Raw genomic sequence first — 72,089 nt, 5'->3', positions numbered from 1 at the left:
GGCGAAGCCGGAGGCTGCCAAGGAGAGGGCAAAGGTGGCCCAAGACAAAATCAAGTTGGCGAAAGCTGAAGCCTCGACCATGCGGACCCAGAAGACAATCTCGGACAATTGTCTATCTACGGCCTGGGAAGCCTTCCTGGCTGCCGAGCAGAAGGTCAGGAGTTTTTCGCAAATCTTGCTTAAGCCGAGCAAGAGACCACTAGGGCCAAGGTGCTAGCTGCCAAGGTGGAGGAGGAGGCTGTTGGGGCCAAGGAGCAGGTCACCTGTGGCAAGGAGAAGGCCGCCAAAGCGGTCAAGGAATACCTCTCCTAGGACTAGTTCAAGGACGAGTTTGCCGAGAACGCGACCGATCATTTATGAAGAGCTTTGATGAATGCCGAGTTTAGGCCCAATGACTCTTTCCGGGGGTGGACTTCTCCATCATTCAACCTGACTTCGGCAAGGGCGATGATGACGATGATAAAGATGGCGAAGGGAGTGGGGGCGAAAAATAGAGTTTTTTCCTTTTGTCTTTCTGCTTTTTGCTAGGATAGACTGAGCTTGATATCTTTTGCTTTTTGCTTGGCTTTTTTCTGAGGTCATTGTACAAACTTGAAAGCAAGGAAAGCAAGAATTTATCAAAATACTCATCTTTAGTTCTTGCTTGCATCATTTACTTTTGTGTTTGAGCTTGGCTCATTGCGCCAAATCTTCATTTGATGCCTCTTCTTAGGTTTAATTTCAATTAGAGGATTGGCGAGGATTTCTAGGCAATCTTGGGCTCCTCAGTTGATTTTTAGATGATTCCAACCAAAGGATTGGCGAGGATGTCCAGCCAATCTTGGGCTCCTCAGTTAATTTTCTAATAATTTTGATTAGAGGATCGGCAAGGATTTCCAGTCGATCTTGGGATCCTCGATTGATTTTCTGTACTTCATCTCTAGATTTGCTTCGAATTTTGAGTGAACTCAGCTTAAGGAGGTCCCAAATGGGTCCAAAGTGTCTCCACAAGAATAGTCGGTTTGTTACCGAATAGTTGTTGCTCTCGGAGGTCTTAGGTCGAGACCTAGGCAATTCTAGAGTGTCCCTTAGGTCGCGGCCTAGGCATTTCTGGGGTGTTTGTTATTTTGTCCGAGTCAAATATGTTTGTCATAATTATCCGATCTGAAAGATAGAAACACAATGAGAAGATTTTAATTAGAAATAAACTCAAAATACAATGAACCTTATTGGTAATGGATACGAAGGTTGTCAGAATTTCAAGTTTGTAGGATTGGAGCACTATCAAGATGCTCCACTGTTGCCCAGATAGACAACCCAAGAGGAGGGGTGAATTGGGTTTTAAAATAATTTTGCAATTAAAACATTTGAGGATGACTAATTAATACTTTTGCAAGATGATTAATTAGTTGCTGTGTGCTGTGAGTGAAATGAGAGTGAGAGAGAGAGACACAAGCAATCACAAACACAATGTTTATAGTGGTTCGGAGCTAACCCTTGCTCCTACGTCCACTCTCCAAGTCTCACTTGGGAATTCACTATAACCCCTTGGATTATAGCCGGTTGTTTTACAAGCTCACAACCCAACTTGTTGTTTTACGAGCTCACAACGAACTCGGTCGGTTTTCCTAGGCTCACCGACTAGAACCACCCCGATTGTTTTTCCGGGATCACAATCGAACCCTTACACGTTGGTTTTACCCTCGGCTCACCAACCAACCTCTACACTCTTGATTCAATCCCCTGATTGAATCAAGCAAAGACAAGATGGAAAGAACAAGGACAAACAGAAAAACAGAGTTTCTAAAAAACAGATATACAGCAATATAAACTAGAGAGAAGTTAAGAGCCCTCAAACACGTTTGAGTTGGAGTAGAGTAGGGCTTCTTGAACTGTGAGTCTCCTCTTGAATGTCTGGTCGACTTGAAGGCAGGAGGAGACTTCTTTAAATGCTGGGAAGAGGTAGCTGGATGGAGTTAATGGCGCTCTTCCTTCTTTTCTGTTGAAAACTAGTTGGCAGAGATAGGATGCTTGATTTCTTTGAGTGGAATAGTGCTTCTCTGCCTTGCTACAGTCCTCTGTGGCTATTTAAGCCATCCCCCACGGAAACTAGCCGTTAGACACCTTTTTCTGCCCGTTCTGCACACTCTGCACATCCTGACAATATGTCCGTTGGGGTCGGAGTCGACTCGTGCGATCTGGAGTCGACTCGGCTGTAGCGGGAGTTGACTCATGCTTTTCTGGAGTCGGCTCGGCAACTGTTCCGGATTTGAATTAAAGTGACCTCCGCGACTGGGAGTCGACTCGACTTAACTCGGAGTCGACTCGCCAACTTCTGGAGCTGACTTGCCATTTTCGGAGTCGGCTCATCCCATGAAGTCCATGGAGCTAATTACTCGAGTCGACTCGACAATCCTGGGAGTCGACTCGGCGCTCAGAGCCCGAACTCCCGATCTTCTGTCTTTTGGCTCGTCCAGTCTTGGAGTCGACTCGAACTGTTCCGGAGTCGATCGGCTCTCAGTTTCCGAAACACAGCCTTCTGCCTTTTTGATGTAGCGCTGCCTTGGAGTCGACTCGAGCTGTCTGGGAGTCGACTCGGCTCTCAGAGACAATAATTCGGTCTTCTGTCTTTTTGGGGTCGCGCTGTCTCGGAGTCGACTCGCGCATTGCGGGAGTCGACTCGGATCTCAGAGTCCGAAAACTGCTCTCTGACTTTTGCCTTGTGTACCACTGAGAGTCGACTCTCGCTTTCTTTAGAGTCGACCTGCCAACCATCGGAGTCGACTCGCGTTCCACAGGAGTCGACTCGAATCTCAGGGTCGAAAATCGCTCTCTGACTTTTCTGTCTGTAACTCCTTGGAGTCGACTCATACTACTCCGGAGTCGACTCGGTAATCATCGGAGTCGACTCGCACACTTCAGGAGTCGACTTGCTGACAGGTTTTGAGTTGAGTCTTTCTGTTCGTCTGTCAGTTCTCAGTCGGAGTCGACTCGTAATGATCCGGAGTCGACTCGAGCCCGTGCCAGTGATTCTGATACGCTTAAAGTCGACTCGTAATATCCCGGAGTCGACTCGAGTCTCAGACTTTGGTTCAAACTGACTTCTTAACTTATCCAAAATATCTTGAACCAAGTCTAGAAATACTTAGACAAGATTTTCACTGAAACACTCAATTGAATTCATTAGTAAACAAAAGATATACTCAATTGTTTGAGCTCATCAAAATCAAATAGGGTTTTAATCAATCACTCCACATCCACCCTATACATTCCTGGTTGTATTGCTTTGGCTACTCAGTATGGACCTTCCCAATTTTTGTTCAACTTCTCGAGTTTCCCTAGTTGTGATACTTTGGTCTTTCTCAAGACGAGGTCACTAGGTTGGAAGAGCTTTCCCTTGACACTTGAATTGTAGTACCGAGCCGCTTTTTATTGATAATCACCATGCAGATTTAAGCTCATTCTCTGGTTTTTTCTAGTAGATCAAGGTTAGTTCGTAGCTGATCTGAGATTATTTGATTGTCGAAGCTTTCTACCCGACGCGGTGGAAGCCCAATTTCCTGATTTTCTGGACATCCTCAGATTAGCTCCGAACTAACCTTGATCTACTAGAAGAAAATAGAGAACGAGCTAAAATCCGTATGGTGATATATCAACAGAAAGCGGCTCAGTACTATAATTCAAGGGTCAAGAGTAAGCTCTTCCGACCTGGTGACCTCATCTTGAGAAAGACTGAAGCATCACAACGAGAAAAACTCAGAAAGCTGACCTAAATTAGGAAGGCCCATACCAAATAGCCGAAGCAATACGACCAAAAACGTATAGGCTAGAGCATCTCAACAACGCTCTGATCCCACGGACTTGAAATTTTGACAACCATCGTATCTATTACCAATAGGGTTCGTTGTATTTTGAACTTATTTCTAATAAAACTCTTCTCATCGTGTTTTTGTCTTTCAGATCAGACAATTATGACAAGCATATTCGACTCAGACAAAATAAGAAACACCCTAGAAATGCCTAGGCCCCGACCTAAGGGACACTCTAGAATTGCCTAGGTCCCGACCTAAGACCTCCAAGGTCAACAACTATTTGGTAACAAAATCGACTATTCTCATGGAGACACCTTGGACCTGTCCAGGGCCTCCTTAAGCTCGGAATTTGAAGCAAATCTAGAGACGAACTTCAAAAAATCAACCGAGGAGCCCAATATTGGCTGGAAATCCTCGTCGATCCTCTGATCGATTTTATCAAAAAATTAACCGAGGAGCTCAAGATTGGTTGGATATCCTTGCTAATCCTTTGTCAGAATCATCAGAAAATCAACCAAGGAGCCCAAGATTGGTTGGATATCCTTGCTGATCCTCTAGTTGAAATTAAACCTAAGAAGAGGCATCAAAGGAAGTTTTGGTGCAATGAGTCGAACTCAAATACAAAAAAAAATGATGCAAGCAAGAACTGAAGATAGGTACTTTAAAAAATTCATACTTTCAAGTTTGTACAATGACATCAGAAAAAAGCCGAGCAAAAAGCCAAAGACATCAAGCTCGGTCTATTTGAGCAAAAAGCAAAAGGAAAAAAGAAAAAACTCTATTCTTCGTCGTCACCGCCTTCGCCGTCTTCGTCATCGTCGTCGCCCTCATCGAGGTCGGGTTGAAGGCCGGAGAAGTCCACCCCCAGAAAGAGTTGCTGGGCCTAAGTTTGACATTCCTCAAAGCCCTTCGCGAACGCATCGATCATATTCTCGGCATTGTCGCATTGAAGAGGTTGACATAATCTCCGAAGGACTCTTTTTTCCTCTATTTGATGTCGAGCAATGCATCGGAACCACGACACCATCTTCGACTGGAGATGAAGTGTGCTGCGAAGAGACGTTCGAGCTGCTCGAAGGAGTAGACGAATTCGGGCCGAAGCCTTGAGAACCAAAATCAAGCTACTTTGCAAAGAGTTGCAGGAAAGGCCTTACAAAGCACGACGTCGGTAGCTCTATGCAGCATCATGAGAACTTTGAAGCTCTTCAGAGGATCCGATGTGCCGTCAGACGACTCTACTTGGGGCATTTTGAACTAAAGTGGGATGAGTTCCTTCATGATCTCTCGAAAGAAGGGAGATTCTAAGGAAAAATTGAGTTCATTGTTTTTCTTTGGAGCCTGTCCCCTAAGGGCCTAAATCTGTTGGCTCATCTACTCTATTTTTCTATTGAGGTCAGCATCCCACTGAGGTGAGGGCTTTGCATGGCGAGGAGGTAAGAGGTTCGGAGTAGAGTCCTTGTCAGAATGGAGGCTTAGAGTGATAGCTGGGCTGAACAAATTCTAGCCAGACTAGTTCCGTCCGTACTACTGCTTGCTGCAAGCCTTGACCGCCGTGGTCAAAGCCAACACCTATTGAATGAGCAGGTTGAACTGTTTATTATCCATAGGCTCAGTGGGTTGTCCTGGCAGAACTTGTTCTGGGCTTTGCAATGACCCTCGTGAGGTTGGAATGCGGTGTTGCGAGGCATGAGATGCACCGCAAGCTCCTCGCAACCTCATATTGGCGATTTCTCCCTTCGCTTGATACCGGTGTAGCTGGGGCCCTTTCTCTAGCGCCAAATTGTTGCCACAGAATTCCAGACCGAGCAGCTCGGCTGATCTTGTGGTCGGCGGAAATCGAGTTGCACGAGGCGTCCGAGGTGCATGGGAGTGGATCTCCTCTAGAGATGGCCTGTAAGAAGTCCGCTTGTCAGAAACAGGGACCTTCCAATGCCTACGTTAAGTAGAGAGACAATAATATGGAAGGAAAAAGTTTTAGCAGAGCAGAGTTCTTTTTTAATGAACATAATATAATATCACATACCTGAGGACCCTCGAACTGCCTCTTTATATAGTGTAGTCTATTTTATCGTTACATGAGTTGATGCGACGTGCGTTATATGGACTGCCACAACTGTCGATTGTTAGAACAACAGTCTTTATCAACATGTGCCGGTTGACTCCTCGGTTGATTGGTTACTCAGCTTTCGCCGAAGTCACTCACCTTGGTTTATACCGAGGTCAAGGAGGTCAATCCGGTCCAAAGTCGAGGCATCCAATATTTCTCTTATTAAGTCCCAACACTTATGCACTAGATAGATCTTAAGTATTTGTATGGTTATAAAATAGTATCCGGATAGATTCGGTCTATAGCATATAGCCCATAGCCTATATGGATTCGAAATTACTGTAGCATGAGTTCACAGGTTTGAATGAAGGTTTTTTTAGCTCGAACCCTGACTGGCTAGATGGTGGACCGGCGGTGGACCGGCGGTGGACCGAATGATCATGATCAAACGGGAAAGGTGCTCCATCGAAAAATTCGAGAAGAAGAAAAAAAAATACAGGAGAAAAAGGAGCCAGAGATCTAGGGCAGCGCAGTTCTCGAGCAGCGGACGTCCGACCCAAGGTACGGCAAAGATCAAATCCCTCCTCTTCCTTTAATCCATCTCTCAAGTCCAGAAACCCTAGATTCTGTAATCCCCTTCCCCGATGCCTTGTCTCCGTTCCCTATTTCTCTCTTTGCACGCTCCGTAGACTTGTATCACTAGAAACCTACGGTAGGCGATGCGATCTGCCTTCAGTTCTTGTGATCCATCCATCCAATGAAAGCTACGCTCTCTCTGCAGCTTACTTGTATAAATATGTCACAAAATTGAACTGTTTAATTCCCTTATCAGACAATTCAGTTTGTTATCTGGAAGACAAGAATGTGAAAGCTGTTTTTTTTTTTTTTTTGCCAGGTCAGCAACCTGTTCTGTTGCTTCTACGTTGCCTTGGTTTTAAAAATTTTCAGGTAAAGAGACTCTTTGAGCCATGGAAACATAGAATATAGAGCATGAATACTAATGTTTTATGCTGGGGTTGGATGTCATGTTTTTGTGACTGCTGATCACAATTTTGAATTCTGAAATTCTAGGATTCTGAGCCTGCCTTGGAGCTTTGTTTATTAATCTGGAGTGTGGTTATCGATTTGAATCGTTGGATGTTAACCTTCGGTCTGGTTCTGTTCATGTTGAAGATTTGAACCTTGGAGATTTTTTATTTCCTTATCGATAACATCTTTGAGAATTGTGGGGTGCTACATTAATTGAGGTAAACTGGGAGCTGTAACCCAGACTGACTAATTGGCAAGATATCAAGTGATCCAAGTTCGAATTATATTGGTTAGTGGGATGGAGCAGAAGTCAGCAACTTCATAAGTATTATTTTGTTGTAATGGTTGGGAAGGGTGCAAAGATTTCATTTCTCCTTCTGTAAGGTGTAGATTGTGGCTTTGAAAAGACTGAAGATCTGTGGAGCCCTTGTGCGCAATTATTTTATTGATAGAAAGAGATGGGGAAGCCACTCTTGTACGAGATTTGGCAAAAACCTGCAAGTAGCTGTATCATAGGAATATGCAGTGCGATTTGGTTCTATATTCAGAAGAAAAACATCGGCTATGCCAATGTTGGCTTGAGTTATGAAACAGCAATTGAAGGGCATTACTGGAGAATAATTACGTCTGCATTCTCCCATGTCAGTGTGGTTCATCTGGTTTTTAACATGAGTGCTCTTTGGAGCCTTGGCGTGGTTGAGCAGTTGGGCTACATGGGTCTTGGTGTCGAGTTTTATCTCCATTATACTCTAGTTCTGGTAGTTTTATCAGGATTGCTGGTCCTGGGGGTGTATCATATTCTGATTCAGAAGTTTAAGCTGGAGTATTTCAGGAGAGTGACAGCGGTTGGTTACTCATGTGTTGTGTTCGGGTGGATGACAATCCTTGCCGCGAAACAACCATCTTCAAAGCTGAATCTATTTGGGTTTCTTTCTCTGCCAATCAGCTTTGCACCATTTGAATCATTAATTTTCACGTCCATAATTGTTCCACAAGCAAGTTTTATTGGCCACTTGTCTGGAATTGTTGTCGGTTATTCCATAGCTTGGGGTCTGATCCATGGAATGAGTAATTACTGGGCCATTTCGATGCTTGGATGGATTATTCTTGTGTTTTTCTTGAGCCTTAAGCGTAGTGGAGCTTCTGACTTGAATTTTATTGAGATTGAGCTGGTTACAGATTCTTCACTACCTACTGTTGGCTTTCTTGGTTTTGGAAATGGTAGAACTCTGCAGATGGATATTCTTCCTGGCAGAGTTGCTTAACTTGTGTAGCCTACAGATGACACCATGTGGTTGCTCCGTAGGTGATTGGTCTGTCATACAACATTGTCTGCTCATGCATATGCTAGAATTGGTAATCACCCCATATAATTCTTTTCTGGATCCGAAATTATTACACAAGCTCGTTCTCTGTCGAAGTTCCACGAGGGCCTTAAGATTGTAAGCACCATGCTTGGTCAGAACATGGGCTCTAAAAGACAGGCATTCTGCATCTTTCAGTTGGTTTGTGTTCCAGGTGAAAAATTATTTTGGAGCCTAGGGTTACTCTGAAGTGTAGAGTATAGTTTATCGAGTCACATTTTTAATTGAACTAAAATATCTTGTTCTTGGTGTTGCACTCATCATGAAACATGCCTTTTTTATAGATTTATAATTTACATATAGGTCATATACTTGCATGCTGGAAGTTGTTTTATATTTACCCCCTCCATCCGATAGACAACTTCTTCAGGTAGAATGCATGCATGTTGTTAAACTCCAGTAACCATGCCTATGCAATATTCTTGTGTAAAAGTTTGAGGAAAATTAGTTAAAGAGAGTTTCTTCAGCAGCCATCATCAATAAAAATTTCCATGCTATACTTTGTTGACATGATTATTCAGTACTTTTATCTGTTTCCAAATACCATGATTTGATCATGTATGGGATGGTCAAAGCGACATCATAGAGTTTCTTTTGCTGCATCCAACATTCAAATGATATTTCTTGTGCATGCACATTATCATCTTTTAGCTGATACTTAAAGAGTTTCAGAAGAACTAACATAAGCTTTAGCTAATTATGGTGTAACTATTCCCCCTTAACTGCTGAGTCTATTAGCCTTAATTATTGTATCTTGAGTTCCTGGAGCATCTTGACACTGCTTTTTTCATTTCCTAAAAGAGGGCAATGTGAGGCGTAAGAGTTTCCAGGTCAGCTCATTAGATTGTGTCAATCACTTTATTGCAGGCTAGATTCAAAATTTGATGTAGATAGTACACTTAACCAACACATATTTTAGAATCTGCACAAATATTATGCATACTCCATAGTTGGAATCTGGAATCATGCGGTCTATTGCCAAAAGCGAATCATGCAGGTGGGATTGAAAATTTGATGTGGAAATAGCACTGAGATGACACCTAGTTAAGAGTTGCTAAAAATCTCACTTAGTGTTTGCCACTTGGTGATATATATCATTACATTAACTGCTGAGTCTTGGAGCCTTAATTGTTGTATGTAAAGTTACTGGAGCACCTTGTTACTGCTGCTTATATTTCATTTCCAAAAAGAGGGAAATTCTAGGTATAGGAGTTTCCAGGTCAACCCATTAGATTATGTTGATCACTTTATTTAAGGCTAGATTGAAGATATTGTGTTTATTACATTTCCTAAAAGAGGGAAATGCTAGGTATTAGTGTTCCCAGGTTAGCCCAATAGATTGTGTTGACCACTTTATTGTAGGCTAGATTGAAGATTTGATGTGGATGGTACACTTGAATCAACATATATATTAGAATCTGCACAAATAGTATATATACTGACTCTTTCTCCATAGCTGGAATCCGGGATCATCAATTCTCTTGACTAAGTGTATCATGCAGGTGCGATTGAAAATTTGATGTGGAAAGAGCATTGAGATAACTAATTAAGAGTTTCTAGAAATATCACTTAATATTGGCCAGCTACTTTCTAACTGAGTTATGAAGACATCTATTCTTGTGATAACTAAAGTTTTCATATTGAATCAAGCATAAAAACAAAGAGAAGAAAGAAACAAAAGAACTAATAGGACGTAGAGAATGAGCCTTCATTTTGTCCCTATGTGGACTACATCCGCTGGTGGTGTTATCTAAAGTTCAACTATTTGATCAAATTGCTTTTGTGAAATATGCTGATAAAGCCTTTTATGGATAATTTTGTTAACGGGCTTCAAATTCCAATGACATTCCAACTCTAGGTTGTAATCAACATGACAGATATATAATAAATGCTGAAGGATGCTCCTTTTCCTTTCTGAATGTCAATTAAAATGGGTGAGCTTCACCGACCAAATGTTTTGATTTGCTGGACAACCTGTTGTGAGAGATCAAAGGCCATTGTTTGATGACTCATCTGGATGTTGCTGGTTTGCTTATAGGGTACCAAAAGAAAAAGCTGAATCATAATTACATGCAATGTTTTAGAGTCAAGTTACTATTCTAGAAACTAGTTTAAGGACATTGAGCACCAGCAAAATGATACTCAGAGTACTCTATAAGCTCTTTAACAAAAATTTGTACTTATTGACTCTAGCTTATTTGAGGGTTGGTAATCACCATGCACATAAGGTTTATAGAATCTGTGCAAATAGGGTACTTAACAAGTTACGAGCACCAGCTTCTACTGATCTTTGAGAAGCAACTTAAATGGTATGCAACTTGTTGCGGAAAGATGTCATTGCAGCATTACTTTGATTGGTTTAGGAATTTATGGATGTAAATATCTTCAAATATTGACCGGTATAGGATAAGAACAGCTGCAAAATATTGCTTAGTGTTGAGAACTAGATGTGAATATGGAATAAAAGTGAACTAGACAGAATGTTGCCATATGGAAACTTAAGTGATTGATGATTAGAACTAAGTGTAAGTGGTAGATTTGAATTGTGTACTTAGATTGCAATTGTGCTGTTATGAAGGAGCAATCAGATGTTTTGTAGGCTGAAATTTCATGGCAAACCTAAATGTTGCTTGGGGACGGCATATTGAGGTTGAAAAGAAGGCAATATGTAGGAAAGTGCATTTGAGGCTGGAATGCATGGGCTTATGATTTTATAGATTTTGAAAGGACTAATGTCGTATATTTGAAGTGTCTGAAACTTCGAATAATGAGTTTGAAGCATGGTCGGCAGAATCGTCTCGAATCGCTCAGTTCGGAGCGTCCCGAGCTGTACCAATGGCGGACCGGAACGGTTCCGGCAACGAAAACGAGACTCGGCGACAGAGGAGGAGAAGGAGAAGGAGAAGGAAAAAGAGGAAAAGAGAGAGAGAGAAAGAAAGAGCGGGGGAGAGAGGGAGAGAGAGAGAGGAAGGAAAAGAGAGGTCAGCTGGCGGAGACTGGCTGGGGAGCCGCCATGTGGAGGAGGCGAAGGCCAGAGAGTTGCCGCGCAGAAGAGGCGGAAGAGAGGCTTCGCCTTTGGTCCCCAATTTCGTTCGAAACAGGAGCCCGAAGGAGGCCTTTTTTATTTTTAGAATTTTAAAAAAAATTAATGAAGTCGGCAATGGGTTTGTCGACTTTCACTAAAAGATTTTCAAAATAAAAGAGGCCCCCTTCGGGCCCCTGTTTCGAACGAAACAGGGGACCGGAGGCGGAACCTCTCTTCCACCTCCTTCGCACAGCGGCTGCCCAGTCTCCACCTCCTTCGTGCGGTGGCTCTCCGACTCTCCGCCGGCCTCCTTTGGCCTCCCTTTTCTCTCTCTTTTTCTCTCTCCCATTCTCCCTCTCTCTCGTCTCCTCTACCGTGTCGATACAGGTTAGGCCCGGCATGGCATTGGGACGTACCGACCCATGCCGCGGGCAACCGATCCAAGGCCCGGTATCAGCACAACAGTCCTTGGTTTGAAGTGTTCGGAAGTAGGGAATAAAAAAATAAAAGTAAGGCGGAGTTTACCACTTAAATACCGAGTTTGAAGTGTTCATAACTTCAATGCATGAAAACATAGTAAGAAGAAAGCTTTCTTATCTTATATAGAATGAACCGAAATTTTCATCATGCGTTGAAGTTCTGCCATCTCCTACACTCTTGTTGGCTGAAGGAATATCAAATACAGCGAGTGAAAATTCAGGGCTTGAGGCTCCTCTTGCATCTTAAAACAAGCTTAAATAGCCTTTTTCTAAGGGACTAGGACTCTTGAACAATGATATTATATAAAACAGAACCTCTGAAAATCTTCACTCATCTTCTACCAAAATACTTGTTATGCTAAGCCATGAATAACTCTTCAAGGCCCTGCATGAAAGTTATGGAAGGCTAACATTGAATGGGCATTCTCCCAAAATATTTCACAGGATAGGACAATATGTACTGGAAGATGTATCTTAAAAGAAAAAAATGAAGTTGCGCAATAGTTTCCCTTCATCTCACGATACATACTGAGTCAACCCCCTCTCCCCTGTTAAAAGGTTTCCTCAAATAAGATTCAATTTTATAGCCAGGTAAAATTTTGAACTCCAGTAGCAGCTTTTGAAGATTGAACTTTCTTATCCAATTGTGTTTAGTCTCACTCCTTGCAAGCAGGTAGCTAGAATAATTAAGGGATTTTGGAGCGCTTCTTCAGATTAATCCATTATCCTTTTCATTTCCCCATCATGTAGTTCTTTAAAGGAAGGAGACTATCCCTTATCAGGAATAGCTCACCCTCTGCAGCTAACTTATTCTTCTGAAATCCATTGTGGTCATAAACACCAACCTTAAATCTAACTGTATAGAAAAAACAGCATGCACTCGAGGCATATCCCACCAAAGGTTGGGGTATTTGCATTCCATTAACCAACCCATCAGTACCTTCATTGTTGCTTATAACTCGCAGTTACCTAGAATCTTTACTCATTGTTTTCCGTAGCCAATTGCTCAAAAGAGCCTTTAGCGGCCATCAAATAAAATCCTTCTATTGTTATTGCATCTACTCCTCAATTTTAATATCTAAATGCGGGGCAACTTAAGCTGTATGGCAGTACAAACTTGAAGGACGGATAAAATACAGTTTTGAAAGGATTAGTTTAATTGATCTTGTCCTTGTTGTAGCTTACTAGTCTTCTCCATATTTTTAGGGACAGCATTTTTGTCATTCTTCCTTGGTTTGCCTCACTCACAGGGGCATCAGTTTCGCTGGTGAAAATCTGTAGCCATGTCCTAGCTTTCCTCCATTGAGATGCATCTCTACTTAAAAAAAATTATGATAGTTTAACCTGGAACCAAATATTCACTTATATTAAGTACTAAGTCTTAAGATAGGACTTCTTACCCATATCATTCTAATGGGAAAAATGAAAAGATTATTCTTAGCATGTTGAAGTAGCTACTAATAAATTTGAGTAAAAGCATTTAAGTCTGTCCGTCTCTGCCTTAAGACACTTTGTATAAATGCCTTCATAATTATTTTTTGAATGAGTCTGTGACCTAAGAATCTTGGGTATAAACCTTTATAATAACTGAAGATACCCATGGGGGTATGATTTACCAAATGCTGACACCATATGACATCCGTGTATTTAATTTAAGCCTAGTCCCATCCTTCTGAAGGTATGACAGAACAGTGTCATTTTAACATTCCCATAAACTTTGTCAAGGTTGCCTTCTGCTTTTTGTGGTAAGCGCTGCTGCATCCATTTGCTGTCTTAGGTAAACCTCTTTCTACTGAAAGCTTATGGGATAGGGGAACTGAAAGACCTCAATTTTGCTTCATTAAGAATATTGTTGATGATCTTATTGGCATTATTAAGCAGATGTATGGGTCTACATTTTTATTGCTTGAGCAAACTTCTTTTTTGGCCACTAGATCAATATTGCCGGGGTCACATTATTTCTTCATTTGGATACACCACTACCAAGTTGCTATTATAACTTTAGATTGAACTGTGATCCTTAGGTTTTTGGAAAAGAGTTTTGATTCCACATACGTACTCTTTTGATGCTTTGAGAATTCAAGTAGTCCTAGAATTATGAAATTATAAAGTTCTACTCCAGACTAAACGTTCTCTCGTCTCATGATTTTTCCCTATTGTCATTTTTCTCCCTAATTTTCTCCAACCAACTATACCACTTGTTTTCGAGTATGAAATTCCATGATATATTGTAAACGAACAGGCAAACATGATTTTCAACATATATAGATCCAAAAGACAATCTAGACTCAAGCAATGAGATAGCACCAATTCAACACACTGCTGTGGCTGTCATGATGATACTATTAAATATAATAAGATGCATACTTACAGTTAAGTGGCTCCATGGTATCCCTGGTTTCTGGTTTGGTAAATATGTAGCTATGAACAAGCAAACATTTTCCAATTATTGGTCATTTATTAGTCTAACTCAGTATTACATACTCATGGTTGTAATAGATGATCTATAATCATAAAATTATAATTATTTTCTGGCAAATTCAGTGAATCTATAGTTTAGGTGATCAGAAGTTTTGCTCGTCGACGAGTCACTTTCATTCTTTCCTAGTTGATCACAAGCCAATCAAACAATATGGAGTTCCCCATTGGAGTGTGTGGCATTAGTTCTTTGAATAGAGGTATCTGGGGATCCTATAAATTTCTTTTTATCCTCGTAATTTGGCGCACAGTGAGAAACCTAACTCAATCTAATGGAAAGCAGCAGCAAGGGGGATGACTTACAGGGTATCAGAAATTGGATGCTTATTGTGTGTTTCCTCATGCTTCTGTTTGCCATTTCTTTATTCAACCCCCATCCTTTGCACTATTTGGAACCTCCTGTTCTATAAAGGCTAGATAATTATGCAAGGATTTTTATCAGAGAAGCCTGAGATGGAGTAGCATGAGGTTTTTTCCAAGCAAGGTATTTGAGCACCAAACCATCAGTCTCAAAGCTGTTTAGAGGCACAATAAGGTGGGGCTACAACAATATTTCATGGGCTAAGAAGGTTGATGGAAAACTGAGGTTATTTCCATCATATTGTCCTCCAGAATTTCTTAAAATCGGAAAAGAGAGCTCTTTAAAAACTTATTGCACAATTAATTATGATCTCCTTCCTCAATGTCAATCTGTGACATCTATCTTTGCCCTTCCGACCTTTGTGATCTCTATGGATTAGTTCAAAATTGAGGGGGGCGGTAATACCCAATAATTCGATCACCAAATTGGATCAAATATTTCTGATAGTCCAATAATTAACAGTTTATTGGATCAGGTACTTGGGTTGGATGCGACCTACATCTAACTGATAGCATATAAATTATCTGGCAATGTATTCTTGTATGTCTAGATATGTATTACATATTAACGAATATCTAATATATATCAAACATATGCACTTCATTTCTCAGGAAAAACTCGTATTTGCAATTTGCATGTGAACTTTTTAGTCATATCTTGGCTTCATATACAAACTATAGATTTAAAGATAATTAGAATCTATAATTCATGAAGTCTATGATCATTGGTTAAGGATATTTATCTAAGCTACGGTATGATGCACCTCTGTCCTCTAGTTCCACTCCGATTGGGCTTGACATTCTTTCGGCTCCAATCTTTTCCTCCTCTTTCATAAGGGGGAAACTTAGAAAGAACAATTATATATATATAGAAAGAACAATTATATATATATATATATATATATATATATCCACCTTTTTAACTGTATCAAGGATCAAGAGTCCATTGCTTTTCTTTTCTCGTTTTATTCCCATTCTGGATAGAGATTCTACTTGTTTCTCTCTTCTTGTCCCACCGAAACAGTGATTTTTTGAAATTTATCATATTTATTGGCTATTCAATTATGGATCTGAATTCGAATGATGAGAAAAATCCAAACTCAATTATGTTATTAGGTTTGGATTTGGATGTTGCTTGGATCTAATAAGAATCCAATTCCAATATGTTTGCACCTCTTGTTTTAAGAAAATGAGAGGGTGTTCCACTTGTACTATAATCACTTGGGTGTAAATACTTGGAATGAACCTCCGAGGACCGCAGCCTACGGTTGCCTGCCGATCAAACAGATGGAACTATAAGAACAAACCTTTGTTCGCACCCGTAAAATTTGACTTCCATGGAAATGGATTAACGAAATATGGGCTATATTTCTGTCCCTTTGGTTTCATCAGGATCAAAATAAGTGGATCTAAAGTGTAAAAGCAGAAAGGTGAGGATCCGATTGCAATGTTTTTTAGGGATGTAGTGAGATACATCCATTGGCAGTTGGTAAGTGGATCGCAATCGATCACACTAATCAGTTTGTTTGCTATCCTAAAGTCCTTACATAGCTCTTTAAACAGAAGGATGTCGAAGCATTTGAATCGAATCTGACTTGGAAAGTTGGAAGTGTTTCTGGATTGGCTAAAGGGCTGCAGTGAAAAATATAGAAAGGTTTAAACTAGATTTTGCTACAATTGCCATACACAACATTACTAAGATAAGTAACACAAGTGTCAAGTATCAGAATGTTCAGAAGAATCCAAGAGTCTTTCAAAAATCAGACATGGGACACATTTATATCTTACATATATTTGTCTAAATACAGTCCATTTATGTGTCCATTAATAATGAAATGGATATATTGCTTTTTTAGTTCACAAAATCAATAAAAGGTTTCCTAATTTATTTGTTAGTTTAATAATTTTATTCCTCTAGAAATATCAACAGTAGACATATGATGACAATGATGCAATAAATTAACCATGTGTACTGTTGAGTGTTATGGATGGTCCCAAGCATCAAGTATCTAGTATGTCAAAATATTCAAGATTTGGAATAATAAGTGGATAACACTAGGCACACTCCACCTAAACAGAGATACTGGTTTCAAGTCTTGTTCAATGCATCCTTCTAGTATCTCAGAGTACAAGATGTTAAACAGATTGCTAGAAACATTTCTATCCAACCTATACTTGTTAACTCAGCGGTATGCGGAGTCGCCGCATATCACGCAGGGCGTTCTAACCTTGTTGAGACATGAAGAGAAGGAAGCTTGAGGGGATATGTTGTTGGGCATCTGATTCGCAGCAAGTGCCACTGAAATTTATGTCAACTCTGCCGCTGAACAAGCCCTAGAACATGTCCAGCTCTCCCCTGTATTTTTATCAGAAACAATGATGAGGGCTGCAATTGTTAGTCAGAAGGGACTTGTTTCAGCATCTACTCCATTAAATTGAAACAGCCTCAAGCACCTCTAAGATAGAGCACAAACAACTGGCTTTTCAAAAAAGAAAAAAAAAATCACTGCAGCATATCAAACAAGAGAAGAAGTAACACAATCATTTATAAGACGAGCTCCAAATTGAATCACCAACTTCCAATGTCACTCAGGTGCTTAGCAAAGTGAATTCATAAACATCCTTAATCGACTTCTGAATTCATAAACCAACAAATTATCGTGTGAAACATCACATTTACCAAAATGGTGAGCTACGACGAGAAGAAACTGGCAGATGTTATCTTGGAAGATCACCAACATCTAAATGATCCAGGAAGCAGATCAAACTAGGTAATCGAACTTTCTAAACTTCATATATTAATGGCGCAAAGAATATAAACAACAAAAACGCAGGTCACATAGTATAGATATGAGTTGGACAGCTACTGACTCCACAAAAATTGTCCTCACTCATTTCAATTGCTGTTATCTGATGTTCCCTTTCCCCTTTTGTTCCAAGAAGTCATTGGACACTTCATCCTCAGGTCTGCAGGTGGCTGAGGCTGGGGAAGGTGCAGCTGCTGTTGCTGCAGAGGCTGAAGTGGGTGCAGCTGCTGTTGATGCTGAGGATGGATCGGGAGCTGCTGAAATTGGTGGGCTGCCAGGAGCGATTGCATCGCTTGGTTGTGGTGGTAGAATTGTTGACTTGATCCAAATAATGGTGGTCCAAAATTCATCAATGGACCGCCATTTGGCATCAGCTGGCCTGTTGCCAACTTCAGCCGCTGAACCTCCTCTCTCAGTGCATCATTTAAAGCTACACAAATAAAGAACATAAGCTTTTTTTCTTTTTTTTTATGGTAAGAAAAGAGCATAAACTTTGGAAAGGATGAATAAAATATCTAAGCAAACAAAGTATGGATGTTGAAAACACCAAATGGTCTCACGTTCCTCGATAAACAAAAATGAAAATTCCTCAACACCTACAGTAGCTTTTAAACCGCCACTATTTTTTTTTTAATTGTTGCTTCCTTCATGCTAGTGAATAACCAATTGAAATTTGACAGATTAAATGAAAAGTAAGTGCTTTACCACCACATTCTGCATTCCCTTTTCTGAGGGGAAAACACATTCTACAATCATGTTGAAAACCTAAGGTCTAAATGAACATACCAAGGAAAACCGTGTGGTGAGATAATAGGAAGAGGTGCACAGTACCAAATTTCATAAAAGAACCTTACCATCCTGCAAGTGAACCTGTTGTTCCATGGTCTGCAATCGCAGCTTCAGCTCGCTATTTTCAGCTGTCAAACCATTGGTATCTCTCTGTAATTACAAGCCAATATGAATATCATTCAATCCATGCATGTATATAGTGTAATTTTGGTCCTGCTCAAGAATATATAAGATCCTCATGCTAATAATTACTCAACTCGATAAAGGATATAGGTCTACCATATCAACCTCTGAACATTGATTTATATTACACAAATATCCAAGTGCTTATCTATTTCTTGGTAAAGATGCCTGGGAAATAAAATAATTTTAGTTTTCTAAAAGCTGTTGGAGTATATAGCTGTCCCTGAAGAAAACTTGAAAAGAATAATGAAACAAGTGCCAAAGGAAAAAATTGAAATTCATAGTAGAGAAGTAAGAAAGGCAAAGATTTTTATATCCCATGTTTTCCTACATATCTTTAAACTGGCATTCCCTATTCCCAAATCTAAGCTCACTTCCCATATCCGCAATAACTTCTCATTAGTACGGAATAGTTATACCAACTTAAAGGAAAATATTTTGTATATTTATTTTATTATTTATCTTTTCAGTGGGGTGGGGGGTTTGAGGGCTTGCAAGAAGTATTGTTTAGCAGCATGGCAGAATTAGGTCTAATTAAACTCTTAAGACTTGTAACAAGTACATAAGATCAAATAATATGAAACTTTAACATCTTGCATTCTCATCTGCCAATGCAGGTATATACATAAGTAGATCTGATATTCAAACAGCCAATATGATTAATTAATGGTTCTTAGTTCAATCTTAAAGTAATAATAATAGTGGTGTCGGATGAAGCAAGTTGGAGTGTTGTCCTAGTTTATTTTCTAGGATTTTCCAGTCTTTCAAATTTAACATATGTACAATGATGAAACAACTACTGAGATATATACCTGTACCAATGTTAATCGAGCTGACAATGTTGCTGCCTCTGTTTGGAGACTCTGCACCTTTTGCTCAAGCTCAGCAATATATCGCGTTTTCCTTTCTTTTGATCTTGCAGCTGATTGCCTGTTTGCCCAAATCCTATCCATCCCGCCAAGGTCATCATCAATATAGAAATTAAGAACAGGGATAAACATGTTTGAAGATTTAACAGTATCTTTGTTTTAAATCAATACATAGGTTGAGGCAACAACATATAACATTATGTATCTAAACATCTTATATTGAGGACCCAAACACACAGGATAACTGTAGTCGAATAGAAGAAGAGTTTGGTAAATGAAGTGTTGGCACACAATGCACATGGGAAAATTACTTGGTTGACACCATACAAGACCAATGTCATTCCTTGTTCTTTTCCTTTTTCTGTTTTTCTTATAATTCAAAATTATAGATTGTTACACTTGATGTGGTAAAATAATTACCAAGATCATCAAATTAAAAATGATCTAACATTCTCCATCTAGAGGGCACTGTTTATTATGGTTGAATTCAAAAATCAGATGCTCTTGAAGTGCTGTGCATAAACAATGGTGGCAACTACATATCATGATCCCTAAGAACTTTGTTTTTAAGCATGTGATTCGACGACAAAAATCTTGTGTATAAGGTATGGTGTGTGTGATGTGCATGGTAAGTTTTCATGAATCTATCAACAGAGTTGAAACTAAAATGAGCATGCCCAAAGATTCATTTATGTTATAGTTTTTAAATTAAAAACAAAGTTCCAAAAGTTGTAACTATCCCCAAACAAAACACAGAGCATGTCAACTAGAAACACATGCAAAGAGATGCTGTAGCATAAGAGATATATACATGATTTGGGTGTAAGAGAATAAAAGTTTGTTGTTACACACCTGAAATTGGTACCTAAATTTTACTTTAAGATGATACATTTTCTTATTAACATGTATGAATTATATGAAAGAGCATGAACCATTATAAATGAACAAAATGTACAGTCAAAATAATGTTACAGCTAATGATGAAGAGCTTTCTGAATGGTGTCTGATCGGGGTTGAATTCGATGCTACTTGAATACATAAGTAATGGCGAGATGCATGGTCAAGGATGATTTACAATTTCACTTGTGGAATGATAGGTCACATTTTATGAAAATGGGTGGATTTTATGTTTCCTGATAGATTACATTATATGAAATGGGTGGATTTTATGTTTCCTTGCTGCTTAAATAGCACTCAAAACTAGTTCATAGTGTCACAAACAATGATATGTTTATGTGAAAATAATAAAACTAAATTAACAACAAAAATCTAAGAAAAACAATGATCTTCTGTGAGATGACAGTAAAGTGTAACCTAGCAGCAATTTTGTCTCAATTTTATTAGTTACGACCCCAGAGTTTAATCTAGGGCTTTTGGATTAAGGGCCAAAGTTACAAGCTTAGGGATGAAGAATATAAAGAGCAGCTATATCATGGAAGGGGAAGTTCCAAAAGTTGTAATTCTACCCATGTATATGCTTAAGCTGCATTTGCCTACAGAAAAAGGTCATGAAAGAAGAAATTTGTGCAACAATTAAGCATGAGACAGAACAAGATTGGTATCTAATAAGATGCCACTGACAGTTGCCATCACTGGGCCTCTGATATGCTAGAAGCAGCGATTCTCATAACTGAACGCACTCACAGGTACTCTAGTAGTTAGAGATGCTGATTGAAAACTTGATATGAAGAAAATGCTGATGAAAAACCTACTATGGAGAAAACGCAAACTCTGAAAATTCTTAACTTGGGCAGGTGCAATCAGTAGGTGCTGGAATAAAGGAATATTAAATAGTACGGGGTAGCAAATGCGACTATGTTGCATAAGGATCTTGTTTTATAAAGACAGATGCATTTATGATTCTTGTTGCTTAAAGATCACTGTGAGGGTGTGCAAGTAGATTCAAGAGTAGGAGCATGAAAGCATGGATATTTCCAAAGCCCTCTACACTTTGTCTTTTAAGTTCATGCCAAATTTATACTTAATATTGAATACCCCATAGTTTCTTCCTCATATCCTAGGCAAGATTGAGGCTGACCTCTTATCACCTGTTTGACATGGATTAGAATCCAATGCTACACATATCTTAAAGTGTAATTGCTTTTAATTTCAACATAAACCTTCAAGACCTATGTGCAATGCAGGAGGTATATTCTTCAACACAATAAAAAAAAAATTGTGATGGATCAGCCAAACCTCTTTGCTCGCTTTGGATCAACGAGAGCAAGATCAGCAAGCTTTGCAGCTGATATAGCCTTCTTCATCTCAGCTGATGTCGGTCCCTCACTGCTCGACCCCAGCAGAACCGAGGAGGACCCATCCATGGACCAGCTATGCTGGTGCCTAGCCCTCGGCCTCTCATTCAAAAGGGGAGCTGCAGCCGGCCCAAAAGGCTGACCGCCCGACAGGACCGAAGAATAATTCAACTTTTTTATATTAAGGTAGGCAGAGAGCAAGTCCTCATCAGTGTCATCAGACAATGATGGGCCAACGATACCGAGGTCGCTATAGAAGCTGGTGTCATCTGGGAATCTGAGGATCTCCGAGTAGGCCCGTCGATGGCCGGGGTTTCTCGGTGGGAAATCCGGACTGCGGCTGATGTCGTGGCTAAGCTGGCCGGAACGGCTGGATTCTGGATTGGAATGCGAGGAGGATGAAGGCGAGGGATCACCCATAAACGGGACTTTGCTCGAGGATGCAGCAAAAGCAGAGAAGCGAGAAGAATGGGTTGGGAAACTATCACCTCCGCCATGGACTGGGGCCTTGTCCTTGTCCATGATTTAGATTTCCAAGACTAATTATCTCAAAGGAATCAACTTTGCAAGAGAAACCAATGGGAATCCTGGAACTAAGTGGGGATCTGAACCAGAGACGGAGCCCTGGAAAGAAAACGATCCACAAGTCTTCGGAGGCAACGAAAGGTGCTTCCTTTTATAAAAAAAATCGCTCCAATATTCTAGACTGCTAGAAAGGAAACTGAGAAGGCCCAGAAAAAAGGTATCTACGATTCAAGAAAACTATCAGAATCTTTCCTATTTGGCATCACGACGATAGGAAACTCCTCAAAATCCGAGAAAAAAGAGAGAAAAACTAAAGAGGGAACCCGAGGATCAAGAATGAACCATACCAAAAAGGAGCTCCTTTTCCCGTGCCTCCGATCCAAACCTTAGATATGCGGGGAGCCGGGCATCCAGAGATTAGAAAAATCCGATCTTTCAGAAGAAGCGAGAGAGCTGAGACCTGAAGAGCGGGCCATTGCCGCAGAGTGATGAGATCTCCGAACAACGGCGGGATTTCGCTCGATCGGCCTCGGAGTGCCAAGGGATTGGAGAGATATTGGAAGACGCGAAAGACCAGAAATGGAGGAGCGGGCGGGCGAGCGGGCGGGCGAGAACGAGCATAAGCTTTAAAGCAACGGGACACGACGACGAAATGATCTCTCGAGTTTCGAATTGCTATGTAGGGGGCCATGGAGGGAGATAAGCATGGTTCTAATGCTTCTTTTCCTAAGTTTTTGGTAACATATAATTTTACCAAGAATCAGCTTCAAGCATCTCTTTCTATTGGACCGTGTGACACCAATCTGGGGTTCCTACGTTCTTGGATAAATTCAATAATATTGCAATTACTTACTATGACAAATGTAATCTCCTAAGATATTTTTTCATGCATGAAAGACAGTGATACTTATAAGCATGATATCATCTATGTCATTGCATGGATGCATGATCTCTTCCTATTCTTGAATGACAGTCATATTTCTCCATCGAAATGTATTAGTTCAGGATGATAAATTTTCTCTTTAAGAATTTTGTGCAGCCAAAAATTGATGTCAAAGCTTAGTGCTACAGATGAGTCGATCGAAGATGTTTGAGCCATAATGTGGAGGATCATCGAATGGTAGAATAAGGACTTGATTAATGCCTTTTTAGAAAGATAGTTTTTGTTTTGATTAAAAAGCACGGTTTAAAAGATATCGCTTGTATCGGATTTAAACTGAGCAAGCAAGTGCTGATCTAGCTTAGTGATTTACAACGAGCTTGATCACTTGGGTGCTAAATTTAGCTTGAAACAACATGAATTCATGCAGGCATGCATGCTTGTACTATTTTGAGGATAAATCCTTTTTCTTAACATAGCTTGAGCATGTATATTGGCTTATTTTGGATCAGGCTCTATTTTATAACAGCCTGTGGACCAGGTGGCGCTTGGACTTGCCTATTAGGCTTGAGGGCCATGAGGGTATTAACTTAAAATGTAATAGTTATATAAATTATCATATACAAAAAAAGATAAAAGATGATCTTCGGCAATACATCCATACACATATATTTTTGGAAATTATTATACCATTTGTTTTATCCAAAGCAGATATTTTTGAAGAGAGAGAATAATAGGACTGCATAAATAAACAGATAAACAGTAGAATAAAATTTGCAAACTTCACTAAAGCCTTCTGTTGGTGTTATTAGCAAGGATTTAATGCATATTGATCCATATCAATCTCACAAAACAATTTTGAAAGATTGGTACTAGTATGTTCACCACATTAGTATTGTGCCATCTCTATCATACTGTATTTCATCTCTATTTTACTATGTTAACACTAAGAGGTACATTGCATATTAGTACAGAATCCGTATTAATAAAATAACAATATAGATTTCAATAGTGTTACTTTAATTCTCGGTTATCAATGCAATGCCAATTAAAGCAATCCAGACATGAGTTGATCTAGGACCTATATTTGAATGTCCAAAGTAGGGCTGGGGCCTGGACAGGCTTAGGACTCAACATTAAGATTTGGGGCCGCCCAAACTTAATTTTGACCTATTGACACATGGAGAAGAGTACAAACTTAACAAATACTAAATCCTCTTTAATTGGAAGATTAAAAATTGAAGCAATGGAAATGATTATCTTATAGTGTTTGACTAAACCAACATGAAGGATCCACATTGGTAAGCATAGCTTACCAGAGTGCAACATATTTCATCATTTTATGTAATACTTGAAGCTTGTCTTATAAAGCAACTGAAGGTAATTATTTTGATAATTTAAAAGCCTTCAATACGAATATCTTTGCTTGAACTTTCACATGGACAATAGATGTCCTTTGCCAAATTTTGAGTGTAGTCTTTGATTTCAAATCTTGATCTTCCAAAGTTAAACGATTAATTCTAAATATTAGAAATTTAAATGATAGGGACATGAAGGAAGAACCAATTCACTTAACATTAAAACATTAAATAACACACATGCACATTTATGCCCATATCAATGTAGAGATGCCCTAACCAAATCCTTTTATCTTCCTTGTGATTGCATCTTTTCATTTTTCTTCTATTATGTATCTATTGCAGCTAAATAGTGGTGTATGCTATTCTAGAGTTTCTTCTTTGTTTTTCCTCCTTCAATTTTTATTTTGTAAGTATCTTTTGAATATTGCATTCACATTTTATGCTAAAAGCAATCAACAAAATTTTATAACATGATTGTCAATTAGAAACTAAAGTACAAACTCGATTCAAGAAGAAGATGTGAAACTTGATAAAAAATAAATAACTATTATGAATGAAACAAGATGTTAATAATGTAGAGGCTAGGATATCATGGTAATGGACCTTCCTTCAGATGATGTACCAGGATGTAGCAAATTCAATTTAGTATCCCTTCACCTTGTAGAGACAAAAGTAAAGGCCTCTGTATAGAGAGAAAGAGAGCAACATTGTCACATTTTAAACATTCAATTTGTTTTAAAGAGAAAGAAAAGGAGAACCATCTACACTATAATTATTAGGCCCAAATATTTCAAAATACACCATCCAAGACTCTAATCCAAAAAGTATAGTTGATAATAGGAGGATGTGACCCTTGAGATGAGCCTTGTTTGACAAATATTAGCTATTTAACAGTTTTACCTTTCGAAGAACAGATATTAGTAATTACTGCAACGAGAGAATAAATGGCATGATATTTTTTAATGGGGTAGTTTGCTGTTAGAATAACTTTTATTGCTCTTCTCCATCCCAACCAAACCCATATAAAAACAAGGACAAATGCTTTCTAGTACAAGTGATTAAGAATAAAGACTTAATCATACTCTTATTAAGGTTATATAGTACCTAAGCCTTGTGTTTATGTTAGATTGAGATAATTACTTAATACATATTGAAAGAGCAATTTTCAAGGGTATGGTTGTATTGAAAAATGATTTTAATGCTTTTGTCCGTTTCACCTAAACTTGAAGGAAAGATGGGGTGAATGCTTTTTGGCAAAAGTATTTAAGAATATAATGGATGGTTAGTCACGTGCTTGCTAACCTAAAGGTCATAAAGTACATAGAGATTCAATCGAGCTAGAGACTTGAGCTTAACTCGATTCAAAATACTCAGACTCGAAACCTAACTTAAAATTGATCAAGCCTTAATATCTAAACTCGAACTCAACTCGATAGAAAAAAAACAATACTCGAGTTCGACTCGATTTGACTTGAATATCAATTGGGCCATGCTCGAGCTCGAGTTTGAGCTCAAATTCAAGCCTTCGTCATAATTAAAAGAATATAATTATAATAAAATATGACATAATATTATATTTTAAAAATTAAATTAATAATATATATATATATATTATAAATAAAATATAATATTATTAAAAATATATATACTCGACTAAGCTTGTGAACGTTCGAGCTGAGTATTTTATTGCTTGTGCTTGACTCGAAAAGCTGTTTGGGCTACTCAATCCCAGTAACAATCGAGTTGAGTCAAGCTTGATTTTGAGTCAAGCTCGAGTAGCTCGCATCTCATTTGCACCCCCTAATAGTATATAAGTTACTACATACTATAAACTTTTTTCCAAAAGATAAGCTAGACTTTTAATGACCAACACTGTGCAAACAAACTAATTGTAAACTTCATCAAAGCTATTGCAATTGGATTTTAGACTTCAAACTACTTTCATTCTATCTAGTGTTATTTTTTCTCACAATTGGAGTGCTTTTGGTGAAAATTGAAGTTATAGTAGAACATTCAAAATATTTTATAGTGAGAAATGTGGTGTCGGAAACTTCTAGACAATAAGAATTTTACTGTTACAAATTAGAAACACATATTATTGTCTAACTTTTGATTTCCCTTTTTTCCATAAGAAATATGGACTAGTTACTACCTTCAGTCCAACTTAGAGATCTCCCCACTAAGAAGAGGGACCTTTGGGAGTGCCCATTTTTTTATTATTTTCTATTCGTAATGAGTATGATTTTTTATTTTCGTATTTCAGTGATTTCCTCTGGTTTCAAATTTTATTTTGACAAATGATAATGTTTTTAATAGTACTTGATCAACTCGACTAGGATTTCCAAAGGAGAATTGATTGCTTTCGACAAACATTTGGTTTCATAATCATATGATTGTAATCAATAAGTTTATTTATATGTCCATCCCACATATGCAACTCACTAGCAATAAACATGTCATTCAAAAAAATTAATAAAATAAAATAAACATGTCATGGATAATTCGACTAATATGGTAGAAGTTTTGTTTTTCCTTGATGAGTAACTATTAGATAAACAATTCATCTTAGACAAACTAGATTTGAAACAACAAATTAAGCATATGCAACTCTACATTTATCTTATTTTGAGAAGTATCTTGTAGAAGGATCGAGCATTTTTGGCATCTCTCTAAAGATATATTAGTATATTGGAACAATATAGGAGAAGCATAGTGTGACAAGTAACTTCAACTTTCATTTTCACATTTTTACATCTTTTATTGCCCTCAATTAGTGAAACAATTCATATTACATGAAGACCACAATTAAATACATCAAAATTGTCATGCATCTTTATACTAAACCATCAGTCCACCTATCCCAGCATGAAAAGCGAATGTTCTGTTCCACATTAAATAATTCTGGTAAAATAGGAAAAAGAGTTCAATTTATTATGAATATTAAATAAAAGGCTAAATTTATTAAAGTTGCACGGTTGAAAAAATAAGCTACAAGCTATAAATATGCGCCATCACACATGTGGAGTCAGAATTGCCCCCTTCATTGCCATGAAAAACCTTATGGAGTACAATATCATTTTTTCATATACACATCATAAATGTTATGCCGGTTGATATTTTAAGGTTGTCGATACTAGTTCAATGGTCATATTAGAAAACTAAGGGATGGTATTTGATTGATAGCTGGTAATCAAAATCAAGTCAAACTACACTTGAATGTCTCCTAAGAATCAACAGTCTTAAAAACTTCAACCATCCTATCAATTACATGGGCCACGCGGCATTAGCAGTCACCGTTGACCAAGAAGTCTTCACTCTCCCTTTTTTCTCTCTTTGGTGAAAGAATTTATAGACAACTAAAGGTGCAAGTCAAACAGACTGGGTTGTACATGGTTAAAATCCAACCAAAGCTCTATAGATCTCAAGCCAGACAAAACACAACCCGGCCCTAGGGTGGGAATCCGGATATATCCAACTTGATACCATTCAAGCTGCGTTGGGTTGGTATTGGATTGGATCGAGTCCTATTAATCCAGTTGCTTTAGGTTGATTGAGGATTTTAACGTAGAGAAAGTTTGCAACGCTTCTAAAGTTTGGTTGAATTGAAAGAAGGAAATGTGGGAGGCACCATAAGCAGTGATGGTTGTACAGTTCTTTAGTTCAACAGAACTAGTAATATAATTACATCGAGCATATAAGCATCTCATATGAAATATTTAGTCGAACACTTTTGATGTTTTGGTTCAAGGGCTCGAGATACGTTCGTATTGAATTTGGGCTGGGTTGGAACCAGCAAGTCGGACTTAGCCCAAGTTCACAAAAGTTTCGTTGGACCCGATCCAACAGGAAAGTTGGGCCAATGGGATACAAGTTGAGCCCAACCCGAGATGCATCCTTGTACAAGAACTTGGTCACAAGATCAACTACAAGAAACCCAGAAGGATAGTCCCACTATGACCAACCACACTTGGATCAAGGTATAAGAACCTACTACTTGTAGAGAAATAAGCTTCATTTTTCAAGTCATTCCAGATTCAATTACATATAACTAAGTAGTAATTCAAATAAATGATTCAATGAACAGTGAAAAAGAAGAAGGTGCTAGCCTTATCTTACTAGTAAAACCACTTAGTCGGTTATGCCAGAGATCTGAGTTCAATTTAAAAGAGAAAAAGGGATCAAAAAACAAACGTAAATAATGGAACAAGCAAAATTGTTATCATCAATGGCACTAATAGGTTACTGCAATGACCAAGCATCCAGATTCTAAAATTGTTGTTCGGTTCATATAAAACTTAAAACCACATCATCAGCTAAGGTCTCTTTATCCTAATAAAACAGCTTTCCCTACTTACTAGTCCAATATTTTTGGTAAAGAAAACATATTCATGATGCATCTATCCATATGGCACTGCCGTTAAACTCGGTCTGCATGCTAATGCAGCGGAATATACAAGACTGCTCTCCCACGTCTCCATCAGCAGGAAAATAGGGTGAAAATGGCGTCCAGCTTCACCTACAAAGAGAAATAATAATAGATTGGTAAGCTTGACGGCGACTGGACAAACACGAGGCATTTATGCTGCAAAATAGATCTACAAAGGAGTGAGATAGCGTAAAACATTTTTCTGTCGGAAGAATCTCGTAGAAGAAATACATCACCTTCTTCTCAACGGTAACAATGGAATGGAAAGGCTACAAATGCTCGCTCTCTTAACATTGAAAGTGAATGCAATCGTTCCCAACACCATCAGTATTCCACGTTTGATGTTAAAAACGTCAGGAAGAGAAACAGTGAATGCTAATCATGCGCTAGACTAGAAAGAACATTGTACTTCGATGACCACTACAGGCTGAGCTAAATCCTAGGGATTCCACCGGACGTACATAACATTGAAGATTTCTTGCAATGGAATTTAAACGAGCGTGCCCCCTTGGGAGTCCAATATATGCCATCATCGTACTCCGCATCGGCCTCGTATAACAGAGATATAGTCCTGTTTGTATCCCTATATTCTACGAATATGAATACGAATATAGATATTAAATAGATATCAAAAATTAATATCCATATTTCGTCTCTATATATACATACATATATATACATACATACCTAAATACATATACATATACACATGCATAGTTACATACATACATACATATGTATATGTGTGTGTATACACATATATATATATATATATATACATATGTATATATGTGTATACATACACACATATATACATATATACACATAGATATAAATCATATATTAAGCATATACATATTCATCCTGACTCCATATACATACAAGTTGGAAGCTAGTTATATCTATATTTTTCTACCTTAACACGAACATAAGTCGAATATAAATCGAATTTTTAGTAAAACTCAATAATGAAAAATAATATTAATTTTATAATAAAGAATCTTAATTCACTATGTAGATTACATATCACGAAAGATAACTAAAAGTTTAAAACATGATTATTAAAACCGCATGGAGACTGACTTAAAAAAGAGTCCAAATTATTAGCCCGACCGAATTTCATTAAAATAATAAGTATTAAAATTGTTTAAAATAAATTATAATATAAAAATATCAAAAATAATTTTTATCAAATATTATTATTACTTTTTAATTATAACAAAAATAAAAAATAATCATCAATTACATTTTTTATAGAGAGAGTGCAAGAAAAGTATATATAAATATATTGTACAAAGAAGTTACTAAGATTTCTAAATATTTTAGCAATAAATTTTGAAAATACCTAAAAATATTTTTTTATTTTTTATAAAAAATTGAATATATTAAATGATTATTTAACAATATCAATACTTTCAATAGGTATAAGAACAACCTACAAAATTAGGAGGTTGGGTTTGTTTCTTCGACGTGTCTCTAGTTTAGTCTTATTCATGGGCTGGATGGCCCACCAAAGCTCGAAGCATTTTGGATGGGCTTGGGCATGGATTTTAAACCCGACGAGTTGGGCCAGGCATAACATATGAGCCCATCTGTTAAAACCGGCCAAGCTCGAGTTTAGCTATACCTGACCCAAATTTTATATAACATAGAACATATACTTATGTCTTAGAAATATGGTTGAAACCAAATTGGATACGGATCGAATACCAGTATGTCCATATCCATATTTGTTTTATTTAACAATATAAATACAAATACGGATATTAGTTGAACGCAAAAATTTATATCCATATTTATTTTAAACGGATATTGATACAAATCGGATACTAAAAATATGGATATAAATATAAATTTAAATAAAATAACTAAATTTTATAACCATAAAATCAAAAAAAATTAAATGAATGATAAATCAAGTTAATAGCATGTTAATTAGGTTATATATTTCTCTTAAAAATTCATGAGTACTATATAAAATTAAATAAGATTATAAATATAATAAAATATTCGGATACCAATCAAATAGTTGTCTATTCATATTCATATTCACATCCGTTTTTTTTTTTTATGGATGTGAATATGAATATGGGTATTAATCGGATAATCAAATTTCTATCTATATCTAGACAGATTCGGATATGAAAACATATCAGACGCAAATTATCCGATCCACTTTCACCCCTACTTAGGAATATGGTTTTGGTCACAAGAAAAATAAATAAATAATAAGCCTCGCTAACACTCCTTATAACAACCATAAACATAAGTTCATGGGCCTTATCAATCACTTTCAAATATTTAATCTTTGCAAATACATTTTTATATTTTTTTAACTAAAAGAAAAATCTAGGAAGCCTGCGATCCAACCCAAGGCCCGACTCAAAGCCCCAAGCCCAAGTAAGTACTAGGCTCAAGCCTGAAAAGTAGGCTCGAAGTCCAGGCTGGGTTAAGCTCAAATCCGACCAATTCAATTATATCTTTTGCTGAGCCTAGCCAGCATTGCATCCTAAGTTCTGGAATCCTAAGTTTGAATTTTACTGAACATCCTCATCCAAATCCAAAAAAAAACCTAAAATCCAAATTTGAATCTAGGTCGGACAAAAGTTATAATAAACATGAATTAGATGAGAGCAAAATAGCTTATGTTCAAGTACATCATGCCATGAAACCATATCCACTCCCGCGTAAGCAAGTAGGTGCTAACACCACTCCTGTATAAAAAGATTCGTGGTGGATCTTGTTCGATGCTACGATAGCGAATCCAGAAAACATTTAACAAACAACCATCGAGAACTCAACTTCCACCTTCGGTTATGGTTGTTCAAATCTTGTTCGATGCCGCAATAACAAATCCAGGAATCATTTAGACGTCGAGGGCACAAACATGCAGAATTTCGAATCCAGGAATCACTTAACAAGAACCTGGGCACGTAGATCAAAATTTCGGATAAGCAAGTAGATCAAAATTTCGTACAAGCACGTAGATCATAATTTCGGAGAAGCAATGCAACACGTCGGATGAAACCGTGCTTCCGACGGGGGCACGTAGATCAAAATTTTGGATAAGCACGAGAGATGAAAAGTCGCGTTGTGCCAACTTACGCATGCAACTGATAAAGCTTGGAGGCATTTAAGCGACGTCCCATCTCAAATTGGTGCCCTCAACCGTTCACATTTCGATCGTGTTGCAGGCAGGGGAAACGCCACCTTGGTGAAGCTCCAGAGCAAGACCACGTCACGTTATTCTCTGAGAGACTGGCAACGATGATAACGGACAAGGGCACAAATGCCTATCGTCTCATCTCAGGGTTTACTCTTAAGAATGTTCCTAACCCTAGCCTGCCAATTTACGCTAAATGTACTAGTTAGTCGCATCCGCTAGGGCGCAAAAGAAGAATTGCATACGGAGGCTACAAATATATCCTAACCATGGCAAAAAAAAAAAAATTGGCCTCTAGTAAGAGCTTCTCTTTCGAGGCCTTCCAAAAAATCTGGGAATAGCAATGCCACGTTTGTCTTTCTCTTCTCTTTGGAGATCTTATGGACTCTTGGCAGCCGTGCATGTGTTTCAATAAGAATGCCACATATTGAATGGTTGGACGAAGAGTACAAGAGCAAACGGGTGCTCAAATGCATGTTTTTTTCTGGGAAAGGAAGGGTGGCCACCACCAGCAATATAATTACGTAGTTCCGGTTGTTGAAAAATACACCATCAAACCCGGAATCTCCGATTGCTTGCAAAAAGGGCGTCACCACTATAGCGCGTCCTACGTTACCTGATCCATTGGTTCACTTTGTTTGATTTTAGGTTTGAAAATTGAAATACCCTATTTTCTAGGGAACCCGACTTTAATAATGAACCCCAGTATGACTAGAAAATACGTTTTTTTTAATTACTATTAATGTGTTAACAAGCAAACGAGTACTACAATCCTTGATAATAACTCGTTAAAATATTGATTTTGATAAATCACAGATGTTGATCAATAATCATGGACTAAAAATTCATACCTTTTACAATTTTATCTAATGACCCGAACAATTTTCAAATAATTGAGACACCTTAGGATCTCTTCCCAACCTTTCAAATAATACATCAGCCCCATCCATACATCTGAACTCCTCGATCCTTCGACGATCTCACTTTGTCAAACAATGTTAACCTCTCCGAGCTTTCAAGCTCCAACCATTAATTTTGTAAGGACGCAAAGATTAAAACTATAGTGAGACCCAAGCATCTAGCTTATCATAGGATTAGATTCCAACTCAATTGCCAATCCTATATATCTAGAGTCCTAGCAGAGACATGAAATACGTCTCTCCATGGAAAGCCATCCCATTAAAACAATTTATAAGAAATCAAATTGCAAATCTGTATGAAACGAACAAATTTGCAAAATGGGAACAAGTAATTTAGGTAAACCCGAGTCCCAGCAAAGGCATGAAATACATGCCTTCACGGAAAGTCGTCTCTTTAAAACAATATATAATGAATCGTATTGCAAATCCACATGAAAATACCGATTCGCAAAAGCATGTTTAAGGAATTCTTATTTGACAAAAATCGGAATTTGTATAGAGCTTGCAACATCAATCCTAGGTCCTGACGCTATCTTGACATTTTAGAGGGAGAAGAATGCCAAAAACATGAATCCTCGGTCAACACTACTAATCTTAGGGCATGTCTGGTGGGGAGAGTTGGACTTTGAAATGGTAATGGAAATAAGTGACTCATTCCAATTGTTTGGTTGGAAGGAGTCCCATTCTTATTCCGATTTCAAGAAAAAATAGGAACGACCCAATTCCTCAAAATCCAATCCGGACTCCTACCTGGTATTCAAATTTCATTCCAATTCCAACTCCAATCCCAATTACGAACCAAATGTGTCGAAGAATATGACCATTCTGATTCCATTCCAATTTCGATTCCATGAGCCAAACACACCTTTATTGAAAGTACTACCAGCAATGCCACATATAGTTTGTCAATTTCCAAAAGCATGTGATAGTCAACATGCAACTAGTCTACTGTCAAATACAAAGTTGGATAAAAGAACAATTGATGCTTCCTTAGTCTCCTCATGCTCAAAAGAACAACTAGTAGAAAGTTAGGCAACGCAAAAATGAATACTTGTAAATACAATTGTCCCACTAATTTGATGCTACAAACTTAACATTTTCCATCAGATATTCTTCTACTTACAAAGAAATGAACGCACCCAACTTGATGCATGCATATCATCGCAAATGTGAGTTGGTAACGGTTTGCCGATTACCATCTCGACACCTTTAAACTTCACCTCTTTCAACTAGTCTATAAGTCCTATCCTCCTAAAACTTCCCCTTTTAGTCTCAAGTGGCCTTGGCATGAGCCATCCCAAAACAATGCTGATGGAAGTCCATGCAAGTTCACCTTAGGGGAAACATCTCTCCTTGCCTCTAAACACAACATTCATGTCCTTCTATATCATCCAAATCCACAACTAATTATAGTTTTCCTTCACTTAGCTGCATCTGCTGCCTTGAGTTCAAGCAACAAGTTGAAGCCTCTAAAGGAAATTTACCCCTTCCTACTAATACTATATGTACCAAAACCTTACTAGTCAAAATCTTTTGCTTAACATGACCAAGCAACTCTGGAATCTAATGCCCACATCATACAAAACCAAATGATGGCTGCCCATGACTTCATTTTCAACCACCCAAGCGATCTAGGTTACTCCTAAATCAACCTCATTTTCCTATATAACTGATATAAACCCACTTTGCCACTATCAGTTAGCGCAAATACATCTTAATTGCCCTGAAGTGATCCATATGGTATCATGCCCTCCAACCATCACGCTAGCACATGACAGTTGCATGCGAACCACTTGCAATAAAATATTTTAAGGCATCATCCTCGTCAACTTTCCCATCACTACATATTATGAACTAATGCACTGGGGTACCCAGAAAAATATTAACATCTAGAAAATTACAATGGATAAAACCTTAATAGTTTCCATAGGAAGTACATAATCGTTAGTAGAAAATTAACAAAAACACTTGCCTGAAAGATAACATGATGCACAAAGAGGAAGAGGACCGATCAATGAATTACTCGAGAAAAGTGAATGAGGACCACAGAAAATCTGTCAGATCACAAGCCTCTATGCCATTTTCATTTCACTTTATTCAAGTATTATCAAGACTGAAGCCCAATCAAATGAAAATTCCCTAACAATACCAGCAATCATAACTTATCCTTATGTTAGACTAAAATGAGTACGCTAAGAACATAATAATAATGGCTATTTGACATAACTAATGAAGCTTTTCTAGTTTATGTACATATTAATTCTTAAAAAACTTTTTGTATAGGCATTTTCCGATATCCTGAATTCAACTATCAGGCTGCATTTGGTTCAGGGGAACGAGAATGATGGACATGGCAAAAATTATGCCTATAAGAATAGTTATGACAGAAATTCCATTTTTTATTTGGTTGCCATATTTGGAATAACTTTTACAAGAGGGTTTTTGTCCATAAAAAAGTAAAAAGTAGGTATAAAAGATGCCTTTATACCAAAAAATAGCTTATGACAGCTCTCCTTTGGAATACTTATGGCTGTCATCGCACATTGACCAGCACAATTATTCCTACATTATGCCTGTTTTCCAATGGCTCTTTTGCATGCATAAGGCTTGGAATCCGTATGCCTGCTTTACACCTGAAACAACGTTGCCTACAGTTAATCTAACAAGGTGGCATAAAAAATAGGTCCCAGATGCCCATTTGAGACTCGATTCGCCCTCCATCACAAAAAGGGAAATGTTGATTCAATCGACCTGGAAACACAATCCTGGTAAGAGCTTTTCATCATACCCTGCGAGATTGAAGTCCTTTACCTCAAGAAACCATTTGACCCGCCAACTAACTCCTCAAAATCTTGATTTTTAACCCAAAGAGGCTATTACCTATAACCCTTCCTGTCTATTTCGAGAAGGGAGGGTAAGAACTTGGAAGAGGCACAGCTAAAAAAGGGTCATCTTCGAATTACTGACGGAAAAGGGAACGGCGAAATAAGTATCCACAATCATAACATGGAGTGCTCAAATCTTTATCGTTTGTTGCATCCTCACACCATGGGAAACTCACGAAAAACGTTATGATTAACTCAAGGTCAAGTTTTTAGCGCGTTTTGCTCCAGCCAAAGGCAGATAAAAAGTTTTTAAAAATTTTGTTTGACATTAATTTTTCATAATTTTTAAATTCATTGTTTCTATAAAATATAGGAATCCATGCTAAGTTGATATACCTCCTTAGGGGCTAAATATTTCAGTATATTGAAAAGACAATGTATCTGTTGGAATAAGGGAACATAATGGAGCTCTACAATCACCAAAAGTCTTGCTGTGAATACAAAATTCGTAGCAAACTTATGTAGGATAAGCAGGAAACCTTGAAGATATAATAATGGGAATATGAAGTACTTTGGCTGGCTATCTCTACACACTGAAACTAATTGAGACGGAACAAAGCAAACTAACTGCTGGCAGAGCTGCTCATCACAAGCATGCTACCTTCACAAACATGTTAACAGATCAGCTCTCCTACCAATAAAGCTCTTCTACGGAGGTGGGGCCCCAGTAAACAAGAATGTAGACCTTCATTCCCCATGTTGATTAATTAAGGTCTAAATACGATTCAGACAGCTGATACGTGAGAATGATGGTAACTAGATTAATCTTGTTTGAATGGTGGAATTTGTATATTACTAGTATCACACAGGTCTAATGAATGTAAGAGGAAGTAAGGACAACGTCACTTAAAAAGGGGGGAGGGGCAGTTGGAGGGAGTTTGGAACTCTTAGATTCACCGATGATATAGCCGAGGCAAGAAAAAAAGGGAAAGGCTTTGAAGGCTCCCCAACACCGCATCCTTTTCTCAAGAGTCCAACTATAAATGACAGTCGTACAAAATAGAGTGATCCCTCCTACTTCTCCACTAAGTTACTAATTCATTAGAAGGTAGAAGTTCCTTGAACTAGCAGGATATCGATCATGCTTCCTTTCAATTTAAATACCTATGGTTCTATTAAGATTGATTTACCATTTGACGAAATTACGAAAAGCATATTGAGAATGCAAGAAAGCTTCAAGACTGGGAGGAAATCATATATAAAGTTGTATGAGCATTCATCAACAAAAGGTTGATTTCTCTACAAGATTTTAAGTTCTACTGAGGTGACCAAATAATTTGGTTAAAGAAGCATGGTAAGAGAAACAATGATATAGAAGAAAAAGAATCAGAATGAAAGACAGTTCAAAATTTTATGCAGCAACGCTTTCATTTGAACTGCTTTATGGGTTGTCTTACATTTATACACATAAAAAACAAAAAAAAAAATTGCAACATTCTCAAAATAAAGAAAAAAAATTCTAAAACACTTTTAAGTAGACCCAGGAAAAATGAAGTTCTCATCCAAGTTTTTAGTAATCCAAGGACACATAAGCCAGTGTCAAAATTGACCATGCTTTTTCTTTTCTGTCATGCAAATTACTGATTGTTGAGTATTTGGCCAAAATTCTATCTCAATTGGCACAAATACATTTAAGTTAGTTTTGTAAAGTATACATGCCTAAAGGGACACAGCATTTCAACAATGATTGATCTACACCTAGAAATATGCTTATTGCTTAACATTAGGCTCGTGCCATATCAACCAAGCATTTCAAAAATTTCAGTGTGTGTGCCAAGCATTTTAAATAATCATCATAACACCATAACTCAAGGAAGAAACATAATTCAAAGACCAAACTTTTGAAGGCAGATATATAACAACTAATTCAAGATCAAATTACATAGCACGTTATAGGCATATATAGATGACACAAGAAACCAACATTCTAAATTTTACATTGCTAATAAATTAATACTTTCATGACATAGCTTTCAAGAGTTAATGTCATTGCACCCCACGGATATTTGTTAGTTATTAAACAGATTCTAGAGTACTTAGAAAACTAATTCAAGCATATAGTAAATAAAAAAATCTTATTAAGTTGTGTTTCATTGTAACTATGCTTCCTTCTCAAATCTTAGGATGATGATAATGATGACGACGAGTAATAGAACATTTAATAACTACGTATTTTATGCTCTTATACACTTTATGATTTAATAATTCAAGCATCATATCAAATTATCATCAACTTTATAGCAGCAATGCTTAATTTCCCACAAACCAACTGATGGCATCTCTAGCTTCCTGCTATATAGACATTATCCATTCCTTTTCCCCCCTTCATATCATAAAATAAAATTGGAAAATTATTATATAACCTAGTATCATAAAATACAACTGACAGGCATTACATAATCTATATGCTGGCTTTCTTAGGAGTTATTTGATTCATTCTCCAATAGAATGCTGCTAACAGTATAATCATATTTTAGACACCTAAAATTAGACTTCAGATCAATATTTCCTCTAATCTCCAAATTAAACCAAATGAAACTAATTAAGAACAGAAATTTTCCTAAAATACTGTAGACTCCTTTGATAACTTTGCACAGTACACTTTTCATTTTAAAACCAATCAAAAAATATGAGATTGAAAACATCATGGTATTTGTAAACCTAACAAGTACTTGGATTGCCCACACCCCTCACTTCATTATGAATCATAATAATACTACTAATTTCCAGTAGTAGACATGAAAGGGGAAAAAAGAAGCATACCATAGAAAACCAACAATAGCCCGTATTTCAAACTCACATAAAAGTTATAATCAATACTCAGTAGAAGACAAAAACTTTTGAGAGTTTTATTATCAATATAATGGTAGTCAATCATCAAAAGTATTTTTCATTTATCAGTGAAACTTGTTGAAAAAAAAACATGTTCCTGTTATGATAATGTCATAATTGTATTTCTGAAAGCACAACTGATGAGAAATAATGTCACCTGAAAATAATGAGATCATAGAATACAGACAAGAAAAAAGAACCAATAACTAAACTAAATGCACCTAATAGATACTAATTTCGCAATGGCATCGAAGAGTTACTACTAAATTAAGAAAGAAACTTCAGCATATCATTAAATCAATAAAATGCAGGTGATAAGAATACCTGCCACACGAGAACATTTCTCAATGTTGATTCCCGGGCTCTTGCACAGCTTGAGCACTAGCTTGCTGCTGTTGTTGAAGTTGTAGCAGTAAGCTGGCAGCAAACTGAAGGGTTGACTGGTATCGCTGGTTCTTATCAGCATCGCTACCTGACGTACTTGAACCAGACAAAACAGTTTGTGGCTGATGCCCTTGAGTAGGTGGCATGGCAATTTGGGGCTGGGGCAGATTTCCAATTTGATCGTGAGTAGAAGAGGAAGGGGGTTTCAACTGCTGCTGAACTGCTTGGTTGAATACACCAGCAGGATTTGTTGTCTGTAACATGCCATAGTTGCTGTGAGAAGTGAAAGATCCTGGAAATTGTCCACCTTGGAATGGTATTGAATAATTATATGATGGTCTGGTCAGAATAGATGGAGCCTCTGGCATGTTTAAAGCAGGGTTTTGAGCTTGTGTGCTACCAACAATAGGTTCTGCAGAATGATCTGGTCCACTTGGAATGTTAGCATATGTTGGAAAGTGAGAGCTGAGTGGTGCCTGGCTATTAAACTGTTGACCTAAATGCTGTGGAAGATAGCTTGTTTGCTCTAGGGGAGCATTAGAAACTACCGCTTGGTCTTGTCTCCATCCTTCAAAAGGCATTGATGCAGCATGTATCGCAGAAGCAGAAGATGCAGCTGGCCCATTAGTAGAGCCTGATGGCATTTGAACAGTCCCAGCAGCCGATGACTGATTGTTTCTGGGAATCAGAGATGCTAAAGTAGATATTAGTTCAGGAGTCAAGGAAACCCCCACCTGGGAAACAGCAGTAGAATTGCCAGCATCATCCAGGGAAGCTGATTGTGCTGTGCTTGGTTCATCAGCAAGCATCAACAGTGATTTCCCAACACCTGAATGATGCATTGGCTCCCCATACACCGACCTATTGTAATCAACTTTTAAAGCTTGATCTCCATTTTGTGGGACAGACTGATAACCCTTCTGTGAATTAGATGCCTCTTGTTGATCAATGTAATGGGATGGCAGGAGAGGAGTTGCTAGTTGTGGTTGTTGTACCGCGGCATTAGTTGATTGTTGTGGCAATTTCAAAACAACACCATACAGGCGCTCAGGACCAGAAAAATTCAATACCTTGGTCAAGAAATCTGATGGGGGCACCAAAAATAGGGTAGTCCCATCATCAAGCTTTGCAACCCCAGCACGATTTTTTAAGCCCAGGTAATGGAGAAATTCAGTGTAAAAAACAAAGTCATCCTCGCTGTCAGGTAGGAAGAAGACAATGTCAAAGCCAATGGCATCGGCATAGTGCTTTGTGAGCATATCCAATCCCGTTCTAGCTGAGCAATTAACAACTTCAGGGCTGCCAAAAAAGGTTCATATGACAATCATCATAACAGATAACCAATTTTTTTTATAAATCTACTCATGAATGGGCTGGGGAGTGTTCAAACTTACAATGGAGAGTCAATGCCCTTTCCTACTGGCACGCACCGAGCGTGACAAACAGGAGTTCCACCTTTGGCAAGAATACCACGCCAACAATGGTCACTATCAGGAGAAGGATGAAGCTCACCATAGCCACGAACAACTGGACTTGGACAATTTTGACCGGAGGCACCTCTATCAGGTTGAGAAAACCCAGAGGGGTCTCCAAAACCCCCACTGTCCAACCTCGTCGCATGAAAGAAAGCGCTATCAGTGGAAGAACCATCCATCCTTAATTTTTTAGGTTCCCTAATGTCGAATTCATCCCATAAACCTGGAACGGGTCGGAAAGGAGGGCGCATACTTGGTGGAGAAGGAAGAATACCAGGTGCCAATGGAGATCGCCATCCCCAATTAGAAGGCATGGTAGTGCCACCAAAATCATGGAACTCTGGACTTCCATGACAAGGATCAAATCCTTGTGGTCCAAATGGCCTCATTAAAATACCAGGTCCAGGCATGCTATTCGGAAGCAAGGCTCCAGGAAAACTATTTGGGGCTATTGCACGACCAGGACCATACAATTCCAAAGGTCCAATAGGCCCTTCAGCAAAAAACATCTCTGGTCTAGGCCCTCTAAACCCTGGAAATGGCGGTGTATCATCCTTACCAGGTGCAAGATCACTGCTTGAAAACAGTATCTGTATTCTTGGATCATTAAAAAGGCGCCCTTGCAAACCTTCCTTGGCACGCCTAGCTTCATCAATGCTTCTGAATTCAACAAAAGAATAGTTCCTCGATGGAAAGCACTTGATCCTCTCAATCTCACCAAACAGAATCATGGCATTATGGAGCTTCTGCTCATCAATCTGTACTGAAGGGGGGTATCCAATCCAAAGAACATTGGTTGGGTAGCCGTCTCTTCGTCCTCCATAAGGCTGAGAAAGTTTGAACAAATGCAAAACAAGAAACAGCTTATAAGATGGAAAAACTTCTAATCTGAAGTTCGACTGAAAAGAACGGGGTAAAACGTGCCAATCAATATATGTTAAGAATTGACTTTCTGGTTCAAGGAATACCATATGCCTCTTGGGCCCATGATAGGAAGAATCATGAAAACCTCTTCCATCAGGTGGCAGCAACCGTTCCTGCAGCCCCAAACCCCGACTGCCGAACTGTCCATTTCTTGAGTCTCGTTGGTCAGGCCAATCCTATAGTCATGATGAAAATGATATCAGGACCACAGCAGTACAACAAAGGTAAACCAAAAAACAAAGAAACAAAAGTCACTAACTTTAATTAAAAATATTGGATAACAGGCATGCAAGCAATATAAAATATGGGAAAACCAACACTATAACCAACACCTTTCTAGGAGGTTGTGATCTCTGAAAATCAACACGCAATTGTTCACCACCTAAACGCTTTCCATTCATGTTTTTCTGAGCAGCAATAGCATCTTCAGTCTTGTGATAGTCAATAAGCGCAGAGTTTCGATCCCTGAGGAATCTGTGCTCTTCAATCTTCCCAAACTTCAAAAATTCATCCTCAAGTTGTTCCTTTGTGACAGATGAACTGATTCCTCCAATCCATAAATGCTTAGCTGCTTTTGCCTGGAACCAAAAAATTAAAAGAAAATTCTCAGTCCATTTTTCATATGTAATTTTCCACCGCAAATGACTGCAACATGTGGAAGAAAATCTTCAATCATAATCTATAGGTATTTTAACATATCACTATATTATCATATTAACTTAACTAAAACTTACAAAGAGGGGGAAAAAACCCATAATTGACAGGTCTTGTCTCGTGTATATGGGTCAGCTATGCATTTCTTGTGTAAAAAGGATTAATGGGAGAAGGCATGAAAAGGATGAAATCATCAATTAGTACATGAAATCCAAAACTTCATCTGCCTATAGTTTTGTTCTGGTTATTTCCAATTTGATTTCCTATAGCATATAAATATGCCCTAACTAAGTCAGACTTAAAAAAGTTTAAAACGTAGCAGACTATAATAATGAATGGATGAAACACTTGCTTACTAGCAATCAAATAATTAAAACAGAACGGCAAAAAGCAGATCTTCCTTTACAACAATTCATATTTAGTCAATTCTTAACCTTTTAGAAGTTTAATTACAAGTGAAAGCAGATAAGCTTGGGCTTCACATGACTACTATGACTTTTTCTTATGAATGTGGTTTAGCTATAAGTACAATAGGCTTATTGCAGAAGTATGATATTATAATAGAATTCAACAGAACTAAATATATAATGTAATCGAATCACCTGCTCAGTATAAAAAGTCGCAACACTCACAATAATGCGTCTTTCAAGCTACAATACCCAAACATCAACGTAGACAAAGATATTATGCAAAAAACAGACAACATGATATCTAACACATCGCTCTGATGTCCAAAGCAATGATGCAAAAAAAAAAACTGAACAGGGTTCTTGTCCAATAGTAAAGCACGGCCTTAATAAAGTTCATATGCATTTTGACTGCACATACATCTTCTGCACAAGTGAACCCAATAACAATATAAGTAGGAGCCAAAATATTTCAATGTACTATAAAATTATAACATCGTCCAGTTTGCAAAGAAACATATCAGGCATATAACAATATGAGGTCAACAATAATATGCAATTTGACTCCGTATACTATTTTTTGTAGCTTCGGAAATGATTGAGTTTTAAAAGATCAATAATATACAGGTTTAAATTCATGTTGTGCCTCTGAACAACACTTCACCATGTAGGGATGGAGTGAGATTATGAAATTTAACTGAATACCAGCACACAAGGTGGAAAAAATAACTGATGATAAGCAGGCAAACAACTTATTTAATGCAGTCAGAATTGGATATGTTACTACTGAGATCAACAAAACTCCCACAGAATCAGTCATCATCCACTCCCATGGCGTGTGAAATCCCCGTGACTTGTCTTTTGTGCAACATGACTGGCAGCATACATGGTTTCTAGAATTATGATTGAAATAGAAAAGTCTCACATAACTAACATACATAAAAGGATCAGACAACAAATTTCTGACAATGGATAGATAGTGTAAAGTGGATTTAAAACAAAGGATTTACATCACTTATGATGTCTCCATTGGTATGAGTTAAGCAAACCACACAGCATTCTGTGTCACGCTCTGCCCACATTGGGTGCAAATGCACAAGGAAAATACACAATCCTAGCAATGTAAGCTTTAGTAATACACAAGGATTTTATATATTGGACAGCTTTGTTTTGTTGAGATTGAGAAAAATGCATGTCTGTTATTTCCAGAAACATCAAATACTATTATCCCTTTCAGATATGATTTGTTAATTTTTACGATCGTCAGAAGAAAAAAAAAGGCATGAAACTCAACATTAGTAGAACCATCATGCTCTGATAGGATCACCAAAACACAGAAGATGTATTTGGAGTTGTCAAATGTAGTAAAAAAATTACTGACACATGTTATGATGCTATGGCCATTATTCTTATTAGGAGTGGCCTCCTTGGGGCCTGGACAACTGCCTAAGCCATAGAAGGGCCATAGGTCACTAGGTAATTATAACTAAGACCATCAAGCATGAGTGCTACTCAAGTTCTGGGGACATAGCTAGGCAGGTTGGCATATCTAGACCATAATTTTATCAGTCACCCACTATCATATGTGTTTATCTATGTATAAATGTATGTTAATTTGTGTAATATGTCTCAATTCATAAACATGCATAATTGATATGCTATTAGTGTGTTTGTAGCATAATTCATACTTTTAGAGTCGAATATAAATGTATTTCACTTCGCACAGGCATTCCAAAATTTAATTCGTTAAAAACACTAGACCAAAGAACCAACTGCTGCTAAGTTGGATGAACAAAAAAGCTAAGGGAACATTACCATTAAGATAGAACAAAAATGATATATGTTATTAATTATTTTTTAATAATAGCCAGCATTTTAAAATGCGGTCTAGGAAGCCACCTATGCACCTGCATATATGATGCAGCTTGGTGATAGCATCGCATTGGGGTTGGGCCATAGGGAGCTGCCAGGCAGCTATACAGGCCGAAGTGGCTCATGTATGCAGCTACAGCACATATGAACTGTCATAAACATGGCTTGTTTGGTAAATCATTTCCTGAAGGACAAATTTGGGTATCTTGTTGAAGACCAATAGCTTAGATACTACAGATTTTATTTACCGAACAGAACTTTAAACCTAGTTATTATGTTATATCCATAAATCTTCTCTTTTTCCTGAATTTTTACATATTAATAACTGATTTTTCACTTATTAATATCTAATTTTTTGAATTTCATTATTTTTATATATTCTAAGAATGCCAACCATGAAGATTCCTGCTTATGCGCCCAATGTTGCATATGTGCTATGCGATGCATTGACTACTTGCATATGCAGGCTACATTTAAATATCTTAGTAAAAACCTTCAAAACTATTATTATACCTACAAGGAAAGTTAGGGAACCATGCCTAGCATTCCATGCACACCATACCATGCTTAAAAGCTGGCAAACACCAGCTCCTCCAAATAAAAGATTAAAAAACATTTCTTCTATGATCGAAGCTCTCCATGGAGAACCCAAACACCGCCACCCCCCCCCCCCCCCCACCAAAATCTCTCTCTATCTAAAGTTTCATATTCCTTCTTGAAGCGCCCAACAATGGTCGGGAGGATTTCTCCTCCATCAATGATTCGAGTCAAAATAAGACCGTATTTGTTCTCATAAACAAACTACTTCATCAAATCATGGGAATCTCTAAGAAAACAAATGACTGTGGTTCTCACCTTGCATTTTTCTTCATGGATGGAGCCAAAAGCTGTTGTGACGAAACATATATATTATATATCATCACATCAACCATTAGGCTTTAAGTAATTATCATGGTTCAATCTGAAGCAATATATCACAAACTTTCTCTCATCACCACACCCTCTTAGCTGATCTCAAGATGTTTTTGAGGGGGAAAAAAAGAGAAAAAATACCAGCTCATTTGGGGATTTGGGTTTTGGGAAATAAAAGGGAGTTGAGGGTTTTTTTTTTTTTTGATACAATGGCAGCCCACACCCTACAGGTGTGGATGCAGCCAACAAAATCCGAAAACAACAAAGCAGATAAAGCACCTGGCACTGTGTCATGCTCTCTCCAAATAAAACCATCCGAATGGTGAGCCACATAGAAAGCAACCCAATCAGCTGCACCATTCGCCTCCCTATAGACGTGTGTGGCCTGATGGGCACCACACTCCTGCAATAGTCCGCGAATGTCAAGGGGAATTGAGGGTTCATATTAATGGTGAGAGGACATAGAGGAGACATGGAAGCGTAAAGATTTGAAAAACAGAGTGGAAACGAGGGTTCATGGAGAGAGGAAAAATGCGAGAGCGAGATTGAATGATGGTTAGATTTATTACAGAGTACTGTGGGTTCCTGGTTTTTTATTTTTTTTCTTCAACTTAAGGTGACATGAGAAACCGGAGAAGCTACTTTCCTCACCTAAAAAAACCACGTTCTAGCTGCTGTGGACCAATAAAACATGTGTCGTAGCGGTTCATGGAATGCTAGGCATAGCTCCCTAGCAAGTGTTCCTTATTGTTAATGAATAATCTATACAAAATGTCCACAGGGTTTGACTACAAGCACATTAATTGTTGCATTATTAAATATAGGGAAAAAATTCATAACAATTAAATCAAATTGAAGTAGCAATAGATGGTTCAGCAACTTTTATGCTAAGCTAGTTGCCTGGGCAATTGGACAGGCACTTGCGCAACTGCCTACTTTATAAGTTAGGCATTGTGCCAATAGCGGTCATCTAGGCACTTTGGCAATGTAGCACAACACAAAGAGGAATCACCAACAGAACTTGCAAATTTAATCACTTATCGATGATTAATAATGTAGTCTTTTCTATATGCAATTAATCACCCATCCAAATGAACAAATTATCTTTCTAGCGCAATCTGTTGCATTTTAACAAAGTTGTAATGGTTTTTTTTTCCCCACAGCCATGCAGGATATACATAATATCTTGCACATTCTTAGCATACCATAGTTAAACAATAACAATAATATCTTCTTTGCCTTTGCAAGATAACTATTTTCAATAACCTTGAACTACTGCAATCAAGTGAATCCAAATTTGCCCTCCTCAGATCGCTTAGTGCCAATTATTCATTTGTATTAATTCATCTCAACCTATCAATTCTTAATGGTATTATCAAGATAATCATATCAAAAGCAGCCAGCAATGTTGAAATATGGTTCCATTTGAAGCATAGAGACTGGAAAGGAGAAAAAAGCATAAATTCATCTAATTGCAACTTAGCTAAGAAAGATAAATAGTTGTAGACAACAGACAGCTTAGAACTTTTTGATCCCTTCAAACTTTATGGGTGCAGCTGAGATCTACAACCCTACAACCAAATTTCTTTCAAATTAGAAACAATAACTAAATTAAAAAGGCACAACAAACACTAACCTATAAGGTATGTTGTTTTCTACCATCCAGTAGGAAAAAACTGCCTCAAAATAAGATGTTCTCAATGACTAGATAGGCACAAGACTCCGATTGCTCACAACAATCTATATGTTAAATAAAAAAAGAGCTCCACACTATATGCAGTTTTCATCCCATAAAGATTAACTTCTGAGGGGGAATTCCAATTGCTGACAAAAATTTGAGTTGTCAATAACAGAGTTTTATTCCACATGCATTAATTACTTCAGAAGGTGCACTTAAAAAGGAAAAGGTGCACTTAAAAAGGAAATTCTTTTATTAGCAACAGCACAACAAGAGTTAATAAGCTTAACAGCCTAAACCATGCTCTTAGTTAAAAATGATTTCAATTGTTCAAAACAGCTTGACTATTCAAAAGCATCTCACTAGCAAGCTCATAACAAACCACCACTCAATCACAGAAAAAGCCAACATGTGGCCAATTTGGGGGTAAATAAGTCAAAGCAGAACTCTTTGCATGTACAAATGAAATGGTGCTCAGCATGAGAACCTTAACAAAACTATCTCACTAGAAATCCAAAACAAACCACTGCACCACAAGTAACTGGTTGAAATTCAGTAGTTAAAAGAGTTTCTATAACAGTCAGTGTATCAAACCCCATACTTGCTAAACTTGCATATACACAGCATCCTATATTTCCTCTATTTCAATCTATATTATTGGTGGAAGCGGTTCAGCTCAATATTGGTGACCCATGAGTCTGGGCATGCACCTGCGAGACACACACTGATGCATGACTAGGAGCGTACGTTCATGGCCCATTGGGTGGTCTGCACCTAGCCCATCGCCTGTTTTTTCAAGTTTCTTTGCTAGCAGAACTGCCCTCAATCCTTTATATTCATCATTTATGTATAACTGGACTTTACACTTAAAAATAAATAGACTATCCTCAATGTGCTTGATAAGATGCAATTTTTTTCCATCATTTTGAAAGCATAAAGCAACTACATTCATCCATAGACAACAGGATGATTTTGCCTCCATTTGCCTTATAGGTATTTTAAACTATATAATTAGAACCTTCTTTATCAAAAAATGTGCATGGACTAGGTTCTACATATTTGTGGAGTTAGCCACACTTTAATTAGCAACTTTCCACGTTATTTGTTACCCCATTATAAGGAGTATCCTTTTGGAGAATTAGCAAAAAGAAAGCCACTCAAAACTTTCATGGTTGCAGAATTCCAAAGAAACATGCATTTCATTGTCTAGCAATTTAAAAGGTATTCAAACTCCATGTCATACATCATCTCCAAATTGACTCAACAGTTTATTGAGCAAATGAAGTGAGGAAAAAAGGGAGAATCAAAAACAACAACCCCTAAACTAGATTGCTTCACTGAGATAATTCTATCATTTTTGCAAGCTTACCATCAACTTCTAGCATTCCAATTCTTTTTTGACAACTATGAACATTCATGATTCAAAATTCCAAACGCAAAAGGCATTTCCATTCATTTGTTAATGTTTGTTAAATTTGACCAATTATGTATCCTTAATCCTAACAAAGAAGCATGATGTATTAGGGTATAATCCATCAGAATGCGCACATACTGTACAAACCACCATCAATTTCATGTCATCCACCTTTTTGCATGTGTAGATATATATATATATATATATATATATATATATATATATATATATATATATATATATATATGCACATGTAACATTGTTTCAAGTTTCAGCCCATGCAGGGTCAGTACCAGCACCCAGTACTAGGTAAGTATGGGTGCCAGGCATATTGGCGCATATAGACTCATAGTGATATGGCTCATGATTGCTCGATACTGAGCAAAAAGTTCCTTTTAGGGTTTCAAATACCGCATAGCATGTACTGACAGAAGCACATGCCAGCCAACATGCCCCATACCAACAGCACTTAAATCCTCCTGTAAACAACATGGGGCAAGCGAGGGGCCTACTATTAAATTCAGAAAGCATGTCAAACCAGATAGAAACCTATGTTATGGCTACCATTAACAGAGCAAGAAAGTTAAATCATTACCAACAAAAAAAGGTCATGGTTTTCAGTAATAATCATTTATGGCAGAGACTCCAACACATTTCTGCTAAATTAGACGGCACCAATTATTACAGAAATTGCCATATTGTATATTCCATTAAACCCTTTGAACTTCCCTGTTAATAACCAAAGACTAATCAGGAGGGGAAAAGAATCAGGCATAGAAACCCCCCCCCCCCCCCCCCAACACACACACAAAAAAAAAAAACAGATTTGGGAACCATCCTTGAATAATTAAGTTCAACGATATGATTCTATCAGATAAGATATTGAACTTCCCCACCGTTTTGTTTCGTTTATCAAATCTTCTAATCCGTTTTTCTTTTACCCTTTTTTTCCAAATAAAAACACAAGAAGGAAACCAATAGAGAAACATGTCCTAATTGGAAATAAACTAAAACCTTATACAAAATTCATTTTTGGAATCATCCTCACAATCTACCCACAGAATTAACACATACGTAACGCACAAGCAGGAAAAACAAACGAATTCTCCGGTCAATCTACGTAAAATCCATATCATATTACACGAAGGGGAGGGACAAACCGGTCGTGCAAACTCAATCTTGATGGAACTCCCGTGCAGCGGGGAGCCCTGGAGGGCATCCTTCGCAGCCTTGGCATCGTCGATGCTCCGGAAGAACACGAACGAGTAGCTCCTGGCCCCGTGCATCGTGTTGCAGTCCAAAGCGCCAAACTTGGAGAAGACGTCCATGACAACCGAATCGACGGTGTCTGCAGGGATGTTCCCAACCCAGAGAACGCTCGACGAAGCCTCATAGCTGTCCCCTTCCTTGGACGGCGGCCGTCGGTGGTGGTCCGACGACCCGCCTACCGATTTATTGGACGGCATCGATGGCGCCGGAAACCAGAAGAGATTTGGACCAAGAAATCCGCAAGATGGAGGATGAAATCGGGATCGGAGAACAACGGAAAGGACGGGATTTTCCGGTGATTTCGAGAAGGAACCGCGAATTCGAGGATCGAAGAGTAGGAGAAGAGGGGAAGAAACCCTAGGGCGGCGAGCAGAAGAACAAAGGGAGAGGTGGCGAAAGGATAACAGAGGAGGAAAGAGGGCAGTGTCTGGGAACGGGGCAGGGGAGACGCGTGCTTGTTATATATGGGTATTTCTGCGTGCGTTACGAAACTATAAATGCTGTGTACGGTCGGCCGGCCAACGCAAGGTTCGTTTAACGAACCGGTCCGGTACCAGGTTGGTCGAACCATCCTGTCCAGTCCCCGTAGGGATACCTCGGCATGAATTAATCCAAAAATGCGAGTTAATGCACATGGTATATGTGTTAAACCTTAAGATAGATCGGTATGATGTTTTTTGTAGCAATGTAATTTTGCAAGCTGCATAAGATGGCCATGGTGCATTATGTTGGAAAATTTATCTTTTAAAAAAAAAAGTTTGAATTTTTAAACCTATGTTAATAATCTTATATTAGATATTTTAACGCAAACACACTTGCATCTATTGAAGCCCAGTAGTTCCAAGCTCTGTTAAGCTTTGAGAGTGTTAGGGTGGTGACCACACGCTCGCTCAACTTGGTCGATCATACATTCAGCATGGCGAGGTGTGCTATAGTTTGTTTGTGGCTAGCATGTTTTGCCACAATCCCAAATCATATTAAATTTATATTTGACTTTGTATATATAATATAAATGCTACGCTCGTTTTAAGCCTTTTTTTTCTGCTCTAAATTTTGCTCTATTCTTTTTCTTTCTGAGCAGCTGAAGGAGGTATTTGGATCATGCCTCCACTTGTGATAGAAGGATTTGGGCTGAGCTGAGTTTATTGTACCTTAGAGACTATCCATACAACCTGCATGAGGGGATAAGATTCATTTTTAGGACAGTGACTTCACACGTCTCGTCCCATGTATACCTTCTAAATTCCTCTTATCATTCAATTCTTATAATTATTTATAAACTTTTTTTTATGCAATTGTTAGAATTTTCTAGTAAATAGGCTCCAATACATTGCATACCAATTAGTTGGTTTTCATATAATCATATAAAATTGCATGTGATTAGATACGATTTGTGAACACGAGTTGTCTTACTTAGCACAAGGCATAGCTACCTACGAAGTGGTAGGCGGAGATAATTTGTAACCCTCAATGCCGAAGAAAATTTTTCTTTTTTCAGATTTTTTTTTGAAATCTTAGAGTGTACATTTCTGACATGCAACGTATAGTTAGCACCTGCAGTTGAGAGGACTTATCTCCCTACAACATGCATTCTTTTGGTCCATTAGTTTCTGTATCAAATTTCATAAGGTCATACACCAGCCTATTTTGCATGTCATTTAAGGAAGCTGAAAGAATGTCAGTCTACTCACAAATGGAGTCGCTCGGGAGGATCCAATGAAACCTGATGGTCGAATCTCCCTTTCAAGTAGATGTTTTATATGCTTACTCTACTAAAAGCAATTTTCCCATGACAAGCAATGCATGATTATCTGAAAGAGATTGTAACTTCATAATTATTGAAAATTCTTTTTAATGAAGTGTGAAAGCGAGATGATAGTGATAATGCAAGAATATGTAACTTCATAATCTTACAATTTATGAGAAGATGAAAGATTTATCACTTTAGGGTTTCGACGGGATAAGATATCTTAAGTTATGATCACATGTTGAAAGCTTTAGATGGTAGAGTTGCATCACCATCATATATATAATATTCCTCGTAACAATCAGATATCAAAGACATCTATAGACAAGCAATGAAGATAGAAAATATCAAAAGTATAGATATCAGGATTCTAAATATGTGCCATCATAGAAAAACAAACCATAACACATGAAGTGCAAAACAATGATCATCACGCTAGTAAGTTTTGTGTTCAGTGAAATAGGACAGTCAGAAAGGCAGTTTGAGATAACCTCTCTTCCCTTATCTCATTAGAGTAAAAATCCAATTCAAAGAGAAGTCTTATTTTCATGAATGCCTTCATAAAGTTGCTATTTGCATGTATACCCTCCTATATATACGAAATTACATGAATACCCTCGTAAAATTACTATTTGCATGTATATTCTTCTTTTCTCTATTTCTTTTTGCATATGCACCTATATCATTTAACATTGTTAAAAAATATACGGCTTAAAATTAAAATGACTCAAATACCCTTAGGGGTAGATATGTAAAAAAAGTTATAAGGGTATATATGTAAATAGCAATTTTACGAAGGTATTCATGCAATTTTTATATTTAGAAGAGTATACATTCAAAAAATTATTTAAAAAATAAAATTTGACTGAAATTTGCTAAGTCTTGTATGATTCAGTTAGATCAACAAGTCAAAAAAAGATCGAGTAACATTGTCATTTTATTTTAAGATTTTGACTCGATCAAGTTGGAATATTGGATGACCGTTTTGGTAATGCTATTCTCCATTTGATTTTGATATAATTATCATTATTGAATCTATGATATCTACATATTCTTCATTATTTTTAAAAGATTAAAGTATATCGAATTTAAATTAATTATATATGCTTAGATTAGAAAAATATTTTTTAGTGATTTATAAATGTTGAGTTGTTATTTGTTTTTGAGGAAAGAATTTCATAAAAACAACATGATTTATTCTATATGAGTTGATATTAACATGATTTAATCTTTTTATTATTTTTTTTATTAATGAACTATCTTTACTGAATTTTGATCATTTTTATTAGATTTTTTTAAATGTATATCCTCTTAAATGCGTAATTGTATGAATACCCTTGCAAAGTTACTATTTGCATGTATATCCATATAAAATTTTCTTTTTGCATGTCTACACGTAAAGATATTTCAGTCATTTTAATTTTAAATTATTTATTTTTTAACAGCGTTAGATGGTATGTGTACATATATAAAAAAAAGTAAAAGAAGAATATATATGCAAAATAAGTATTTTATGAGGGTATATGTGCAAATAGTAATTTTATGAGAGTATTCATATAATTTTATATATTTTGAAGGGTATACATGCAAAAAATCTCTATTTTTTCTAATAAGAAACCCAAAAGTAATGTGTTTAAAAACATAATGTATTAATAAAGCAAAGGCACGGGAACAATGAACAAATTGATAAGCAAACAATCATATAAAAGTAATGTATTAATAAAAGCTTCCACTTCATTTAGTTACAGAATTGTTGTTCTTAAATTCCTATAACAAGTTAATGATCATCTCAGCAGCAGTTGAGAATGAAAACACGAACCAAGGAGCAAGTTTACGAAGAAAGGACCAGTTCAGATTAGTAGATAGAAAGGAGAATTACTGTCATTTGGAGGAAGTTTAAATTTGGCTATCCGGTATTACCTGCTGCACCAAATAGTGAGTACAAACTCAAGCTTCTTTAATGGATGATTAAAAGAATACATAAACTTCGAAAAGTCTTATTTGGAAAGAAAAGGAAGTCATCTCAAGAAAGCTGAATTATGGTGGTATACTTTATTTCCACTGGCATCTCTAATCTAGAACATTCCTGATCTTGAGAAGCTTAAGTCCTTAACTTATCACTTTGCAAATATAAGATTTTACCTGCAGAAAACTTAAGAAAAAGAAATTGGCACCCACTACATGTGTTACATGCAGCATAAAGCAAGAAACGATGGTATCCACTGTGATTTTGAAGGAACAGCAGGAAACATTTTTTGAGTGTACTCAACATCTCATCGCTGTATAGATAGCTTCATTTTGGATAGAATATATATATATATATATATATACATATATATATATATATATACATACATATATATATACATACATATATATACATACATATATATATATACATACATATATATACATACATATAGATATATATACATATATATACATACATATAGATATATAGATATATATATATATATACATATATATATATATATACATATATATACATATATACATATATATACATATATATACATATATATACACATATATATATACATATATATATACATATACATATACATATATAGGGAATTGATAACCTACTCTCTGTTATGGTAGGTTATATAACTCTTAAGAATATTTTATATCTTTTTACACTCCCACATTAATTCACCCTCTCAACCCCCCAATTAATACTCTCTCCCTCTCTCTCTCTCTTCGGTATACATATATGTGTGTGTGTGTGTATATATGTATATATATATATATATATATATATATATATATATATATATATATGTATATGTATGCATATATATACACACACACACACACACATATATATATATATATATGTATATGTATACATGTGCATATATGTGTGTGTGTGTGTGTGTATATATATATATATATATGCATATACGTATGTATATATACATACATATATCTATCTATATATATACATACATCTATTTATATACATGTATATATATACATATACACACACACACACACACACACACACATATATATATATGTGCATGTATGTATGTTTGTATGTATGTTTATATATATATATGTATGTATGTATGTATGTATGTATGTATGAGAGAGAGAGGGTGAATAAATGTGGGATTGTAAAAAGACATAAATATCCTTAAGAGTTATAAAAAGTAAGGGTATTTTTTATCCAATAAAAAATGGGTAAATTAACAGAGAGTAGGTTATCAATCCCTTTTATATATATATATATATATAAAATGGGGAGCATTAATTATGAATGACTTACATTAATTACGGATGACTTACATTGGCATAGCGTGTTCATTGGTCTATTTGGCTGGAGAAATATAGGAGGATCTTTAGGGAAAATTAACCACATTGGCATACTACTTGGCTGCTACTTGGCTGCAGTGTAAATATCACGTACATAGTTAACAGGCAGAGGTTCTCCATAAGATCCAGAGGAACGAAGCAAGCTTATCCCAAGCTAATAAGAATTTCCGTATTCTCGCATGTTATAGGCAGTGTACTTTCAACCATGAATTTCAGCCACTAATGTGACATAAACAAGTTAACAAATAAAATATTTTCTGCTTTTCCTTCCTGTCTGAATCTAGATGACAGCAAGGTACTAATGACATCTTAGATTAATAGATTAGTTCAAACAAATAATTTATATTAGGGAAGAAAGTAAATATTTGTACACTGCATAGACACTCACTTTTTTTTGGTAAGATAGAGAAGACCCTCAATTAACTCCTCGCAAAGGGCATACGACATGCATTGGCCTGAACATGCACTCATTTTCATTTTCCAAGGTTGCTATGCATTTTAGTACTACCGTTCATCCGGCTGCTGCAGAGCATAGTTGTGAGGACTATACCAGTATGTATTTAGTCCTACATCGATTATTCGTTAAGTAGATATTGGATACTTATACAAGATCAAAAAAACCTATATAATATCTTCGGCTGGTCTTTTTGGATGAAGTTTTGAGTTGTTACAAATAATATCAAAGCAGATTCGGCCCATAACTTATATGAACTAAGGGACACTGCAGCACAGATCTATTGGGACTGATTAGAGGTCGATCGTGATGCTTGTGGTTAGATTTGAATGGATTTGAACTCTTAGCCTACATCAGAGCTTAAACGGAAGAGTATATGAGGACATGTGTTTAGTCCCACATCGGTTATTCACGTGGTTTTAGACCTTAATAGATGCCCTCCTCTTAACCTATTATAATAGATATTTGCCTCCCATTGTTTACCATCATCACTACAAGAGCATGTTGGAAAAACGACTAATAGCACAAGCCATAGGTAAAATTAAGGACTCTAGCCATATAAAGCTTGCAACAAAGGAGTATAGGAGTGTAAACAACTTTAATCCTCCAAATAACTACTCTGTGAAGGACAAAGATGCCAACAGGCCGAGTTAATAAAGTCACTGGATTGTGGATACCAATGAACCATCATGGTTCTCAACAAGACTACTCTCGGAAGGACAAGAAACCAGTAACCCTATGGTTGACAAAGAATATGTATAAAAGCTGGTTAAAAGATCTTTCGATGTTGAATTTCATTGATAGCATGAATCATGTTGTTGCTGGAAATTGGACCCGGAGGCGACCGTCGGCTGAGAGGGGAGGAGCTCCGCTACTGGAACGATAGGTGGCGGTGCGTCAGCTGGTGGCGTCCTCCTGGAGAACCTGCAAGAAGCCGATGGCCGGGATCTCCGGCGCCGGCCCTCCGATGCTTAAGTCAGAGGGGGCTAGTACATGAGTGAAGTAAAAAAGGAGAATGTTTGTTCTTGTCCCCTCCCTCCTTTTCCCCAGGTTCCCTTTTATAGAAGGATATTATATTACCTGGGAGGTGATAGGGGGAATTGTCTTCTTCGTGATAATTGGGCACGATCATGCTCATTAATGGCGTTGTGGAGGATGAGACCGGATTAGACCGGAGTCAGCGAATTGTCATGGTTGACCAGACCTGGTGGAGTGGTTCAACCGCCGGCCGTGGTGGGCCTGGGGTTCGTAGATAGTAAGCGCATTAATTGCTGAGTGAACCGGTGATCAGGGAGAGCCATACGTTTTGATGGTCCAGTGATTCGGAGATCATCTTGAGCCGTGTTCATTAATGGCTGAGTGCACTGGAGGCCTGCAGAGACCACACGCATTAATGATCGGGTGTGCCGGATGCCTGCGAAGGTCACGTGCCTTAATGGCTTGACGACGGTAGCAGAGTACGATGGAGTTGGATATCTAGTTGTCAGATTCTCTCTAAGGAATCAGGCTGGGGTCGAATATTTGGACAAGGCATTTTAGGGCTCGGCACCTGGCCGGGTGCCGAGCCGAGCCAGTTGCTCAGTGGGGTGCCTCTAATTCGAGCGTCGCGAGGTCGGCGCGTTCTAGTCGGCGTTTTCTGGTCGGGCGCTTTCTGGTCGGGCGCCTTTCCGGTCGGGCGCCTTTCTGGTCGGGCGCCTTTCCGGTCGGGCGCCTTTCTGGTCGGGCGCTTTCTGGTCGGCGCCTTCTGGTCGAGCGCCTCTAGGCTGGCGCGACTTGGGTTTTTCCCCAACACCACCCTCCGACTTCCGAGCTCAAGCTGGCCACCAACTCGAGCGCGGGAAGTAGTTTTAGTCGAGCTACCATGGGTTAGAAAAATTTCGAATTATCGCGCGCTTCAAGGCGCTTTTAATGGGCGGCATCTCTTCTTTCCCGAAGCGTTTCATTATTAGGGTGCCTTTCTCGAAGCGTCCTCGCGTCGTGGGCTCATGATAGGGCCACACGATCCGACGAGGCGCTTCTGTGTTCGAAGCATCAGCCTGAATTAAATGCGGCGCTCCGACTCTCGAGCCAACACGCGTCATGATCCGAACGGGGAGCAGTGTTTTTCCTTGCTGATCTGGGTCGTTGGAGGGATCTATATAAACCCCCACCTGGCCTCCAGCTACCTTCTTATTGTCTTCTTCTACCTTCAGTTTCTTCTCAATCTGAAGTTACCGATCTCCGGCGAACTTCACAGGTCTTTTTCTTTTATCCGCCCGGAACCCTTTCTTCTCTCTTTTTTTTTTCTAATGGGTCCCGGTCCGAGTGACATCGAGTCCACCATGAGTGAGTTAGAGGTTGAGATGGTCGAGGAGTGGTTCTTTCCTCGACGAGGGTTCCATTTGGAGCCCGCCAGACTGGGGGATCGAGTAACGAATCCCCCAGTAGGCCGGATCGGAGTGTACCTGGAGGCATTCTGGGCCGGCCTACGGTTTCCCTTTCATGGGTTCGTGAACGAGTTGCTGGCGGAGTACCAGTTGGTCCCGGCGCAACTTGCTCCGAACGCATGGAGGACGATCGTCGGGTTCTTGTCGCTGTGTTTGGCGTACGGGATTCCGACCTCCGTGAATGTTTTCCGGTGACTTTTTATATTGAAGTCGAACCCAGGAGACGGAGAGTAGCTCTATGTCGCCCTTCGGGCGGGTCGGCCACTCTTCTAGGGCGCTCCGTCGTCCATTCACGACTGAAAGAAGAAATTTTTCTTTCTGGGCTCCGAGCGGACGTGGAGGTTTGACCCCAGATGGAGGCCGAGCTGACTCAGGACTGTCAACAAAGTTCCTAGGCTTTCTACGCGCGAGCAGGGGATCCTTGACGCCGTTCGCAGTCTCGGGGACGGTATTCTGCTGAGTGGCCTCATAAGCGAGGACACTCTAGTGAATGTAGGCCTGAGCTCGGCGCGTCCTCAGGGTAAGGGTAATAATAGAAAGTTCTCTTTTTCCTGTCAACATTCTGCGTTCTAATCCCGCTCGTCCTTGCAGATATCGCGAAAATGGTGACCAAGAGCGAAGTCCTGTACGCCCGTTTCCAAAAAAGGGCGGCCGAGCTTGCGGGAGAACCACCCGAGCCAAAAAAGAAGGCGAAGGTCTCGGCTGCCGTGGTCGCCGAGAAGGGCGCTCCTAGTACCGAGCACTCCGAGGCTGGTCGGGGGGGAGGGCCCAGGTTCTAGGGGCGCGAGCTCTGGTGGAGCTACGGTGGCGCTCCCATGCCTGGCGCCAATTTCACAAGTTTCTGGTCGGCAGGAAGCCCCGAGCACCGACCAAGGAGGGATAAGTTCTACGACGGATTTGGCGCTTGCGTGCCCCGCTCCAATCTTGCGGCAATCAGATCGGCTGCCTGTCCGACCTCAATTCTCCAGTCCCGAGCCGAAGAACAGCCAGGGTGTTAGTAGACCCCGATCATGCCGCTGAAATTTTAAAAAATTCAGATACAGCGGAAGAGGCATACGCGGGATCAACCGTTCATCGCATGAACGTTGTTCAAAAACTGTTCGTAGATAGATAAGGATTAAAAACTTTTTAAAACATTAGAAGATCAGATCTTCACCTTGCGCGGGTAGATGATCACCGCAAACTGATGATCGTGATTTTTAGATGAAGGTTCGCTTGAAGCTGTTCAAGTGCCCGGCCTCTACGGGTATCCACACGAAGCAGGATCCGATCCAAGCTCTCTATCTCACTGGGGTGCTAGCTCCCTTGCAGAGATAACTTTTGATGGCTGATCTCCTCTCTTTCTTTCAACTCTTGAATGTACTTGAGAGGAGGAAGAAGAAGGATGAAGAAGAGGAAGAAGCAAAGCCCCTGCAGCCTACTTTCTTTTCCCTGCGTTGGAAGAAGGAAAGGAGGAAGAGGAGGACGCCATGGCTTCTTCTTTTTTCTTCTTGCTGGCGGCTGAACCAAGGGAGGGAGAGGGTGGCCACGGCTCCAAGGGAAGAGGAAAAGCTCTATCTAGGGCGCCGGCCCTAGCTCCCTTTTAATAAGTATGAAGGGCTCCTAACAATTAGGAGCCCTTGAGTTATTTCCAGGAGGGGGCGCCGGCCCCCTCTCTTCATGTCGCCCTAACCAAGTGGAGAGGGGCTGATGCCCCTCTTACTTGGTTAACCTAATCCTCTTCAAAAGAGGATTAGGTGCCCCTCTCATGGTTTAGTCCTAATCTAATTAGGATTAACCAAATCATGAATCAATCGGGTTCAATCTATGCTAGTCCTAATCTAATTAGAACTTGAATGAACCATGACTCAATTGAACTCTTCAATCCTAACCCAATTAGGAGTCATGTTGATTCATTAGATTAATAATTAATTAGGACTTGAGGAATCCTAATCCAATTAGGATTTGTTTAATTCTAGTCCTAATCCAATTAGGACTCTAATTTGAATTCGGAGTCCTAATCCGATTAGGACTCTAGGAATCCTACTCCAAGTAGGAATCCAAACTTAATTCAAAACTTCTAATCTAATTAGGACTATAGGAATCCTATTCCAAGTAGGAATCCCAGTCCTACTCCAACTAGGATTCCCAGTCCTAATCCAATTAGGACTCTAGGAATCCTACTCGAAGTAGGATTTGTGTTTAAGTCTAATTAATTAATTCCCTTTGTTCCTTCTTCAACTGAATATCAATCGAATTGATTACTAGTGATTCCTAATCACGATTCAACCATCGGATCGGTCAATACTTCTAGTGTGTGTGACCCCATAGGTTCTATTCTGACTGGTAGTAAGAAATATTATGATCTCTATCATAATATCATTGAAAACTCCTTTCAATGGATTGGAACGATTCCAACTCTACTCTTTAGGGTTTATCGATCATCGAGATAATCCCTGTGAGTCCCACCATCCACCAGTGACACCTAGCAGCATGTAGTGGCTACCCAGTAGAATAGAATGATGAACCTCTAGGTGCAGTTATCATGTGATACAGTCCTACTATCGTGGATCCTACAGGATGGAGGTCATGGATAACTCGTCAAACCCCTTCGTCTGTCATATGTCAAGATTTATTCGACTCGAGTTCGATAGTGGAAAACTCTTTCTCCACTTTATATTACTGCCCTGGCCAAGGTTTTAGAACTCAGTCTAACAAATCACATAGGATCACTCCTCTTCTATCAAGGTCGATAGATTCCATGTAAGTGCATACCCTACTCCTACAGTGAACTTACTGCAGCCAATCTACACTACAAGGACCCATATGACTAGAGACCATTTATACGTGTAGTCAAACTACAATAACCTCACTGTGAGTAGCTGAAGCACCGCAGGTCAAAGGACCAGTCATACTACTGCAACATCAAGCAAGTCACTGACGAGTGGATAGACATCCAAGTGACTTCTTGTCTTGGTCACGCTCAGTACCCTTGTTCTCTAGCAAGCACCTGCACTATCACTTCAGTGTCCCTACACTGTGGACTCAAGTCTCGTCCATCCAGAAGGAAAGTGATCTGTGCACTGATCGGATCGATCACCGTTCTCGTGATGATCCATTGATCAGGAGCATTTAGAAATTAATCACCAATGATACATGGCTCAAATTCTCAACTTTTGAGAATATGCATTATCATCTTATTAATTTCTTGGACGATTCATAGACACATAAATAATATGAATGAAAATATGCCTTTTATTTATTCAATAATAAATAGTCAAGTACAAAATTATGTCCCTAGAATTAACAATGTGTCAGCCAGATTGGCTTCTAGGGCATACATCTAACAATCTCCCACTTGCACTAAAGCCAATTGGTCATATATCTTAGGCCCATCTTCTCAAGGTGGGCTTCAGTCTTCTGCTGACTCAGCTGCTTAGTGAACGGGTCTGCCACGTTATCCGTGGAGTCTACTCTCTGCACCTCTACATATTTCTTCTCAACATAGTCGCGTATGAGGTAGAAGCGCCGCTCTATGTGCTTGGACTTCTGATGAGACTTTGGCTCCATAGCTTGTGCTATGGTGCCAATGTTATCGCAGTAAAGTGTTATGGCATCTAATGACATTACACCTAACTCTGCAATGAACTTTTAACCAGAAGGTTTCCACTTCACCCTTAGATACGGCTTAACATTCAGCTTCTAAGGTAGAATCTATAATGATCGGTTGTTTGGAACTCTTCCAATTTACTGAACCACCATTGCACATATTCTGATGTAGACTTTCTATCATCAATATGTGTGCATCCTTCTACCTTCAATTCTGATCTTCTTCCAAAGACCAAGAACATGTCCTTAGTTTTTCTCAAGTACATAAGACGGTTCTTCACAGCTATCCAGTGCTTTTTGCCTGGATCTGATTGACATTCGCTCGTGACATTCACAGCATGTACTATATCAAGTTATGTACATAGCATGGCATACATGAAGCTCCCTATTACCGATGCATAGGGTATCTTGCTCATGCGTTGAATCTCTTCAGATGTGTTGGGGCACATCTTCTTGGAGAGATTAATTCCATGCCTTAGGGGTAAGAGACCCCTTTTAGAGTTTTCCATGCTGAACCTTTTCAGCACTTCCTCTATGCACATCTTCTGTGATAGGCCAAGCATCCTTTTAGATCTATCTCTATAGACCTTTATTCCCAAAATATAGGATGCTTCCCCAAGGTCTTTCATGGAGAACCTTTTTGACAACCAGACCTTGACCGAGGTTAGCATGGGAATATCATTTCCTATCAGGAGAATGTCGTCCACGTACAGTACGAGAAATACGACAGCACTCCCACTAACCTTTTTGTAAACACACGGTTCCTCTTCATTTTTGATGAAATCAAACGTTTTGATTGCGTCATCGAAACGAGTGTTCCAACTTTGAGATGCTTGCTTTAGTCCATAGATGGACCTTTGCAGCTTGCAGACCTTGTGATCTCCATTACTGGAAGTGAAACCCAAAGGCTGTTCCATATAGATATCTTCATCAAGATATCCATTCAGGAAAGCAGTTTTTACATCCATCTGCCAGATTTCATAATCATGAAATGCTGCAATGGCAAGCAATGTTCGGATGGATTTCAGCATGGCTACAGGTGAAAAGGTCTCCTGATAGTCAATGCCCTCGCGCTGACTATACCCTTTCGCCACAAGCCTTGCCTTATAGGTCTCTACCTCTCCATCCGAACCTATCTTCCTTTTGTAGATCCATTTGCATCCAATAGGTACAATACCTTCTGGTGGATTTACTAAGATCCAGACTTGGTTGGAATGCATGGAGTCTAACTCTGATTTCATAGCTTCCAACCATTTCTCGGAATCGATATCAGATATCGCCTCGTCGTAGGTTTTGGGATCCTGCGTGTGATCCCTATCTCCCACTAGGAACATTTCCTCGGTATCCTCTTCTAGTATACCTAAGTATCTATCGGGAGGATGGGAGACCCTACTAGATCTACGAGGTGGTTGAGGGACATCGTGTACTGGCTCTGTATGAATGGGTTCGATAGGATCCATGACTCGTTGCTTTTCAGAGATTTTCTCTTCAAGCTCAATTGTCCTCCCACTGCCTCTATCAAGGATAAACTGATTTTCCAAGAAGATGGCGTGACGGCTCATAAACACATTGTGATCCTCTAAGACGTAAAAATTGTATCCTAATGACTCTTTAGGATATCCTATAAAACGAGCACTTATGGTCCTAGCCTCTAGCTTGTCCGCCTGTAGTCTTTTGACGTGGGCCGGACATCCCCAAATCTTGAGATGACCAAGACTTGGTTTCTTACCATGCCATATCTCATACGGTATGGTAGGAACGAATTTAGAGGAAACTCTATTCAGTAGGTAAATCGCTGTGAGTAAGGCATCTCCCTAAAGAAACATAGGTAAATCAGTGAAGCTCATCATGGACCTGACCATATCCAATAGGGTCCGATTCCTCCTCTCTGACACCCCGTTGAGTTGAGGTGTACCCGGAGGTGTCCACTGTGAGACTATGACGTTTTCCTTGAGATAGTCCCGGAATTCCCCACTAAGGTATTCTCCCCCTCGATCTGATCGAAGAGCCTTAAGGAGGTTTGCAGTTTGTTTTTCCACTTCATTTCTGAATTCTTTGAACTTTTCAAAAGATTCAGATTTGTGTCTCATAAGATACACATACCCATACCGTGAATAATCATCGGTAAAGGTAATGAAGTACGAATAACGTCCCCTGGCTAGCACATCGAATGGGCCACATACATCTGTATGTACTAGGGTAAGTATTTCAGTGGTCCTCTCCCCATGTCCTACAAAGGGCAATCTAGCCATTTTTTCTTGAAGACAGGATTCGCAAACTGGATATGACTCGGAAGTCAATGAGCCGAGAAGCCCATCTTTATCCATTTTGTTCATTCTGTCCTCTCCAATATGGCCAAGCCTGAGGTGCCACAAATATTTTTGGTTTATCTCATCCCTGGATCTCTTGGATCCTTTGGCACTCACTTCTTGCTCGGTAACATTCACAGATACATCCATATATAAATGATAGAGACTGTCAATCATAAAACCACGTGCAACTATTTTATTTCTGAAATAAATAGAACATCAGTCTTTGTCAAAAGTAAAAACATGACCTTCCTGTGCTAGACATGAAACAGAAATCAAATTTCTGCTAGCAGCAGGTACATAATAGCAGTCTCTAAGCAATAAACTAAAATCAGACGGTAGTCGCAGATGGTAGGTGCCCACAGCCACAGCAGCAACTTTTGCCCCGTTGCCAACTCGAAGGGTTACCGCACCTTCCGCCAGCCTTCTACTTTCCTTTAGACCCTGCATGGTAGTGCATAGATGAGCACTAGAACCAGAATATATAACCCAACTAGAAGTAGAAGAAACCGTTAGATTAGTTTCAATTATGAGCAAGTCTATACCTTCTGAAGGTGTGTCATCTTTTTTGTTCTTAGGCTCTCGAGGTATGAAGGACAGTTTCTCTTCCAGTGGCCGTCGACATTGTAGTGGAAATATTTTCCTTTGTCGTTAGCCTTTTTCTTTTGAACTTCCTTCTTTGGCTTCTTGTCTTTCTTCTGCTTCTTAGCAGGCTTCTTTTTTCTTCCAAGTAGACTTTCTCTTGGAACCAGAAGTCAACTCAGCAGTTGCCCCTTGAACCTTTCAAGGCTCCCTCAGCAGTTACCAACATGTTTATCAGTTCAGTCTTAGTGCATTCAATCTTATTCATGTGGTAGTTTACTATAAACTGACCAAATGAATCAGGAAGTGACTGTAGGATCAAATCCACTTGCAATTCCTTGTGCATGTTCATTCCGAGCTTCTCAAGCTCCTCTAGGTCCTTGATCATAGTCAGACCGTGATCATGGACAGACTGCCCTTCGCGCATCTTTGTCTTGAAGAGCCTCTTGGACACTTCAAAATGAGCTGTGCGACTCTGCTCACCATACAACTCTTGCAGGTGTGCTAGTATGTCCCTAGCAGTCTTGAGATTCTCATGCTGGCATTGGAGTTCATTGGACATGGATGCCTTGATATAGCACTTGACCCAAATATCATCGTCTGTCCACTTTTCATGCGTCACACGCTGATCAGTAGTCGGACGTGCTGGTAATGTGGGGATATCATTTTCGAGTATGTAGCCTATTTTCTCACAGTTCAAAACAATTTTGAGGTTTCTAAGCCAGTCCTTGTAATTGGTTCCAGTCAATCAGTTGGTCTCAAGAGTTCGGGTCAAAGGGTTTGAAGCTGACATTGTATCTGCAGAGAGTAAAGATTTCTAGTTAGACTTTTGTACTTGATCCTAATCTGTTCTAAGGTCTTTTAGAACAAATGTAACTCCCACTATTTTCTCGAATTTCTCACACTCCCCTGGTAGGAAAACGGAAATCCTACACGACTGGGGTTTCTAGTGGGTACTGCGGTTCCACCGATTTACATGCCACCTCACCTAACAGTTATTGATGACACATAGATTGATGAATGTACAACTCTTGTACAATGCTTCTCAAGCATGTTGCAGTGCAGCTTGGTCTCTAAGCCATGAAGACCTCACCTAACAGTTATTGGTCCCATTTCTTAGTTAAGTCAGATCCACCGTATAACCGTAGGAATAAAGTCGTCATTGGGTCCTCACCTAACAGTTATTGGTGCCCAACCCCACCTTTACCCTACAACATCTCATGTCTATAGAGAGGTTCAGCCCCCCGATGCAACTTGACCACTGTATCCAGCCGAGACAAATCAACATCAGAAAGGCCTTAGCAGCTCTACTACAGTGGAAGACCTATTGACTTAATATTGGTTAATCAGGTCTTAGTGTTTGCAACTTGAGCTCTTCATAAGAGGTAATCGAACAATTGGCCAGGTAAGCAGGTGGGAGGCTCCCCTTACTTAGAGAGTAAGGTCCTAATTAAGTAACCATCTTTCATGCTTTCCTAGACACCAATTAGATCAATTAATCTAATATGACTTGCTCATGTCGGTTCACTCTCGACTTGATTGAGGAGGTTTTAATTTAGGTCTCAATTGGGTTTGCTACATCACATGTAAACCTATCTACCCGACTCTCATTCACATCACATGCAAACGGCACATTGCAGGCAGTTATAATCGCAGCAAAAATTAAAGCTAAACTTTAAATGGGTGATAATCATGGATTCTAATTAGGTCGTATTACAAGCACATGCACGACAATCGATCAACTGGTCTTCAACTCTTGAATTGGTTCCAAGCCTCCTTGATTCGATCCTTGACCAACTCTTGATCCAATCGCCATCAACCGCTTAGACCCCTGTTCATCTCATGCCTTGTCTTCAACTTGATCGTTGACGTACATCACATCACAGAAATACAACCAGATGTAAAATAAAAATAATAATAAATTACATTTCCTTTTAGGAGGCACGCAGGCCTCTCAAAATATCAAATAAGATGCATGCAAGCATCTGAAAAATTACATGACATCACAGATCGCATCGCAGGTCATTACATTTGATACCAAAAGGGTTTGAATCCTATGATCATCACCACATGCAGCAATTATAATTTTCAGATCTGAAAACTAACTGATTATCTCATGACATAGGTTGCTGATCATGCTAATCATGATTCTAAACTTTGTAATCTCATTAACAATGCTATTAGAATCATCATCTTATCACATAAAAATCAGCATACAAAAATCAGCACCCTAGAAAAAATCTGCATGCAGAAAATTTTCAGCATGCATAATCTTTCAATTTTCAGATCTAATAAGCCTATTAATAATTAATCCTTACCTTAATCTACGAAGCCTAGGCTCTGATACTACTGTTAGTAGACCCCGATCATGCCGCTGAAATTTTAAAAAATTCAGATGCAGCGGAAGAGGCATGCGCGGGATCAACCGTTCATCGCATGAACGTTGTTCAAAAACTGTTCGTAGATAGATAAGGATTAAAAACTTTTTAAAACATTAGAAGATCAGATCTTCACCTTGCGCGGGTAGATGATCACCGCAAACTGATGATCGTGATTTTTGGATGAAGGTTCGCTTGAAGCTGTTCAAGTGCCCGGCCTCTACGGGTATCCACATGAAGCAGGATCCGATCCAAGCTCTCTATCTCACCGGGGTGCTAGCTCCCTTGCAGAGATAACTTTTGATGGCTGATCTCCTCTCTTTCTTTCAACTCTTGAATGTACTTGAGAGGAGGAAGAAGAAGGACGAAGAAGAGGAAGAAGCAAAGCCCCTGCAGCCTACTTTCTTTTCCCTGCGTTGGAAGGAGGAAAGGAGGAAGAGGAGGATGCCATGGCTTCTTCTTTTCTTCTTCTTGCTGGCGGCTGAACCAAGGGAGGGAGAGGGTGGCCACGGCTCCAAGGGAAGAGGAAAAGCTCTATCTAGGGCGCCGGCCCTAGCTCCCTTTTAATAAGTATGAAGGGCTCCTAACAATTAGGAGCCCTTGAGTTATTTCCAAGAGGGGGCGCCGGCCCCCTCTCTTCATGTCGCCCTAACCAAGTGGAGAGGGGCTGATGCCCCTCTTACTTGGTTAACCTAATCCTCTTCAAAAGAGGATTAGGTGCCCCTCTCATGGTTTAGTCCTAATCTAATTAGGATTAACCAAATCATGAATCAATCGGGTTCAATCTATGCTAGTCCTAATCTAATTAGAACTTGAATGAACCATGACTCAATTGAACTCTTCAATCCTAACCCAATTAGGAGTCATGTTGATTCATTAGATTAATAATTAATTAGGACTTGAGGAATCCTAATCCAATTAGAATTTGTTTAATTCTAGTCCTAATCCAATTAGGACTCTAATTTGAATTCGGAGTCCTAATCCGATTAGGACTCTAGGAATCCTACTCCAAGTAGGAATCCAAACTTAATTCAAAACTCCTAATCTAATTAGGACTATAGGAATCCTATTCCAAGTAGGAATCCCAGTCCTACTCCAACTAGGATTCCCAGTCCTAATCCAATTAGGACTCTAGGAATCCTACTCGAAGTAGGATTTGTGTTTAAGTCCAATTAATTAATTCCCTTTGTTCCTTCTTCAACTGAATATCAATCGAATTGATTACTAGTGATTCCTAATCACGATTCAACCATCGGATCGGTCAATACTTCTAGTGTGTGTGACCCCATAGATTCTATTCTGACTGGTAGTGAGAAATATTATGATCTCTATCATAATAAATCATTGAAAACTCCTTTCAATGGATTGGAACGATTCCAACTATACTCTTTAGGGTTTATCGATCATCGAGATAATCCCTGTGAGTCCCACCATCCACCAGTGACACCTAGCAGCATTTAGTGGCTACCCAGTAGAATAGAATGATGAACCTCTAGGTGCAGTTATCGTATGATACAGTCCTACTATCGTGGATCCCTACAGGACGGAGGTCATGGATAACTCGTCAAACCCCTTCGTCTGTCATATGTCAAGATTTATTCGACTCGAGTTCGATAGTGGAAAACTTTTTCTCCACTTTATATTACTGCCCTGGCCAAGGTCTTAGAACTCAGTCTAACAAATCACATAGGATCACTCCTCTTCTATCAAGGTCGATAGATTCCATGTAAGTACATACCCTACTCCTACAGTGAACTTACTGCAGCCAATCTACACTACAAAGACCCATATGACTAGAGACCATGTATACGTGTAGTCAAACTACAATAACCTCACTGTGAGTAGCTGAAGCACCGCAGGTCAAAGGACCAGTCATACTACTGCAACATCAAGCAAGTCACTGACGAGTGGATAGACATCCAAGTGACTTCTTGTCTTGGTCACGCTCAGTACCCTTGTTCTCTAGCAAGCACCGGCATTATCACTTCAGTGTCCCTACACTGTGGACTCAAGTCTCGTCCATCCAGAAGGAAAGTGATCTGTGCACTGATCGGATCGATCACCGTCCTCGTGATGATCCATTGATCAGGAGCATTTAGAAATTAATCATCAATGATACATGGCTCAAATTCTCAACTTTTGAGAATATGCATCATCATCTTATTAATTTCTTGGACCATTCATAGACACATAAATAATATGAATGAAAATATGCCTTTTATTTATTCAATAATAAATTGTCAAGTACAAAATTATGTCCCTAGAATTAACAATGTGTCAGCCAGATTGGCTTCTAGGGCATACATCTAACACAGGGAGCCATGGGGCCGCCTCCACTGAGGCCAGCAGAGCCTAGTCTACCGGGCTCGTCGGGTCGTCAGGGTCACCAGGAGAGGGTGCCCTATGCTCCTGGTTGGGCGGTCTTCGAGGGCGATTCGGCTCTCGGTAATCCCCAGACGGCGCGTGAGGTTCTTCGGGTCACACTGCTCCCGGCCGACCAGGCCAAGATCCGGTCCATGAACTACGACGCTTTCATGGACTCGGCCCTTTGCTCTGCCATCCGAGTAAGTTAACCTCTATATTTGTGCAAGTTTATTTTCAGTTAGATTCGTTTCTCACATCCCTTTCTTACAGCATCTGCACGAGACTTAGACCATGATGCACATAATTCAAGACTATTGGGAGCGAGCCCGAAGGCATCAGCGAGGGCACGAGGAGGCCGAGGCAAGGCGTCTGGTGTCCGAGGCCGAGCGATAGGAGCTCCAGACGAGAATGGGGGCGGCCGAGGACGAGATTCGGGCTCTGACCGCCGAGCTCGAAGAGGAGAAGGGCGCACATGCCCTGGCCAGATCCGAAGTGCGCGCCGCAGAGGTGCGTCTGGCCGAGGCCGAATCGACGCTCGCTATCCGCGAGCAGGAGGTGAGAGAGGCTCATCTCAAGGCCCAGGAGCTCGAGGCTCGTATGCTCGACGCGCAGTCCTTGGTCGTCGCTCGGGAACGGAAAATGAAGAACCTAGAACGGAAGGCCGGGTATCACGAAGCTCGAGAAAAGGAGGCTCGGGAGCAGGCCCAGAACGCCGTTAAGCTCTTCCGTGAATCGGAAGAGTTTCGCAACCTGCTGGAGGAGGAGGGCGTAAACGGGCTTATCTAGGGCTTTAAGGACTTCCGTAATCAATTACGGCGACTTCTCTCCGACTTCGACCTCAATCTGCTTCAACCAGGAGCGGGGGTCGAAGAATCAGAGGCGGAAGCACCGGCGGTCGACGGGGCCGCCGAGGAGGGCCCGGCTGGGGCGCCCGAGGCTGCTCCCGAGGTCACTGAAGACGGCCACGCGGAGACTTCGGCCGCGGAGGAACTAGCCGTCCCCGAAGTTGCCGAAGACAACAGGGCCGAGCCTTAGGATTTTTCATATTCTTTATCATTTTTGTAAATAGGGATGGCCTTCATATTGTTACAAGGCCGAGCCTAAATTTTGTACTTGGCCTTTGGGCCCCCTTAAATGAATATCGTTTTCTAACTTGTAGGATTGATTTAAGTTTCGATTTTCAGTAACCCTAGATTTCTTCAATCGAATCCGCTTTAGGTTCTAAGGACTTGGGCTCTGCAGCCCCAACTTCGTTCGCTATGTAGACCCATGTTTAGGTTCGGCATGCTTGCTGAGTCCGAGCTCAGGTCCTAGGTTTCCGTTGCTCGGACTTTCGACCAGCGATGTTGCAGTGTTTAGGTCCAAAGAGATGCTTAGGCTCGGCAAGCCTTCTCGAGCTTGGTTCAAAATTCGGCCGAGCTTTAGGACCAAAGGTCACTAACCCGACTCGAATTTTATTCGGACTTCGCGAGCTCGGACCTTGGGTTGCCGAGGCGGATTGTCGGACCTCTTCCGACTTAAAACAGGTCCAATATCCCGAATCTTAGGATGGGAATTCGTCGAGCTGCCGGTGTAAACCAGGCTAGAGTTCGCCGTCGAGCAATGCATGCGGGACGGGCGAGGCCAGGCAACGATTGGCCCGGCCAAGTACCTCGACGCTGGTCGGGGTTTCATTCAGGCGTTTAATCAGGAACGAAGTAAATGAAATAATGTAAACATCGATTAAAAAAGGGTACCTTGTACCATTGGGGTCGAGCATCTTACACCGAGGTCGTCAGCTTTGCTCCTCGGCGAACTTTTGAGGACGCTCTTTTGCTCGGGGTCCGTTCTCTGGGGACGCCGGCATAATAGAAGAAACCAGTTGCCATCAGGAATGTTCATTGCCAATCACGAACATTTTGCTAATCACGAACATTTATTTCGGGGAAGACCACGAGGGTGCTCCATCATCCCGAAGTATCGGGGCATCCCGACTGTAGTCGAGGTATTGGATGGAGATCGAGCCGAGCTCGATGGCCGATGGAGATCGAGCCGAGCTCGATGGCCGATGGAGATCGAGCCGAGCTCGATAGAGGACCGCATCTCGAACTGTTGGATGACCACGAACATTTTCGGGGAGACCCCGAGGGTGCTCCATCATCCCGAAATATCGGGGCATCCCGACCGTAGTCGAGGTATTTGATGGAGATCGAGCCGAGCTCGATGGCTGATGGAGATCGAGCCGAGCTCGATGGCTGATGGAGATTGAGCCGAGCTCGATGGTCGATGGAGATCGAGCCGAGCTCAACATCGGCGCTCCGAAGTTTCATTAAGGCGCCCAGCTTCGCTCAATGCTGATTGACGAGCTGGGCCAAGTCTGGGAGTTATGAGACAATCATTAGGAGAATTTTGGCACATTTGAACAATTGCACATAAGCTGTTGTAGAAAAGTGAGATTTATGATTAAAATGGAGAACCCCTCGGGGTTCTACCGGTAGTACACCCGAAAATTTTCGGAACTCCAACTTCGTGGAATGGGGGTCCCATCAAGAGACTCCAGCTTGTACGCCCCGGGCCGTTGGACACGTACGACTCGGTAAGGTCCCTCCCAGTTCGGAGCCAGCTTCCCTTGCTCGGTCGGCCGGGAGGCCTCAGCTCTTCTAAGGACGAGGTCCCCTGCTTTGAAGGATCTGACTTTGACTCTAGCGTTGTAGTGCTGCGCTGTTTTTTGCTGGTACCTCGCCATGCGAACTCGGGCGGCCTTCCTTGTCTCCTCGATTAGGTCCAGGTTATTTTTGAGCTGTGAGGAGTTGGAGTTGGCGTCATAATGCTCTATCCTCGGAGAAGGGAGTCCGATCTCCAACGGGATGACGGCTTCCGTTCCATATGTTAGATTGAAAGGAGTTTCGCCGGTGGGAACACGGAACGTGGTCCGATAGGCCCACAGGACATTATATAGGTCTTCGACCCACTGTCCTTTGGACTTGTCGAGCCTGGCTTTGAGCCCCTGCAAGATAGTGCGATTTGTTACCTCGGTTTCTCCGTTCGTCTGAGGGTGCGCGACCGAGGTGAAACGGTGGTCGATGCCAAGCTCGGAGCAGAATTCTCTAAAGCGAAGGTTGTCGAACTGGCGGCCGTTGTCTGATATGAGGATGCGGGGGAGTCCGAATCTACAGATTATTGACTTCCAGACAAAATTCTGCATCTTCTGCTCGGTGATCCGGGCGACTGGCTCGGCTTCCACCTACTTAGTAAAATAGTCGATGGAGACGACTAGAAATTTCCTTTGCCCGGTCGCCAGAGAGAATGGTCCCAAGATGTCGATCCCCCACTGGGCAAAAGGCCAAGGGGAGCTGATGGAGGTTAACGGAGCCGAGGGTCGACGTTGGACATTGGCGTTTCTCTGGCATCGGTCGCACCTTCGGACAAAGTCCAAGGCATCCTTCTGGAGTGTCGGCCAGTAGTA

At 39.5% G+C, this 72,089-nt stretch overlaps 2 protein-coding genes and 1 pseudogene across 5 annotated transcripts; 1 reads left to right on the top strand and 2 right to left on the bottom strand.

Annotated features, from left to right (window-relative positions):
* Positions 1-6,169: 6,169 nt before the first annotated feature.
* On the top strand, positions 6,170-11,765 carry LOC113460908 (RHOMBOID-like protein 13 pseudogene; annotated as a pseudogene). The gene is made up of 3 exons (XR_015971190.2): positions 6,170-6,399; positions 6,734-6,786; positions 6,910-11,765. The product of XR_015971190.2 is annotated as an RHOMBOID-like protein 13 pseudogene (transcript).
* A 2,979-nt stretch (positions 11,766-14,744) lies between these two features.
* Positions 14,745-23,100, bottom strand: LOC103707797 (putative transcription factor PosF21). The gene is made up of 4 exons (XM_039128454.3): positions 21,418-23,100; positions 19,165-19,297; positions 18,235-18,319; positions 14,745-17,810 (listed from the first exon to the last, which is right to left on the bottom strand). Exons 1-4 carry the CDS (start codon positions 21,996-21,998, stop codon positions 17,470-17,472), a joined length of 1,140 nt encoding a protein of 379 aa, XP_038984382.2. The 5' UTR covers positions 21,999-23,100; the 3' UTR covers positions 14,745-17,469.
* Positions 23,101-28,441: 5,341 nt separating this feature from the next.
* Positions 28,442-49,923, bottom strand: LOC103707754 (flowering time control protein FPA-like). 3 transcript variants are annotated; one of them, XM_008792369.5, is made up of 6 exons: positions 49,349-49,923; positions 41,584-41,829; positions 41,296-41,427; positions 40,247-41,154; positions 38,793-40,151; positions 28,442-28,758 (listed from the first exon to the last, which is right to left on the bottom strand). In XM_008792369.5, exons 1-5 carry the CDS (start codon positions 49,652-49,654, stop codon positions 38,813-38,815), a joined length of 2,931 nt encoding a protein of 976 aa, XP_008790591.2. In that variant the 5' UTR covers positions 49,655-49,923; the 3' UTR covers positions 28,442-28,758; positions 38,793-38,812. The 3 variants fall into 3 exon arrangements, with proteins under 3 accessions (XP_008790591.2, XP_038984154.1, XP_026660689.2); XM_039128226.2 differs by lacking the exon at positions 28,442-28,758 and adding an exon at positions 31,268-31,593; XM_026804888.3 differs by lacking the exon at positions 28,442-28,758 and adding an exon at positions 36,969-37,201.
* Positions 49,924-72,089: the final 22,166 nt, after the last annotated feature.

The sequence above is a fragment of the Phoenix dactylifera genome, chromosome 11, assembly GCF_051530095.1.
Source record: "Phoenix dactylifera cultivar Ajwa chromosome 11, Ajwa_hap1_PhDact_Kaust_v1.1, whole genome shotgun sequence".
Classification (NCBI taxonomy): domain Eukaryota; kingdom Viridiplantae; phylum Streptophyta; class Magnoliopsida; order Arecales; family Arecaceae; genus Phoenix; species Phoenix dactylifera.
Note: the sequence above shows the minus strand (reverse complement) of the source record. Positions and strands in the feature narration are given on the sequence as shown.

What these genes read in the sequence shown, in the direction of transcription:
- LOC103707797 (XM_039128454.3), bottom strand. Translation starts at nt 21,998, where the DNA reads ATGGACAAGGACAAGGCCCCAGTCCATGGCGGAGGTGATAGTTTCCCA. An exon ending in GATCCAAAGCGAGCAAAGAG is followed by an intron (nt 19,298 to 21,417) that starts GTTTGGCTGATC and finishes CGGGATGGATAG; the next exon opens with GATTTGGGCAAACAGGCAAT. An exon ending in ACAGGTTCACTTGCAGGATG is followed by an intron (nt 17,811 to 18,234) that starts GTAAGGTTCTTT and finishes TTATTTGTGTAG; the next exon opens with CTTTAAATGATGCACTGAGA.
- LOC103707754 (XM_008792369.5), bottom strand. Translation starts at nt 49,654, where the DNA reads ATGCCGTCCAATAAATCGGTAGGCGGGTCGTCGGACCACCACCGACGG. An exon ending in AGATTGAGTTTGCACGACCG is followed by an intron (nt 41,830 to 49,348) that starts GTTTGTCCCTCC and finishes TTTTGGTTCCAG; the next exon opens with GCAAAAGCAGCTAAGCATTT. An exon ending in GATCACAACCTCCTAGAAAG is followed by an intron (nt 41,428 to 41,583) that starts GTGTTGGTTATA and finishes TCATGACTATAG; the next exon opens with GATTGGCCTGACCAACGAGA.